Below are 72,089 nucleotides of genomic sequence, written 5' to 3'. Positions count from 1 at the left end.
CAAAGGGGGGGGGGGGGGTAATTAGGTCAGCTGTTGGGGAGCGGTTACCTGTCCTGGAAGAAGAGTGAGGTCGACACACCACCCGTGCTCTCGATTGCGGTGCCTACTCACACATGCGTGGACACACACACACACAAGAATAGGCACAGATACAGATCACAGTGGAATAAAAGGGAATATAATAACAATGGCAGACTGCTGGGGCAGCCAGTACCACACATGTCTCAGCGTTACGGTGGAAAGGAGGCAAAGAGTTTGATGAACAATTAACTTTTTCTACACAGACCACGCCAAATGACCAAAATCAAACAATAAATTAGAAAGGGAAGGGAATAAAGAAGACAAAGGCTGTAGTTACATGATGTTTACATCAGACAAAGCAACAGTGATAAATCTCTCATCTCCCTGCATATCTGACTCAACATGAAATGGCATCCGTCACCATAAAACGGTGACAACAATGGTGAAGTACGCTCACTCGCCGTTTCCCACTTATTTTTTTACAAACAGCGAGATTGCGTCACAGCCTATGAATGCGGCCAAAAATGTACATGATAGAGCAGAAAGCAAAATCTGCTGGAGCTCACAGCATCACAGGACAATGGCTGCTGAGACGTAACATGGCCAGTGGATGCGAGGCCAGCGCTGAGTCATCGCTGTCCTCCTCAAATTCTCAGAGTATGATCAATAACTTGGGGCATGAGACAGCACAGAGCAGCTGAAGGCCATTTTTTGTAAGAAAGCACCTGAGAATCGGCCTCAATTCTGGACCACGGCTCCTCAAGCAGCCATTACAGTGCACTTATGTGATCAACAACGGGGAAACAGGGAAAAAAAAAATCACCTGTGTTGAAGTGGCATTTTGGCAAGTATATGCTTTAATTTCCATTTTAAATACTGAAACCAGCCTGTGTACGTACAATGCACTTCATTTCCCATTAGCACTTTAGAAACATTGCAATTATCTCATCGGGCTCTTGTGAGAAAATCGCGCGTGAGTTCCGACAGCCATGGTGTCATTTGTTACACATGCAAAAAAAGATTTAACACTGCGACGTTCCAAATAGTAAATGAGGCTGTGCAGGGCATGAATTCCTCAAAAAACTGTAACTAAGGCAGTCATTCACCACCTCCGCTGACACTCTTTTCAGATCAATTCTGCTCATGTTGCCATTCTTCTCCTGAGAGGAAAAATGGAATGCAAAAAGACATGAGCTGTGACTCGCTGAGCACGCCGTGCTTTTTTTCGCTGTGGGTAAAATGTTCCTGATGCAGTGAGAGCAGCAGAGAGGAATACCTTAAATCAAGCCGATATATGACATACAAATAATAGCGCTGAGGTGTCATTTACTCGCACAATGAAACATTCACGTTTGTGCTTATTTGGTTCGACTCGTGCAGAAATGCTGCAGCACCAGGATTCATCTTTAACCTTCGGTCATTTCTGACCTACACTGTCAGCTGCATGCTCTTTTGCTATAGGGCAACAGAAAGCACTGGCCTGACTACATATATGCTGATAATAAGTCAGTGAGCTTGTCCAGACTTTGTCTATTATGGCCGTTAGCCAGCAGAGTGCTGCTTTCACTGCTGAACCCTCTGCAGAGTGCTACATCCTCCTCTGGCTTTGTTTTCCAATGCTCGTGACAGATAATGAAGACGATGAGATTTCCTTCACTTTCATTGAGCCACTTCTCTGTGGTGTTCTTTGAGGTGCACTATATCTTTATATGTATATATATATATATATCTTTTTTATAACTTTGAGCTGATGCAGGCACAAATCAAGGACACACCTGAGTCTGTACTTGGAGGCATTTTAGGAAGTGACCCTCTCTACAGAAATATACTCTGTGTGTGAATGACTGGGGCCATGCTGTGTTTGGTTAGGAAGCAAAAAAAAAAAAAAAAAAAAGCCTCTGGCCTCACTATTCACACAACAGAGTCTTTGAAATCCTGCAACACCTTAGACAGGGCGGGACGTGTTTTCAAACCTTGCAACCTGATTAGACGCGCCGCGAAATCCACAGCTGTTTATATTTAGCCGGCATCTGAGAGACGCAAACTCACACTTTCATCCTCAATATATAATTGGATGGCACAAACGTTCCATAAATTAAGTTTGGCAAAGACTCCCCACCACTCTGTCAGCAGTTTTAAGCACTGTTGTGGTCCAATTAATGTTAGGCTGCACATATGCCGCTCCAGGAAACGCTGAGCCCTGAGGTGGCAAATAGACTGATGTGTTCTCTTATTTCTCATTCACAGCCTGTCCGTCTGAGCCTCTTTTGGACCATACATACTGCAGCTGCCCTGCTCTTTTATACTTTTAGTCGATGACTTCTCATTATACTCGCACACTTGACTTATAAAGGCTACAGCACTCTGTCTAAAAGCATTGCTGATTATGTGAATCCTCCGAGTACGGTGGAGCGGGTTATTACGGAGCAGCATATTCAGCACAGAGAGGAAGTTGTCCTGTGACGGATCTGTCAACATCATTTTGGTGTCATTTGTTTTTTTCCCATTTCCCAAACTCTCCACAGAGTTTCTTTAAACCTACCTGAGGGAGTTTGTGGCCTGGACCAAACCATGAATGGCTATTTTAAGGTTTTCAAAAGTGTCGTTCTGCAAGGTAACATATAGCGAGCGCCAGTAGTGAAAAATCTGGCAGCTTGGACAAAAAGGTACGTCTTCAATAATTTAAGACTATATTCAACACTTAATCTCACAGTTAGACAGTTTACTGGTTGGAAACTGATGTTTGTAAAACTGCTCACTCTACTTCACCAAAGTCTACAGAGGGAACCAATGTGTACAGCTACAGGGGCTGCTGGTCTATACTCGTTTAGTAAGTTTATGGTAAATCTGAAGGAAGGATCTCAAACAGTGAAGTCACAGGAGAACATAGTTCAACTCACTTATCCAGCAGTAGATCAGTGACTCCTGTGTGTCATGAAAACAACCTGCTTTTCAGTATGGACTTTACAAACTTACATTTCTAGCCATGAAAGGTTGTCTAATGGCAAGGTTCCTTGGGTATCAAAAACATATACGATATCATAGACCTAAGACCTAAAGTTTAATCAGGTTAGCCTTTTTTTTTTATTATTACGTTAGCCGAAAATCTGATTTCCTTCTGTCCCTGCTGAGTGTCTGGCTCCGAGCTGTTGTGAATGTGTCTCTATCTTACACAGCTACACTGCAAATAAAAAACTAAACTATAACTTTTACCATGCTTATTAAAATATTATCAATGCTACCAAAAAAAAAAAAAATAGAAGGCTGAACAGGAGGAGTACAAAATGTCATAGGTGCCCCCTGAAAAATCAATGATTCTTCCCCAAGTCCACTGACATATTTTAGGTCGAGCATTTGTTCTCTCTGTGTGCAGCTACTTCTGGGAACATTTTGGTCTCCTCACGTTGACTCTTCACTCCAGGGTAAAGTCACTCCATTATGTCAAGTTGTCCTGCACACTTAGTATGGATGTTTGCAGTGGTTACAGGCAGCTCCTGGACCAAGGGGAGTGAGGCAAAGACAGCTGCAGTCTCAGGAGTGCAGGAGGCCCTGTCACGTCAACCTCAAAGATACTGTTATCTGCTGCTTTGGAAGCGATGAAGTGAATTTTGTACAGTATTGTACATGTATGATCCTCACTACATACATCTCACATGGGGATATCATGCTTGTTATAATACATTACATGAATATAGCTGTTGCTGTGAACATGTTGTAGTCTGTTCGAAAAAGCTGACCATTCAATGAAGGGTCACTTAAACTTTGAAAAACAAAATGTGGAATGTTTTTCATTTTAACCACCAAACCTGATCGGGCAGACAAAATCAGTTTACACTAATACAAAAATATAAATAATCTTAAAAAAGAGGACACATGTATGACAGTGTCACAAGACAATCAAACCAAGCATGACAATGGGGGGGGGGGGTTGATTTAATGCCATGTTTTCATCATGGTATAGTTCAGTCGAGTCAGCGAGACACGTAGCGTCGTACCGGCGTGACGACAACGAACAATGACATTGAACGCGACAAAACGGACAACAATGGAGGACATCCAGCAGCTCATTTTTTACTGCTCGGTTTGTGGCCGTGAGTCTCAACAATATGTCAAGCTTTGTATGAGAATAACCTACACAATACCGGTCCCAAAAGGGTGTCACCCAATTAGCTGACTGACCATACCTTTACCATTACTTTGGTACTCCAAGGGTAGGGTGCCAAAAACTTAACAGTTGGCGCCAGTTGTTTTGGTACTTTTCCTAATGGAAACGCAAAAAACAACGTACACAACTGTTCCACTTGGCAGAAACATGGCTTTCTGTAAGTGACTTTAAAACGTAGCATGGTTGTTGCTACCAAATAGGATGGCATCTTTCTGGAGTATTTCACAAAGTCCTGGTTTACTGGGATTTTCATGCACAACCATCTCTCCAGTTTATATAGAATGGGCTGAAAAAGTGAAGATATCCTGCATGCAAATGCCTTGTTGAGGCATTCTCTGTGCCTCGACTGTTCAAAATGATGCAAACGCAACCTTAACTCACAACAGCCACTCAAACAAGACAACACCAGGTGTCACTTTATGAGGTGTCGTTCGTGCGTTAAATAAATTGTCCAGTGAGTGTGAACTGTAAGTGTGTCCGTGCTATGTCAGTTTCCGCTCACAATGTACTACAAACCACATCTGGTCTGCAGAGACATGTTTGCAAGAATAAAACGTAGTTTGCTGAGGCCATTTAATAGCATTGATGGGACCAGATTGTAGAACTCGATGCAAGCACAGTCAGCCTTGAAAACATTTCTCCTTGTCTCTCCTTGCACCACAGGCATGATCATCATTCTCAAGTTAATGTTCCCGACCAAAGTACTGAGAGCTGTTTTATCTCCACTGCTGAGCAACACAATTCTTCTGCAGCTCTCTCGCATCCTTTGCGATTTTTTGTTTCCAATTGATACAACTGTTTTTTGGGGGGCACTGACATTTTAGCTGAGACAACAAAGAGCTAAGTGATAACTTTGTGGCAACATTGAAACAAATGTGAGTTCCCCCCTGATGCAAATCCAGATTTATGCAGACTAATGACCCTTCTCTTTAACAGAGAACTGCTGTTGATAAAGAGGGATTGCATTGCTTGGGATTGTAGCGTGAAAAGGTAGGAGGAGATGTATTCATTTTCTCAGTGAGTACACAGCAATCATAATTAGATGACAGGTAATGTTAGCGCTGCCACCCTCGGTCAGTGATTTACAGTTTCAGCATTAAAGGAGTCATATTATACCCTATTTCTCCAAGTTAACCTAGTTCCCTGGTGTCCTAATGAACATGTCTGTGAGATGCTTTGGTCAAAATACCATAAGGATGAAGCACTACAGAAGTTCAATCACCCTGCTAAAACAGCCCTGTTCAGAACGCTCGGTTTAGTAGTATCTCTTTAAAAAAAAAAAAAAAATAGAATAGAATAGAATAAAACAAAACTTAAGGGACAGGAAATGACATCAGCCACAGAGGCTACTGGGAGCTAACAGCAGTTAGCATTTGGAAAAGTGATCATTTGCAGGCTCTAGCAGGCACATTGCTGTCATATATAACATGTATCCACAGGAGGCTGGAAGTTTGTGAAGAACTCTGTGCTGCACTGTGGAGACAAGAATAGAACTTTTTGTATTTTGTATAATATGTCACCTTTATGAAAGGTGTCAACACTAAAAACAAATGTCTACATGTTAATATATATATACATATATATATATATGTATATATATACACAGTATATATATATATACAGTATATATATATATGTATATATATACACAGTATATATATATATACAGTATATATATGTATATATATATACATATATATATTAAAAGTAGTTTAATGTGGAATTAACTGTTGAGGGGTGGTGGAAAAGTTCTGAATGAAATTGGAACCCTAAAGCAATGATTAGATTATACAAATGAGTGCACTTGAAGAGCCCAGTGCCCAGCAGCAGTTGGGCACACACACACACGCACGCATGTGCACGCGCACACACACACACACGCGCACAACACTCACACTATTGGGATGTCGTCTTCTCTTGGCTCCAGCCGTAGTTCATTTGGCAGTAACAAAGGTTGAGGAGTGTTAATGTTTCACTCACTCTTCCAGTCGATCTGCCAAGTTCCCATAAAATGCGCTGTATGGCCTCCTGGAGAGAAAAACTGCTTGTGCAAACACAACCACTACTACTCCCTCTCTCCCCCTCTCTTTCACTCCTTCCTTTCATTTCTGTCATAACTGTCCGTTATTTACAGTAATATGTTCTTTTGCCGCCTCATTTTATGCTTTTATCCCATTTTGCTGAGTCCACACATCAAACACAAAACACACTGAAACCTTTCAAGTATGTTTGTTGCTTCTGTCAAACTATTTTCTGTAATGAGCCAAGGTTTTTTTTCTTCTTCTTCTTCATATTCATATTCAACAATGACTTATGAGGTGTCACAGGGCCACGTGGAGTTTCTCTCAGGCCCAAGGCTGTACTCTCAGCCCACCTGAGTCTGACTGAGCAATGGGAGACCCTCCAGGGCTGTTGCCGGGTAGAGGCACATCTCCACCCCTCGCTGCGATTGGTTGATGCCGTCTTGACGGCCCAACCTCTCTTATCACTGTTGTCCTCTCCAAGCGCAGCCGCCTGTCACGAACAGCCAGTGGAAAGCAACCCTAACAACTGGTCTGGAGCCAGGTATTTGTGATCTTTTGGCGTCTAAAGATAGAATACAGAGGGTTAGGTAACGCGAGCCAACATCTGTCAGTGTACACCACTTCATTTTGAACCTTTCCATTTAGAAACATTAAGAAAGGTAATTTTACTCTGTCATTATGAGAGATCCTTCAACTTTTTCTTTCTTTTCTGGAGACAAAATGCTTGTAGGCATCATCAGTGTAAACAGAAGGAGGCGCTCACAATAAAAGGCACTTGACAGTGAGGGGGATTTGATGCTGTTACACGCATTAATCATCCATAGCCTTTTTAACATTTGTGAGCATGTTAATGTTTCTTTTGCTCCCTCTGGGGTTAGACGCAGAGAACAGGCTCTTCTTCATGAGAAGCCTGATAAATATAATGTATATTCATGTGTGTATTTATGATAATATATGTACAGTACATGTGGAATAAGTATATCATGTTATTTATTAGAAGATGTACTCATCATATTACAAGCTAAGAGATGTTTTTGCATGATAAATATTGATTTAAATAGTATGTCTCATCAAAGTGCTGCAGGGACACTTTATCATAGCAAGTAAAGCACAACTGATAACATCACTGGTAACTTTCTTGCATTAAAGAGTTTTATGAAGTTCGCCCACTACCTAGAATGCACAATATCCAGCACATCTAATTGGAACGCAGCACTCATTATTAATGGCATTAGTTCCGCCGATGTTTAGCAGATCAAAGAGTGCATTACTCGACAGAATCTGAGATGTCGGAGTGATTCGGGCGTCTGAAACCAGGCCATCTCTGATGTTCTGCTTCAACAGATTTGAAACGATGTAACGTGAGCCTGCTTTCCCCAACCCTTTCAGAAATACTTATTTATGCGAAAAAGAGATCTTAAATCTTCTTCGTCCTGCTCTGTTCACGCTATATCTGCACCTCCATCTCACCGCAAATACTATTCATTTCATTCATATCCCTTGAACTCATCTTTAATTAGTTGGCATCGAAAAAAACCTTGCAATCTGTGCTGTGGGCCGATCACCGACGATGAACAGAGGCGGTGTATGTTGATATTGAGTTCTGATCTCTCAAAATCAGGCCAGTGTTGATTGAAATGATTGATAATCGTGTTGCATCATATTTGTTCTTCCACGGAAACTACAAAGTGAAAGCGTCAGTCAGGATTTTTGAAAATCAGGTTTTGGTCCCATGTTTCTCTGAGGATGAAAACTGTTTTGTTTTCAACTCAGTGATAATAAAGTGATAATGTTCATATACAAACTGAACTCACCAACAACAACAACAACAACAACAACAGTACAGCCAAAATATTTGCATAAAAAAAAATATTTTGCAGACTGCAAATCATGTTTTGGCATGTGGCGCCACCTACCGCCATCCACCAATCATTGCAGTCAGTAGAGTCTCCGCTGCCGAGTAACCACGGGTTGCCAGTTATGTCAGAAAACAAACCTAAAAGGCCTCGGTATATTTTGAATTTGAATGTAGTAACTGTTTTTGGCCACATTCTTACATATGGCACCTTTAAAGAGACACAATATATCCAAATAGGTATGGTCTTAATTAACACGACACTCGTTGCATGTATTTGTTTCATGCGTGAAGAAATTGTTCCAAAGGCATTTGAACATTATGTTAACTTCAACAGTCCATGACCGTAACAACCACTCTGCAAATAATACTGAATCTGAAAATCAAACATTGGAAATGCAGGGACATCTGCTCTGTCAAACACACAGGGAGCGGCTGTTTGGTGCAAATGTCACAAAGCATTTAATCAAGTAAATCGCTCATATTTTCAAACAGTGGCAAGTGTTTTCCCGTCCTTAAAATGAGAAGAGACTGGAAGAGACGACTTAATTGCATAAAACGTTTTCTTATTGATGAATATTCCATTCTCATCCTGCCTTTAGGTAAATCACAGAAAGTGGCCCCGGTTGGCAAAACAAGTCCATGTGACTTGAAGCCATTTCCCTGCTGATGCATCATCTGTCACCCCCTCTGATGGGCCTTCTTCCAAAGGGCAATGCATCGCTCAGCCTGTCACTGGCACGGCCTTCCCACCCTTAAACTAACATACACACCCACACAGGCACATGCCGCTGCCTACACTTGCATGTACTTGCACACACACATAAGGCTGCTGAAGCTTGAAGCAAGGTTAGAACTGCGAGGAGGGGGGGGGGGGGGGGGGGGTTCGGGGCGGGGTTGTATCAGCAGGTTGTGGCAGTGTCTGGAACCAAGTTCACCACCTGCCTTCCTAACCTCCCTGCATGAGAAGAGAGTAAATAAATACCAAAGGAGGAAGACCTTTAATGCCCACAAAGACTGCACTTTAACCGCAAAGTACAAGTGAAGCCCAGAAAGTAGGACATATGTAACAGCCACCAGGGGGGGACACTTCTTCTTCTTTCGTCTTCTCTCTTTAGGGGTCGCCACAGTGGCGCTCTATTCCTTGTGTTGTCTTCTGCTACACCAACAACATCCAGCTCTACCTCGAATATGCTCATTCCTAAATCCATAGCAGGTCACACTACCATCTTGTAGAGTTTCCCTTTCACCCCCAAAACGTGCATCCACTTTCTCTACCTCTACTCCTTTTCCGCAGTCTACTGACTGCAAAAAGATTGGAAGTCTAACGGTGCTTTCACACCTACAGTTTGGTGTGCACCAAACGTGGTTTGGTCCCTTGATTCGGTTCGTTTGCGTAGGTGTGATTATAATCTCGGTACTTTGGTGCCCACCAAATCAATCGGTTCTCGGACCGCTTTATCTGCTCTACTTTGGTACGGTTCCTCTGGTGTGAAAGCAACCAAACCAAATGGAACAAAACGGTATAGTTTAATGCACTATGGGTATGATATGTGATACGGGATTACACGGAATTTCAATGCTACATTTTTTTGACTGGTCCAGACCAAAGCAATCAAACTTTAGGTGTGAAAGTGCCCTTAAAGGAAAAATCTAGGTAGGAAAATTAACCTACTTCTGACTTCTGAATTCATAACATCATTAAACATTTTCCTGAGGACTCAATGGTCTCAAATGGAGTCTTGAGTGAACACCAGATTGATAGTTGCATGGTTACACATCTGTGAACTTCATGATGTCAGTGAAATCCCAACTCCCCAGACTTTGTTTTGCAACCAGACGACTGCATCCATTTATATATACGGTCTATGCCTTTAACCCATTACATAACTTTGAGCAGAGAAGCCACTGTAACCCGATCTTGAGCAAGAAAGGTGTGGTGATACAAACGGGGAGGGTTTGTGTTTGTGTGCTCAAGCTGTCCACATGGCTATCTGATGTCCTTCCAGATACACCAGTCCATCCCCAAAAAAAAAAAGAGCAGGGGAGGAGGACAGAAGGAGGAGCTGGCAGAGGAGGAAGAGGAGGAGGAGGAGGGGGGGCAGTGGAAAATTTTCTCTTTAACATTGTGAGTAAAGACAGAGGAAGGACTCTGGACAAAACACTGTCAGGTTTAATGTAAAACCAGTGAGCAGTGTAATGCCAACGCAAAGCATTTGATCTTTGGCTCACATGGAAATGAAGCCAGCAGTCTCAGAATTAGCTCAGACATCGCTCTCATGTTTTATTCATCGTGGCGCGCGTCCTGTTGTTTTTAAAAGACGAGACAAGGGAAAGTGTTGTGAAACAAACTATATCATTTTTAGCGCTTCCTGTGAGAAACAGCCGCCCCCTTCTTTTAATGAGATTAAGAGAGCATAAAATGTAAGAATATAATGAGATAAAACAAAGTAGGACCTCTGCAACGAAAAAAACATCAGGTGATTTCTCAGCCATTTCGCAGCAGGCAAGGTCAAAGAGCTAAAAATAAAAAAAAATAAAAAATCCACATAATTTTTAAGGGCACCTCAGGTAAGGTCACTGCTGTCTTATCGCAGGTCAGAGCAGGCTGGGCCGTGACCGCAGGAGTACGGTACACTTTGGCTTTTCTCCTCCTGCAATGAACTTCATCCCCCTCCAACGCTCCAATCATAATCTGTCCAATCGCTTGACCAGCTGGCATCAGGCAGCAGCTGCTCTTAATCTCAAGCTGAGGAAACACCGAGGGACAGATGGGTATAGATTAAGGGCCTGGAGAACTGCAAAGAAGGAAAAGTAAACAGTTGGGTCAGCACTGACAGCAGTTTAGTACTTGTTATCTATCACTGTTAGATTAACAGAGAGCCAGAGCACTCAGTGATACTACACTAGATTAAAACCAGCAATTATTAACTGTGTTGCACTCTGGGGAAGAAAACCAAAGGAGAGTCTGACATGTGTATTTCAACTCTACTGTATTTTGTGTACATTTTCTGCTTACTTTTTACTTTTTTTCTAAGGCGTCTTATCATACCGCATGGTACGCGCCGGAGCCACGTCATGAAATGAGGATGAATCAACGAACTAACCAATAGAGAGGCATCCGTCATCTGCTGCAAATGTCAGGAGCACACTGACATGTTGATGAACTGTGGCTTTTCCTTATTGATTCCGATTAAAGCGCCGTTCCTATTGGACATCCGTCCGTCATTTTTCATGACTCAATCTATGAAAGTGGTTTTTCATCTAGATACGGCGCCGGCGCTGGCTTAATGAAGTGGCCCTGATAGACTGCAGCAGTGTTATTGGAAATAGTGTAGAATTTGAACGGAAGGCATGCAATCGATGTGTGTTTGTGTTACACCGTCAGACATGCAGGGCTCAATTGATGTGCACTTGATTAATAATATGGGCAATAGAGTGATTGAAATACTCGGTGCTGAATAACGAGATGTTTGAACGGCACAACATGTCCCAACAATTGTTGACCATAATCATTTAGCTGGGTGTTAACTCAAGACCGTGTGTGTGTGTGTGTGTGTGTGTTTGTCGCCACAAGGCAGAAAAATAATTAGAAGTGTGTTGCAGTTTGATATTTCAATTAAAATGAGCAGTGATTTGTGGGAGAACGGTGTGCTCCGGGGGTTTGTTGCCCCTCACTTTCATGACGCAGCAACAGAAATGTAAATCAGCTTACGCGTAAAAATACAAACACAAGCTCGACACCGAGCGATTTGAGATTCATGTCGTTGAATGGACTGTCAGAGGTTCAATTTGCCACGTTTGTGCCGTGATCGAGAGATAACAGGATATGCGGAGAGAGGAGGGGAGAGGGGGCTTTTGCATCCTGAATTCGTTCAGCATAGAACTCAAATGAAGTGCAGATGGCAGCAGGCCAGGCCATTTAAAGTAAAACATAAGTTTGTTCACAGCTGGTGACAAAGATGCACATGGTTACATAAGTCTCATACATTCTCATCAAAGTGTCACTATCTGCATGCCAACATCTCTCCGTTAATCCCAAGGATTACGGCAGCAGAGCATCATCCCAGCAGCATCCTCGGCACATCACTGCAAGGCTACAAAGAGGACTACACACTTTTAGTCGTTCCGCGGGATATTGTATGTTGACATTTAAACATTTAAAGACTCCTAAGTGTCTTTAATACTTAGGAGGGTATATGATACGATACGATACAATGTGATACAATGTGATACAATGTGATACGATATGATACGATACAATGTGATACGATACAATGTGATACAATGTGATATGATACGATACAATGTGATACGATACAATGTGATACGGTATGATATGATACGATATGATATGATACAATATGATACGAAACAATGTGATACGATACAATGTGATACGATATGATATGATACGATATGATACGATACAATATGATACGAAACAATGTGATACGATATGATACGATACAATATGATATGATATGATACGATACAATATGATACGAAACAATGTGATACGATATGATACAATATGATACGAAACAATATGATACGATATGATACGATACAATGTGATACGATACGATATGATGTGATACGATATGATACAATACAATGTGATACGATATTATACGATACAATGTGATACGATACAATGTGATACATATGATACGATACAATGTGATACAATGTGATGATACGATACGATACAGTGTGATACGATACGATGTGATACGATAGTGTGATACGATACGATACGATGCAATCGGTGCGATGTGATACGATACAGTGTGATACGATACGATACAGTGTGATACGATACGATACGATGTGATACGATACAATACAATGTGATACGATTCGATGTAATGCGATACGATATCACCACAATCACAGACCAAACCATTTCCAAACACAAGAAGATGAAGACAGCAACAGCAAATGCAAGAGCAAGAGACAGAAACAGTGTTCCCAAAATGCTGGTTTTGGGGCAAATAAATACCCAAAAACTTTTGCGTTCTCATGCACACGGGATCTGACACTGGTGAGGCCACAATAAATAACGGAAAAATATATATTTGTTACATTTCTCGGGCGCATAAATCCATTATTCAGTATGTTCACAAAAAACAAATTAAGTCAGTCAGTCATGTCTATAATGATATTATGAAGTGTAAAGTCACTATACGCACACTTTTACCACCCATAGCACACGAAGCTCCAGCAGGAACCTGCAGCAGAGGCAGAATGATGGGCCTGCTAGAGGTGAACCAGGACACATATTACACTCCCTGTGCTCTCTGCACTCCAACAACTGATTTATACGACTGCCATAAAGCACAGGGTGAGGGCACTTTCTGACAGAGGTGGCATAAATCTCACTGTATAAAGCTGATGAAAAAAGAGACCGTTCACTTAAACACAGTCCATGACTAAACAATGAAAACAGGCTATTTTTTGTTGTTGTTGTTGTTGTTCCTCACTTGAGCTCGAACAGTAAAGCCAGGGTTTGATGCATTATTCACTCAGGAGTTTTTGATGCAGAGTACACTGGATATACCTGCCTGTTTCACGACGACACACAAATCCAATGTGGTGACCTTCAAGGTATTAAGGCTTGTCCATTCAATCTTTCAGTGTCTCCAGAGGAGTCGTAAAGCACTGCTCTGTGACACCTCAGGGTGCAACGTGTGCGGGGAGCTATAATGTGTGGTAAACATGGCGGTGTTATGAGCAAAGAGTGTGTTTTACGTCCGGACTCGTGCGCGGGCGTCATGCTCCGCCATTAACAGTCAATTCTTATTCCTCGCAGTGTATCGTAATGAGGCAATCAATTTAGTTTTTTTTTTTTGTTTTTTTTATTATAATGAATTCTGCCACTTCACATCCAGCTCTGCTCTTGCCGTTATTAGATCTTAACAAGCCTCAGTGTTCGTTATTGCATGAGAGAATTCACTCCTTTCAAGTGAGACATTGCATGTGTTTCACCAGCTTTGGTAAAAGTAATGTAAAAACCAGGCATTTCTCAAATCAAGCATGGTGTTTAAATAAGCGTAAGATAGGATATCTAGGTTACCAAGTATGGTTTTAATGAATTTTTATATTTTTAACATATTTTTATTTTTAAATTGTTTTTCTTTTTAATGAAAATTTTCAGGAAATGTCCACAATGGGACCGGGACCAAGTGATTCAATTTTGGGCGTGATCCGTAGACGCTATCACAATTTTTATCGCTATTTTGTGGGGGGGCTGAGCAGCCTTAGCAGAGGTCTGCACTCTCCGAGTGCTTTTCTAGTCTTGCACAAAGACACACGGGCATAATTTTGGCGAACATGAGAACAAGAAGGCAATTTTGTCATGACATTTACTCGTGCAGTAACCAGCCTCCCCCTCGTGTTTAATGTGTCAACAAAGAACAACTGCGACGACTGTCTGAGGGAATGAAAATACAGCCAGCGCTGCTGCAGAAGCAAATGTTCTTTGCGGTAATTAATCAGCAGTTTCTTTTCCTGAAAAGGTAATTTTTGGGGGGTATAGTTGTACATTTACATGTCATGCTGTTTATAAAGCGTTTCCTCAACTGTTCACACAACTTAAGCTTGTGAGGGATAAAGGATAGGATGATCAGGAAATGAAATGGATAATGAGTTTCTCAAAATGTCTCCTCTGCATTCCTGCTTTTATTTTAGCACTGAGGCAGCAGCAGCAGCAGCAGCAGCTCCCGCCTGAAAGGTTTACAGTGTCCAAAAAAGTCAAATGAGAACATAGATTATGGCTCAAAGATGAGTGAAAGAGAAATAAAGGAGGGATTTAAAAAGGTAGGAAGCTTATGAGAGGAGAGAGAGAGAGGTTGAGTGGGGAACGGAAAGATAGACAGCAAGAGAAAAATGGAAGAGATAAATAAATATGATGCAGCTGCCCTGGAGAGAAAGCCAGCACTTTTCACTGCTGTTGATGATTTGTCAAGCACCCTGGCACGCCGCTGGACCGAGAATGGATGGAGCTTAGTTCAACATTAATAGCTTTGCTGACGCTTACGAGTGTGAAGTGACCCAGCACATGCACGGGTTAAGCTATCGGACAGCGACCGGTCCAAAAACAGCATCGCTATGCTCACAAAACCAGTCATTTTGACAATATGAGAGATAATATTTCTGTTTTCTTCAGTACGCATCGGTTTAAAATGAATTATGCAGAGCAAATGAGTTAGAATGTAACTGTAACTGGAGCCCTAACTTCTTCTTTCTTTTCTCTTCCACTCACTCATCTCCTGCTGCTTTATCCTCCACACATGAGGGTCGCTGGCAGCTGACATAGGGCGACAGGCGGGGTGCACACACTGGACAGGTCTCCAGTCCATCACATGGCCCACATAGAAACAATCATCCACTCTCACACCTACTGTCAACTTAGAGTGTGCAATTTGCCAAATCTGCATGTTTTTGAACTGTTTGAAGAAACTGGAGAACCTAGAGAAAACCCTTTTTTCTCCTCCACATTCAATTCAGGTCAGTTCTCAGATCTACACACAGCCATAAAAGAAGAAAAACACATTTTGTCATGTCTCTCAGTAGTACAAAATCTATGCAGGTGAAGTGGGGAAAAACCTGGAGGTGCCTAACAACGTGGGTCGATACGCGTCCACTACAGAAAAATGTGATTCCAGAGAATCTCTGCAAGAGACGGGTGCTCATTTAGGGGGGCTCTTTGACCTACACAGCCATATCCTTCATGAATTTTAACAGCCCCCTTTACGTATCAGAAATATTGACAGGGAGAGTCAATACAGAATGAAATATTTATGGAAAGCCACTGGGTAGACGGGTTGAGATGCAGTGTCCTCGTATCGGGTGCAGAATGACAGGATTCAATTAGAGGCAGCATGTTTCTCAAGTTGGGAGGTGATCATTGAAGGTCAGATGCTGTTCGGATTTCTTCGATCCTGCAGGGAACCCAGGAGCACTGAGTAATGATTTTCTTACTCTGGGTATTGATATTCAGCACTGCTTCATCAAGGCAGAGACTACTCAGTTTGTGGGTCTCCACAGATCAGATTCAGTGCACCATTTTAGCCTGAAATGTATTTTGATAAAAGTCACGACAGGACATTTTTTCACCTTAAAATGATCATGATATGATCTTGACATATATATGTATATATACATATACATGCATATATTCACATATATGTATATATATTCACATATACATACATACATATACATGCATATATTCACATATATGCATACATACATATACATTTATTCACATATATATGTATATATATTCACATATACATGCATATATTCACATATATATGTATATATATTCACATATATATATATATATATATATATACACACATACATATACATATATAATATATATACACATACATTTATATATATATACACACATATACATAAATACACATATATACATATACATGCATATATGTATACATACATACATTTATATATACATGTATACATTTCACAAATTCAATCCAAAAAAAAATATTGAGTGCTTTTTGCTCAGGTGTGTTTATATAGTTGGTGAAATATACTTTTCTTCAGATTGCCTAAAAAAAGGACATAATACACTCTATATTGCACATTCTTATAGCCTCTGAATATATGTTTTAACAGTTTTTGGGGAAAAAAGCAGCCTAAATGCTCTGTGTTCTGAGGGTTAAGGTTGCGTGTATGACTGTATGTGACTGTGTACTTTTAAACCATGACATATAGTTTCACTTTCTGTCATTTCCTCACTCTTTCACCTCCTCTAAAATAACTTCCCATTCTCCCTATTGCTATTGTATGAGCTTGAGCTAGGCTGGTGTTCGAGAGTGTCGAGCTGACCTCAGTCAGCTGACCTTTTCTAGCCCTGCAGCTCGCTGGTTCCCATGGCCTGGGGTGATTTGCATTGTTATTCATATGAAAGCAAAGCTACTCACTCTCAGTCTCTGCTTAAATGCTCTGGACTCCTCGTCAGCCCAAAAATGCAATGGTCTGGATTTGTTGATGTTTTTCTCGTTGTTTTCCATCTGCTATTTTACCAGCTTCTTCTACTGTTTCTGGGTCAAAATGTGGATCATGCACACAGAGCAATTACTAATCTCCTAATGACATTATCTGTGTTAGTCTGACTTTAAGAAATTCAGTTTTCTCTTTTAGCCCCGAATAGCACAATAATTCAATGTCTTTCTAATGTCATATAAACACCCTGACTGTTTATTGTGGGCTTTGGGAACGAGTTGCCAGCCAGCTAAAATGAAAAGAAAGCCTTGCTCCGTGTCATAACAAGTTTACACAACCAGATATAGTGATAAGGCTCACATCTGTGGGAGGACAAGCGCATAATGACATAACACGCCTGTGGCGCGCGCCTAAAAACAGACCCAAAGCGCGCACAAACACAGGTTTCAACACAGCACTGGCCCATATAAAGGTCATGCCTCGCCGTTTCATTCATAATGTAATATGAATGCTGAAGTGAGCGGAGCAGAACAATGGAACACTGTGTGGACCAAAAGTGGAGCAAAAGTGGAAGTGAAAGGCGCCGCACAATCACTGTAAAATGTCCCTCAGGGTTGGAAGAGCTCGCCGTGCCTCGGTGCACAAGGACTTTCACAAACGTTGCTATTTTCACACCCAACCAACTTTTCCTCATGAAAAGGGTTTTGTGCAGCAGGAGGAGATCGAGGATGAAAGGACAAAACACTAGAGAGAGAGAGCGAGAGAGAGAGACGGGAAGGACAGAGCGCTGCAATGTCACCAATCTGTGAGATTCATAATATAGTTATGAGAAGTGGATTTCATCAGCGTTGTAATAATCTGACATTTCCTGCTTGTGAGTCAGAGGCATTTTGCGTTATTTTCCTCCACATGTTCCCATATTATCCCACGAGATACTAAACCTGGACCAGTCTATCACATTTCAAAGCTAATACAACAATATCTAATTTCAGTCCAGCTTTACCAGAGATTGAGTTTCAGTTGTTTTTTTTTTTGTTTTTTTTAAAAGCGGACATAGTATGCAAAATCAACTTTTTAATCATTTAAATCCTTATATTTGGGACTCTGTAGGTCCTATCAGTCATCAAAGTGTGAAAAAAAGATGCCTCACTCATGTTTTTGTGGTCCTGCTCAGTCTAAGTACAGGAGATAAAACACGCAATGTTGACTTCCGCACTCATTGGGTCGTCACAATGCGCTAAATTCCTGGAAATGTTGTCTCGCGGAGCTCCGCTTTGTCCGTAAAACACGCAAGAATGCCTAGCTAGGGCAACGGTATCCGAAAACCGGAAGTCCGCGAAAAAAGTTCTATTCTTGGCTCCACAGTGCAGCGCAGAGTTCTACACAAACTTCCAGCCTCAGAGGATTTATCTGTCCAGTGGATACATGTTATATATGACGGCAATGTACCTGTTAGAGCCTGCAAATGATCACTTTTCCAAATGCTAACTGCTGTTAGCTCCTAGTAGCCTCTGCGGCCGATGTCATTTCCTGTCCCTTCTGATTGAACTGCTGCGGTGCTTCATCCTTATGATATTTTGATGTCGGAGACATGTTCATTAGGACACCAAGGGAACTAGTTTAACTTGGAGAAATAGGGTATAATATATTCCCTTTAAATGACAGTCAGGTTATTCTCAGCCTCAAATACCAGCCACAATAACACCATGTTATTGATTTCCAATCTGCCATCGATCTGTTCCTGTATCGCATAAAAAGGGGATGCGCGTGCACACGGACACTCCATCGCTCCCCCTCCAGCTATGATGCATTATTTCTTCACCTCAGCTTGTCATGAAGGAGACTGATGCTCCTATGAGGCGCCCCAGAGGTCAGGCAGCCATGTTCCACTACTGCAGCCCAACCTTGGCAGATAAATTAATAAATTGAATCCCCCGCTGCCCTGCTGTTAGATGTGCAGTCGCTTGTGTGTGTGTGTGTGTGTGTGTGTGTGTGTGGCATTCAGTGAAAATCCGAAAAGCCATCATTCTTCCAGAGGTATTTAATGTGTCGCGGGGAGAAAGAGGTGGACACAGACGAAGAGAACAGATCATAAATTTGGTTATAGGACACATTTGAACCAGAGGTTCCTGCACGATGGAGGCCTATACACTACCGTTCAAAAGTTTGGGGTCACTTAGAAATGTCCTTATTTTTTGAAGGAAAAGCTCTTTTTTTTCCAATGAATATAACATCCACTCTATACATTGTTAATGTGGTAAACGACTATTCTATCTGCAAACGTCTGGTGTTTAATGGAATATAGGTGTATAGAGGCCCATTTACAGCAACCATCTCTCCAGTGTTCTAATGGATTGAGTACATTGTGGCTATTGGATGATTAGAAAACCCTTGTGCAATTATGTTAAGTTTGAAGGGAAGAATTATTATTTTGAATAAAAATCATTATTTCTCATCTTGTCAATGTCTTGACTATGTTTTCTATTCATTTTGCAACTCTTTTGATGAATAAAAGTGTGCGCTTCAATGGGAAAAAAAACCCCCAAAAAGGTTGTATAGGTGACCCCAAACTTTTGAACAGTAGTGTACATTGGAGTTTCAGGGAAATTCTATCTCGTAACATTGCAACTTTGGGGATGTGTTGGGTCTTGCAAGAAAAACAAACACCAACGACTCTTCTGTGCAGTTGAGATGTAAAGACAGGGAGTAACTGTAAGACGAGGCTGACTGACGCAGGTGAAAGAGAAGAATTACAAGTCGAGAGCGACGGTAGAATGTAGCCACAGTGCTGGAGGAAGTGTGCCCGAGTAACCGGGTGCGACTTAAAAAAAGACATGTCACAACATGATTTATTTCTCAAGAGGACCTATTTCGCAATGATTTAAACTCGATATAATTTTCCAAGCGTTATATCAGCAGTCGGTTACACTTTGTCATCGCGGCTTGTGTGAAATAATTGCCACAATTTACGACCTCTCGTAACGTTTCAACGGGGAAACGGTAGCACGGCAACCGCCTGAACGACGTCTTTTTGGGTCACGTGAAGCCGCACGTATGAATACATATAGTTATAGTATGCATGAATAGTAAAAGACTACTCGTCTTTGACTGGTAAGTGGTCACCTTTCGAATCACTTGAAACTTGAAATTCCCGCCCACGGACGCGGATGTACCTCGACGCTTCGCGCTGCTATAATGTCGGACGGAGGTTGTCATGGGAACACATCTTTGACAGTTTTCTCACTCGCGTCGAAAGACACAGAAACTCACCCGGGAGGCTGAGAAAGTGCAGGCATTATGGAAAGAGAGAAAAACAGATGAGGACGCACAAGGAACCATGGAGGACATTCAAAATGAGAGCTTGGGGTTTGTTCATCTACAGACAGCGACAGAGCCGATTTCAGAGAGCGTTAGGTTAAATAGATTTATTTTGTCCTCTTCTTCTCCTAATAATAATAATAATAATAATAATAATAACTCTAATTTCCGGGCAGACCCTTGAATGAGAGTTGCTTTCTTACTCATACTTCTTCTCATTTTTGTATGGACCTTGAATCTATCTATCTATCTATCTATCTATCTATCTATCTATCTATCTATCTATCTATCTATCTATCTATCTATCTATCTATCATCCTCTCATCTCCACTTCAAAGTTCTCCTTCATTATATTATCCTCCAATGTTGGCTGTACCTGGGTATTTCTATTCTTTTAATCAAATAAATAAAATACATTTGATTAATAGTGATAATAATCCTGGTCCTTCTCATTGTTTCACTAATCACATGTGAACAGTGAGAGTTTACCTCAATTTTGTGCCAGCTATTCCACATTATTTCCTTTCAAAATGAATGAATTTTTACTGACTCGCTCAGTGGGGAAAAAAAACAATAATAATTCTTTCAGTGGAGACATTTGGTGCTCCTGTTGTAAAAATGTCTCATAGTTCTGTCCCCATCTGTTTGGTTGACTGTCCTCTGTCCATCTTCCTGACTCACCGCCCGCCTGCTGCTGCACATAAAGACGCTCAGTCAATCACATTATGGCACGTGTGCAGTGTTTATGTACAGGCTGTGACAAAAAAAAGAACACCTTCATTTCCATGCTTTCAGTGAAACTCCACTTTAACTACACTTCAGCAACTTTTTTTTTACAAGCCACACAGTAAGTTACTTTGTTGTCGAAATGTAGTTATTAGTATTCAGTGTTTCGGGCAGTTTTAGGGCATTAAATAAATATAACTTAATATACAGCGATGAGCAGAGGCGTATGAGGCTCACTTTTATAAACTTTCCATGGCTGTGTTCCTGCTGACTGCCAACTGTAGCGCAGTGAATCTTGTGTCTATGACCCTCAGGTAAAGACAAACAATAATATACAGAAGGGAGTCATAAATAAGTAAAGAGGGAGACATTGGGAGACATTTTTTTGTATTGTGTTGCTGTAGAGAGCCGGGAGTGGCAGAGATATATGTGTGTGTGTAAGATATCCACTTGACCACACAATAAATTAAATATAAATAATAAATATCATCATCGTGTAGTAGCTTCTATTGCAACTCCACAGTAATGTGTATTATAATCATTCGGGTCTTTTCAGCACTCGAATTCACATTCAACAATATGAACCATGTCATCCAGCGACCGCGCTCACAATCGCTCTGTTCAAGGCCGGCTTCATTTAAAAAGAACAGTTGCCAAGCAACAGAGGGAGATTCCAAAAAGATCTGCGCTCACAAAAGAAATGGTGCCTATAAATGTTGAGTTTTTTTCGTCCGTCCATTGTCCACCACTTTATACTCCCCCGAGGATGGCGAGGCTGCTGGTGCCAATCCCAGCGGACGTCAACAAAGACGAGGTACACCGTGGACGTGGTGGTCCATCACATATAGAGACAAACAACCATTCATTGTCCATTTAACCTCTGTATATATGTATATATATATATATATAAACATATACACACATATATATATATATATATATATATATATATATATATATATATATATATATAAACATGTATATGTGTGTGTATATATGTATATATATATATATATATACACACACACACACACATATACATACATATATATATATATACATATACATATACATACATATAGATAAATACATACACATACATATACACACACACACACACACACACACACACATACATATATATATGTATGTATACATATACACATAATATCTTGCCCTAACTCAAGATTATTGACTATTGTCCACCCAGATATCATCAAAACATCTTTGTTGAACAGGAATTTCAATTGAAAAGAAAGATGCATGTATGTGTCTATTACTTTCAATATTATTATTACGACTAAAAGCGCAGTTTGCATGTGACACAGCAGCTCAGTGGTTTTCGATCACACATTCATTTAGCATTTTAAAGCCACCGACAAACAGGGATCCACGACAGAAGTCACATCCAAGGACAGACACTGCATTAGTCACTCGTACAAATGAGTACATTTGCATTTTAATGAGCCATTCCACCACTGTAACTCATTAAAATGGATCCATCACATTCCATTTCTCATGAAGTATGCAGAAAGACATGGGCCGTGTTATTGCATGCGTGATTGTGAAAGATTGTTTGTTGAGCGGCACGTAGAATCAGCAAACATCAGTGCCATTTTTTTGTTGTTTTTTCTAAATCTGCTCGTGTTCTCTGCTGACCTATAAATCTGAGCCTACGCACAATCATGCAACTGTAGAATTGTCTCCACTCCACTCCACTCAAACACGATCATCACAGGTGTTCACGCGGGGGTTCCCGAAAAGTGGCCCAATTCTTGTCAAGATGGAGAGGTAGAGTGAAGTTTAAAGGCAATTTTAAGATTTTTCCCACATTAACCAAATACAAAAACTGTTAATAACATAAAATTGCAAAACATTGCGTGCTGGTTGTGTGTTTGTAGTGTCTTGTCTCATGTACATCAGGTGAGTGACTAATATTTCCAGGCATCACTGACCCATGAGGATAACCTTTAGGCACCTTAACACTTTATATTAGGGAACACATATTCACCATTAGGTGACCACTAGGTGCTTACTAACATATATAAGTAGCATACTAGCCCTTCATTAGTTATCATTAAGCACGTATTAACACCTTATTCTACCTCCATTATGACACAAATTAAGATTTTTCCTACATAAGGTGTTAACATGGGTTTATTATTTACTATTAAAGGGCTAGTATGTCACTTATATGCATGTAAGTAAGCACCTAGTTAATGATGAATGTGTTCCTTGATCTAAAGTGTTACCTTAAAGGTGCATTATGTAATAAATCTAAAGCAACTGGCCATAAAATCCTCCTAATATGTCACAGAGACTCAGGAATAATGTTCATATAACAAACTGAACTCACCAACAACAACAGTACAGCCAAAATATTTGCATTAAAAAACAAATCTTTTGCAGACTGCAAATCATGTTTATGTTTTGAAATCATGATTTTGGCATGTGGCGCCACCTACCGCCGTCTACTAATCATTGCAGTCAGTAGAGTCTCAGCTGCCGAGCAACCACGGGTTGCCAGTTACGTCAGAAAAGGAAACCTAAAAGACCTCTGTATTTTGAATTTGAATGTCGTAACCCTTTTTGGCCACATTCTTACATATGGCACCTTTAATGTTCTTCTGTTGTTTTTTTAAAAAACAGGTTTCTGTAAAGTGTTGTTTTAAAAAATGAAGAAATCTTCCCAAAACAACTCCGAATGTTGCAGTACATATGCCAGGCCTGCAGGTGGCGCTTTAACACCGTTGCAGAAATACACCAAAAGTGGCGCAGGAAACGATGAGCATGCGCATAAAGCATGCACGCTGTTGTGTACAAACTTTTCTTTAAAAAAATCAAATAAATAATACTTTACTCTAATACATAGGCTGTACTATACTGCCAAACTTAACATGAACTTTTAGATTATACAGCCTCTTAGTAAAAATCTAGCATCATCTGTATTCATCAGTATGCATAAGTTGAAGGCCAAACTAAAGGGGAGAAAAAAAGAAGAAAATTAAACAAAGACACACTCACGCAGGAGGATGTCAGCTTGCAGCTGCTTTTGATGATGATGATGATGATGACGGAGGAGGAGTCTCCAGAGGTTTTCAGATGAACGTGACATGAGGAGGCTCTCTGGGGAAAGGTCAGCAGAGGTCAGAGACACATCAGACACATGGATGTAGACCATGCAGTGAGGAAGCGGGGGAGCGGGGGTGGAAGAAGATGAGGAGACAAGTTAATGAAAGGGTGTGGCATTGATTATATAATCGCACATCAATGGATCTGTGATTATAACTCACAGTCGCTAAATTCTCTGCTGTTTTTTTTTATTCAGTCAATATTATACAAGAGAGCAGACGAGATAATAACGTGTCCAACTAAACTTAATAGGACTGGTGCCGCTGCAGTGTCACACCATTACACCCAAACCCAACAAACACAGGAGACACGGTGACTGACGACCACACTCAGGAATAGAAAGTTTGGAATCCACTCAGCTGCTGCGTGCATGCATACGACATGCACAATCGTGCTTAAAGAAACAGACGGGGAGAAAGAGGGAGGTAGGGAGGGAGGAGAGCGATAAGAGCATTACATCTACGTCATCAGTGAGAGAGTAACCAGACCCTTGAGGCAGTGGAGATAAATAAAGCAGCGAGGAGTGTGGGTAATATTATCCACGTTTCCCTGCTGCTTGAGGCCTTGCTGCCTGTCATGCTCTGCTGGTCAGTGATGTCACTCAGACACTCGCCCCGTGCCCCTCACACACACACACAGTGCACAGATATTTATACACACAAAGTCTTTATTGATGTCTGTCTGCTCAATAATTCATTATACGCAGTCAATGCAGTGGTTGCCATCAACTGCCTTTCAATCGTAAATACACAGTGTGTTTGTATCTTCTTCTGCAAATCTTTCTCTATTCAGTTTGTCCACACTGTTTAAAAGTCCCATACTATGCTAAATCAACTTTTTTATCATTTGAATCCTTATATTTGGGACTCTGGAGGCCAAAGTGTGTAAAAAAGATGACTCACTCGTGTTTTTGTGGTCCTCCTCAGTCTAAGTACAGGAGATAAAACACGCAATGTTGACTTCCGCGCTCACTGTGACGTCACAATGCGCTAAATTCCTGGAATTGTTGTCTCGTGGAGCTCCGCTTTGTCCGTAAAACACATGCGAGAGTGCTGGCGAGGGCAACGGCATCCGAAAACTGGAAGTCCGCGAAAAGTTCTATTCTTGGCTCCACAGTGAAGCACAGAGTTCTACACAAACTTCCAGCCTCAGAGGATTTATCTGTCCAGTGGATACGGCAATGTGCCTGCTCGAGCCTGCAAATGATCACTTTTCCAAATGCTAACTGCTGTTAGCTCCCAGTAGCCTCTGTGACTGTTGTCATTTCCTGTCCCTTAAGTTTCATTTTACTTCACTAATATGGGACCTTTAAATACATAAATAAATGAAGGTGATCAAATCAGAGTTGTGTGTCCAGACATCACCAACCGTCCTGCATGGGTTTCAAATACGGATGGAGGTAAAAATGTATTATCATCTCACAGGACATGAGAAGGAAGTACATGACGTACTGCAATACTGGAAGGGCGCATCAGCACTTCTTCCATCACCGTTTTATGATTTTGTGTCATTGTGATTTGGAACAATGCAAAAAGAAAATGTGATATGAGCAGCTGGAGCATTCAGGATGAGATGCTTTTTTTTTTTTTTTTTTTTTAAATCGGATTTGAATTGCATTTTAAAACCAATGTGGATTGAATCAGATTTGACTGTGCATTTTTTGGATTGGCTACATTTGAATATTCAATATTTTTAAATAGGATATGGAATTAAACAATATCGCATTTTTCAATATAGTTCCTTGCTTCTCGATAAAGTACAGAGCTTTGATTTCAAAAAAGGTACTCCCGTTGTTATACAGTTCACATTTTATTTATTTATTTGAGGATTTATTCATGAACCAGGTGAAGAAACCTGTGTTTATTATTTATTAACTTGCTTTTTCCAACTGTTCACTGAAAATAGCCGGTTTCAATAAAACTACTTGTGACATAGTTGTCATATTTTGCTTTGACTGAACATTTCATTTCACAGCTCTCACTTTGCGGAAAAACCCACGGGATATAGTATATTATCGTATATCGATATTCAGCCTAAATATATCGGGATATGACTTTTGGTCCATATCATCCAGCCCTATGCCTCCGTTTGGTCTTAGTAGGTAAGTAGAATTCATTTCTGTTACTTTTATTGGCACTTCTTTGTGTTTTCTGTCATGCTCCAACATGTCTCGCTTTACTGGCTCTGCATGTTGCTCGTGTGCAGCGTGGGAATGAAGTCGGGGCGACGCGAGATTCAAAAAAGTGATGCACTGCGGTTTTAACTCAACAAAAATCATTGTTTTCTCACTTCTGATTGGAGACAAAAGCAAGGGTGGATGATAAGTAAAGATTCAGGTTTTCTCTTCAAGTTCCACAAACACTGACTTGTATGTACTTCAGAAGCCTCCCCTAAATATAGGAAGGGAGGAGGAGGAGGAGGAGGAGAAAGATGACCAGGAGCTGACTGGCTTGCACCCATTACAGTATACCCTCTGCCTCACTGCCAGCCCAGCACATGGTGTCACACTCAACTCTGCTCCCTTCACAGCATCACTTCACCTCAGCACTTTGGTGATTCATTATAAAAAGGCAGATGCTACATCCTGATGCAAACACCAAATTCTACATCGTCCATCCACTTTCATCTTTCCATTAAAAAGAGATTTGAGCTCACCTGCAGCAGGCTTGTGCGATGTGCTCGCGATGAACACTGTGGCGTTGGCTCTGAAAATGCTTAGCCCGTCATGGTAAAATACTGCACACCTCCAAGGGCACTCCAAGACCAGGGAGGCTTTGAAATCACACTGGAGAACAGATACACACAGAGAGAGAGAGAGTGACAGAGCTCAGAATACAGGTATATGTAGCATTAGCTGCACAAGATCACATGCATGTTTGTTTATCAGCTGCATCTCATCAAGATTTTTTTATGCTCTTTGTCTCCTATATTCTACCATTTGGTGGCTGGTCCAAATACGTTGATGCTAAAAGGACAACAACAATACAATAATAGAACATTATTACAACCATGATAAAGATGTTATTATCACTTCTGTGCAGAATGCCGCACTCACAAATTGAATTTTCCCCACGTGAGCTTTAAAAACAAAGTATTATGTGCTGTGGTCGCATCTTAAAATAGATCTTGATTATCAGCGCAAGGGTCAAGAGGTCAGTTGGCTGAAATGCGCAAATCAGCATATGTAGACATACAGTAAGTGTGTAAACGTAATCACTGCTACAGTTCAATATCTGGCGTATTTCAGTTTGTGCAAGACTTTGAAAAGACTTAACTGTAATGATTGGACGTGGGTGTGTCCTGTTGATGTTTGATAGTCAACGGTGGTTGGCAGGAGGGGCCTCTTATTGTCTCGAGTGCTCTGAAACGTCTGCAAAAACAGAGCAGTCACAAACAAGTGCTCACACACACAAAAACACACACACACACACGGTTGGAATTGCCATTCACCATATCTTATAAATCCATACCTGCGCGCTCTCAATTGTTGACTCGAGTGGTGCTCGGCTGCACAAAAGCGTGACGCGCCGTCTTCTCTGTAGTTTCAAGCCGACGCAGATGTCATTTTTCACTACTTCCTCCCACGCCTGTTTTCCCTCGGGAAGATTTTTTGCTAGAATTGTGCTGCAGCTGAAGATGGCCTGCTTCCATGTTTTTGTTTTCAATTATTCCCAGAACTGATCTCTTCCTGGTTTCTTCAGGTAGTCTGGCTGCTTTATTGCAAAACAGGCGTGATTGAATAACCAATAAAGCCATTAAACAAGCAAAAGTGGATTGAACCTAATCCTAAAACCCCAGCTTCTTTTAGCACTAAAGGTCCTCGACTCACTACCATTGATTTTTGCAAACCGCAGGTGTCGACTTTCGCCCTTCTCCAAAAAAAAAAAAATCCATCTCATCAAAATAAGGGGATAACATGAAAAAGACCGACCCAATGAAGGATATCGCCACAAAAAAAACAACAACAATAGTGAATAAAGCACATGGAATGGTTAGAATGTTGATGGGAGATTTGCTTTCATGAGACAGAGACGGCCAGAGACACAACAAGGACACAGCTGGGGTTGTTACATAACCGTGTGCATCCACATACTGAGGCTGAGGTTTATATTACCTTCAGGCTCCATAATAAACAGTAAGACTAATGTACACAACGAACGATATTATGTTACTAACATAAACATAGATCCCTAATTTTTGATTGCACCACCTCCATCCATAAGGGCTCAGACCTTCTCATACAAAGTCTATACATTATATATACACACAGGAAGTTGGGATTACTTCTCCTCAGCTGTAGCTCAGAATTCCCTTTTTGGGCAACAACACACACTGTGACGTTAGAAAGCTCTTTGTATGCGTGTGCAGGCCTTGCTGTCAGCCCACGCACATGAGGAGGAGGAGGAGGTGGAGGGAGGAGGAGGAGGTGGGCTGTAGAGACATGGAGGTGGGAGGTGGGAGGTGGGCTTTCCGTTATGATGTAATTTCATGGAAACGGTTGTGTGTGTCGATGATGATGCTTGCTACAGAAACGTTGCACAGCACAGCCTCCTGCTGGTGGAGGAATATAATAGCATGAAGTCAGAGCACTTCAGGGGAAACAAAACAATGTTGCCTCCCACGTTGAGCAACAAACGCAGTCACCAGCAGCCCCGAGAATTTATTCCTTTTTATATATTTGATTGGATTGGATTATGTGGCTTTAGTGATATAAAAAGGCTGAACGTAGTTCCTGTAAAGAATGAACGAAAGATTACACAGTCTTTGAATAAATCATGATTGAAGCCAGATACAATCACATGCAGTGATTGGAGATGCATTCAGGGCACATTAAACACACAGTAGGGAAGTAATGTTGAGATAATAACATTTATATGGTAACCACTAACAAATGGAGTAATACTGTAATATTATCCCTTTATACAACATTAACCATTGTTACTACCAAAGTGGAAGTTACATTAGAAACAAAATAACATTAGCATAACATTACCACCATATATATATATAAAAAAAAAAGGTAGCATACATTACCATGTTGTTACCTTACTGTCAGGTCTGTGAAGGTCCTCAGTCATCCAGGTCATCTTCAGAGGTCAGCTGCAGGCGTTTCACCGCTCATCCAAGCGGCTTCTTCAGGTCAGTTTAGTTAAACCATGCAGATTAATTCGTTCACCCCCTCTGACCCAGTTTCAGGTTAAACCTGAGTCAAGGGGTGAAATCACCTTTGGTTATTGTTGTTGTTGACGTTACCGTGCCACAGTTTAGTTTTCGTGAACAGCAATGATTAACTGAATGCCGTGTTCTTCATCTTAAAACAAGCTTCATCAAGCAACACTCAATCCGACCTCACTGTCATTTGTGTGTATACAGTGGCAACGCAGTGGGGAAGCCAAACCCCATGCAGAGTTTGGCTACCATATACCATAAATTTAACAATTATGTTTAACAATTTGCAGGCAGGGCACTGTTTTTCAAACCAATAGGTGATAGGAAAATCCGATGTGTAACATAGTTTTTTTGTCAACTTCATATTATGCAAAGAGTCAAAAAATGATGTGGGGAAAGACAAAAAAAAAAATCACATTTGAATAAAACTCAGTGGAATGAATAGGGTCCATACCATTACACGAACAAACCATCCTAATCACAAATTTGTGCTCACTATAACACTTCTATGACTATTTCATTCTGAATCAGTAAGCAAGCTTTTTCCTCGAAATATCTGTATGATGAAGCACAACTTATTTTATACACCTTTAGTTGCAGAATAGATAAAATGCAGTAATGCATGTCTAATATGTATATACAGTACATGCATGGGGCCTAATACACCAATAAATATTGTGATAATGAGACACACAATAACAGCAACTTCTCCATTGAGTTGATTTAATAGATTGTTAAAAATAAGGCTATGATGCCAGGTGTTATTATTATAATTTTTTTTTTAGCAAACACTGTGACCAGAGAAACCACCGTGATAGTATCCATGGAGGGGTGTGGGGGAGTTTACAGATGGATGTACAGTGAACACACACGTACAACGCACATTTGCAGAGTCAAACACACACACAAACACACACTGACAAATGTCTCTCCTAGCATTCAGACTCCTTCACGTACTGTACACACACACACAGACATATACATCCAGCTCACCCAAAACGGTGGCAATTAACTGGTAGACCTGAAAACAGAGCAGTGTTTAAAAAATAAACATGCATAGCTTCGTACATGAATGTGTTTGAAAGTTACCGTTTGCACAGGTCGATCTCACGGTGCGTGAAAAACGTCCCGACAGGATCACATCATTTCCGTTTATTCATCCATTATTAACAATCATGTAAACTCAGTGGACTATTTCGTTTACAATAGCCTCGTATTATATTTTGCTCATAATATAAGTTACATTCTGAACCAAGACAGGCTCGATAACGAAGGAAATAAATACTGCCATGGCAAAAAAAAAAAAAAAACACAATATAAAGTTAATATTCTGAAATGGACAGAAGACCAAGTGTTTTCTTGGCCCAAATGTTCAGATATAAAAACAAAATAAAACACCTGATTTAACGTTGGAGTCCTTCCATCAACAAAATACACTCAAAGCCCTAAGCAATAAAACAATAACATCTGCCTTTCAGGCATTAAAGTATATTTGTTACGACAAAACAAGGAATGGGGCCACAAAGAGATACTCTTTAGTGCCGTGCGAATGTTCATTAGAAGGTGCCACACAAAACATGTTATTTTTCCCTTGTTTCTCAAAACAAATGGACATGAATATCCTTGAACAGATTAAACTCGAGACCTAAAATGGGAAAAGATAGAAGGAAAATAGTTTCATGGTGCTTTTTTTTTTTTTTTTGTCCGTCCTTTGGTCACTGGTTTGTCTCGTTACCAAAATATTATGTGAGACTACGACACCATGGGTGTTTCCTCCAAATGTCGAGCGACTAACATCTAACATTTTTAAAGTGCCGATGAGCTGAAGCAAACTGGAAGCACCTAGCTGGTGACACGGGCAGATTTCTCTTTTAACAGATCAAAATAAACACACGCACACAATTGAATAAATAATGTGGGATTTCCATACGCAGGTTGACGCTAACCTGTGTTCAATATTCAGTGAACCCTAAGGTACCCTACGTGCTTTGACTGTTAGAAAACACAACCCTATGGAAAATAGGACTTTGTTTCAATTGATATTAAAGCTGCTGTTAGCTTAATTCCTGTTTGTGCTAACTTTAGCACTTCCCTCCTATCACAAACAGAGTGCTTTCTGGCAAACGAGGCCGTGTTCACACCAGTTTAAGAGAAACCAAAGTGGGAGGACGTTATTCCGTGTTACTCAGGCCGAAAGTAAACGCGACACTGGCACTTTTTCCTCTACACTTCCTCTACTTCCTGCTCGTCTTCACAACCCAGGATATGACACACCCACTAATGATGTTAGCTGAGAACCAACAGTCATCTATTATTCACTACTACTAACCAGCTCGTTAGTATTAGGTGGTTTTCCAGTTGACGTTTAGCGGGCGGCAAGTTGGTACCATGTCAAGCAACATTACCTTTCTTTCACCATATTAACTTACAAATATTTCATTCTTTAAGCCTTAGAGCACACATTTTTCCAGCCCTTGTCTCCATCTTCTGTGTATCAGCATTTCACTACTATTTCAGGTTCAAAGTTTTTCAATGTAGTACAATTTCAGTTACACTACCATTTTTACATGTCTTATTCACTTCTGGGTTTTAGTCAGAAAAATATATTTTTTTAAAGATAACGTAAATGACCCAATGAAATAGTTATTTAACACCTATTTCAACTAAAAGATTTCACTGACAGCAGCTTTAATATAGTTACGGTATTATTCTACGTTTGTGAAATAAAAACGTGTGATTTGAGTAATGTATTTATATATCTATCTAGATAGATATATAGATAGATATACACCTCTTGTATGTGCAGCTGCTTCTCTAAATAAGCAGACATCATAGTAATCAGCCTAATAAAATCCATCCAATCCATTTGAAATTCTGCGTGTACTATGATCGAGCATATTTTGACCTCCAGCTCAATAAAAAGATAATAAAAAGCTCAACACGGGACAGAAATCAGTGAATCCATTCAGACACCAGGCACTCACACATATGCCGATGCATCGTTTTACAAATGTAAGTCTTACGTGTGTCATAAAAATAGTTGTAGCTCAAATCCAAACTTCCTCCTCTTTTTTTTTTTTTTTTAAGTGCTTTTTTGCCTCTTTGTCTTTTAGGAGACAAACAATCACACTTTTCATTCACTGACTTGGCCATTTTTTCCCTCTCTTTGCACGCGCTTTTCCAACATGCAGACCGACAAATAGACACAATTCGACCGTGGACGTTTTCTATGACATAGACCTCACTTATTTCAATTTCATAAAGAATATATTGTACAAAACGTGGACTAAAAATAATAGTTTTCTTTTATAAAGTGGTCAACTACTCAGGCATTAAGAACAATCAGTAATTATCAAATTAAAAACTTAGAGGAGGACATGCGGGAGGTGGAGGGTGATCCTGGCACTGACACAATAGTTTGTCTCCCTTTTTCAATCATGAGAGGGTGTGACCTGCCAGACGATGAGGTGGCTCCGCTCGGCTTTGGTGGGCGTCGACTGCTGGCTGGCTGTCGGCTCTGATAAACCGTCCAACTCACCGCCTTCATCACCTGAGGAGGAAGACGAACAGCCAACACCGGTTTCAACATTCACCAAGTGCCACGTTATTGCAAACAAGACAAGAATTCAGATTCAAATGGAAGCTTGGAGCGCTTACCCAATCGAAAGTCGATGTAGCCTTCGCCTCCGCTCATGACCAGGTATGTTCTGGGGTCAGAGGTCGCCGTGTCAGATGACTCAGACACAGGGTCGTCAGAGCCGGAATCTGTGGTACCGGCAGGAGGAATTGCTTGTCCTGTGACAAGTCAGAAAACATCTTTGATATACTTTACAATACTATAAACACAAGGGAAGGACAACAATCTAGAAAGAGATTAAACAAGCAAGTGAGCAAAAGCTTAACTTGTACACGCTGGTCCTTTACGCTGAGGTTTTTTTTTTACTTCTTGTCGCTTACCTGGCACAGTGACAAAAAACTTGACAGCATCTCGATGTCCGTGGAAACATAGCTGGGCGTGGGCCATGGAGCAGTACGGCACAAAGCTGCCTGGCATGGCACAGTCACTAACGGCATCACCATAAACCCGAACAGCGCTGCCGGGCCGATTTGGCACTATCCCCATTGTCTTGTTGGCTGCAGGATAAGAATTCAATAAAATAATGAAAAACTGCTGCTGAAGTCAAAAGGTGCAGATATTGAGATAACTTGCAGAACCTTTAAAACAACATATTTGAATAGAACAATAAATATGAAAATGAAAGAACAACAAAAGGAAATAAAATCAAAAACTTTTCTAAAAAAGGCTGTGGCCAGATCTTCGCTTAGACAATTAAATCTAAGGTTGAGAGCATAAACATTGCTATATGAGAACTGATGAGAGAGACAACATGATTCTCCTCTGGAGAAGAGACCTGTGCATTGACTGTGAGACTTGTATCCATAGCAACCCTGTCATCTATTATTCAACAAGTAGCACCTTGGCGGTAACGACTGTTGCATTTACTGAATGTGCCTTGAGAGAAATGTAAGAGGCTGAAAAAGAATGCATGGCAGACAGAGAGAGAATAAGAAGAAGTGCAGCTGTGTACAATATGATGCTGAATCAGCGTATTCATCCCTGAGGCACATTAGAGTGTCCATGCTGAGAGTATGTCCTGAAGTCTGACGGGGGAGAGGAGGCACAGTATGAAAGAGAATGTGGAAGGCGGCATCGAGGGGACAGGAATCAGGGAGTTTGATAAGAATAAGCCACTTGTTCCGCTGTAATGTATAAAGCTGTCCCTGTAAAGCACAGGGGGACCCGACAAGACAACAATTCCCATGATCCATGCTCATCAACCAAAGATGTTGTTATTGTTTTGATTGAGAGACCCCAAGTGGCAGACATGACATACTGCGTATTTAAAAGGAAAAAGGAGAAACATACTCCTACATTTCAGTGTGTGCTCAAATGTTCCTCTCCCTGACAACATTTTCTGATCCTTCTAGAAGTGTTAACTAAGGAACTCCCAGGCCAGATGAGATGATAAAACATTGTGTGTTCTGGGATTGATCTTCAAGATCTCCTACAGGTTGAACTTCTGAATCAAAAGCCCAAACCACCTCAGTGGGTTCCTTGTGAAAAGGAAGTACAGCTCTTCTCTGAGCTCCTCATCCTGCTGTGTTGCAGAGGAAACTGACATCTCTGATCAAAATGTTTCACTATCCAGAGATTTACACAGGTGAGGGATTCCTCACTTCTAGCCCAGCTCCCTCTTCGCCCCCACAGTTTCGGTCAAAAGCCTGTCCTTTAGCTGACACTGCGCATGTCTTCACACAGGTGTGTGAATTTGATACCATGGAGGTGTTAATGACGCACACCTTCATCAAAATGAAGTAGTGATTCTAAAGAGAATCTGAGTAGCCTGTAAGACATCTGTGGGGGAGAGTGATACCTTCAGACAGCGGGATGGAGATGATGACACCGTTTCCCGTCCCCACCCAAAGACGGCTGCAGGACACCACGAGAGCTGTGATTCTCACGAATGAGAAGCCCAGTTTCCCCGTACCTGCAACACACAGAGCACACATTTGGTTGCCATGTCAATCCATGTTTAAAAGATATTTTCTATAAACAATATAGAGCTAATGCTCTCAGTTTTGTAAAACCTGCATGCGTGGCTCTTTGGAATTGTTTGATTCAACACATTTATATTTGTGAAAGACTGCTGAGAGAATCCTGGCCTAACTAGAACTAGACAGAACAAAAAAAAAAAGAGTAATTTCAACATTTGCATACCAAGCATTTTGCTAACGTAGGGCTCAATGTCCACGTCCTGGAGATGCTGGTAGGTGTGCGCGTGAAATAAACGCAAGGTTGAATCCAGTCGGATGGACACCCAGATACCATCGCCCACCCAGGCCAGCTGCCGCACCTGGCTCTCTTTGCGAGGATGAGCATCAAATGACTTCTGCTCAGGCACAACAGATTGAGATGATGGGATGTAAAATGTAAACATGTTTTTATGCAATATTTTGTTCATTTTGAGCAAGCTGAAAAACAGCTTTTATTATTTATGGAGTCTTGTGACAGCTGTACCTCTATCCTCATGGCCTTTGGCTGGATGACATAGATCTTGTTCCTGTAGCCACACCACACCTTGTCATGGACTACAGTCATACAGCGGATAGAGTGGTGGGGCCGACCCAGGTCCAACAGGTGGTAGTTAGTCAGGTCCCACTGACCATCTCCTGGTAGGAATGAAATTTGGCATGAAATCGGGAGGTTTTTTCAAAAATAGCTTTGATTATGTAAATATGAAAGTAATTATGATATATCTTTAAACATCAACATACTGTAGCAACATAAAGATTCATAGAAAAACTGAAGAAATGCAAAAAGTGATGCTGAAGACTTACCGATATTTCTGTGGAAAATAGCTAACGTTCCATCAGCCAGTGCCACAAGGACTCTCCCTTTAACGTAACTGTAACGTGTGGAAGATGCTGTTTTAGACATTTTTCTGCATACAGGTAAAGGATACAGTACAGCATGTCCTTGCACTTCGAAACCAACTCAGTACTCACACTATGCTGAGGATCGAGTCTTTCAGCTTAATAGCGTGGAGACACTTCCTCCATCGGGCCATGGATGAGTGGACATACAGACTTGAAAAAAAAAACAAAGAACAGTTGAATACTGAGTGGATTTCAAATTTCGATTTTATCACTGTATTCACTCCTTGTTTTTTTAATGTTCCACAAGCTCCATCTAGTGGGGGATTATTGTACTTACCATCCATTCTGAGCTCCCAGCCACATGGTGGGGAGGGCACTGCTCACCCTCTGGCCTTCTCCCTCCAACAGGTCTGAGTCTTTTGGCAAAGACGAGTCTCCATCCTGCCCGGAACCCCTGGATCACAGAGGAGAAAGCTTCATTAGGCAGCAGTCTTTTAGTCCTACAAAACTACAATTATGTTAAGGGAAATATTAAGCTAGCAGGGGAATATATTATTTTAGACTTGCACATGTAACACACATTTTGGTGATTTAAATCTAGAATTCCATTCCTCACCTTTGCGAGTCAGTAGGTGAGGAGTCAGTGGGTCCCACCCCAAGAGGGTCGGTGAACACGTGCTCCGTGTAGATTCCCGGCTGGTTTTGATCTGCTCCTTGGTCCTCCTCTCCTTCTTCACCCACACCAGCGTTAGCCTCTGTTGCTTCTGTTGCCTCTTCTGCAGGAAGAACACTATCTTCTGCTGGACTCGTCTCTCTGGACAGCTCAACTGTGGATGTTTGAATAATAAAATAGAGAAGCAATGGTTAAGTACAAGGAAAACTATTGAACCTACCTGTAAAAATTGAGTAACAATTCTCCAGCACATCACTACCTGAGCCAGAGATGGCAGTGTGCTCAGCAGGCTGGTCTGTGACATTAGAGCTGGCTGTCTGAGGGACAGCGGTGGTCCCATCTGCTGCCATGGTGCCATCGCTGCCTGTAGAGCCCATACTGGCGACGCTGCCCGCCAGTGACACCCCATCACCTTGACTGTGATCCACCTCCTGAGGTACTTCCTCAGCTGTAGGATAATCAGTCTCCAGTACACCTAAAAAAAAAATCCCACAAACAGCCTCACAGTCACATCCACTGCTGATTGAATCAGATCCACAGTAACCCACTGAAAAGCCCACAGACGATCAGCCTACCTGGCACACTGGCAATGCAGACCACATGGGTGTTGCAGGCATAGAAGCTGTCAAGTAGGTCAGAGGGCTGAGTGATGTCCATCACCAAAACTTTGGTGGAGGAGTGAGTGCTGGTGCACACCCATACCCTGCTGGACACCTCATCCTGAACAATCAGCTCCTTCTCTTGGTCCACTTTCTCCTGATCGTTACATGAAATATGAAGTCAGCCAACAGCTTTGCATCTTTAGTTAAAACAGTTATACACTACTGTTCAAAAGTTTGGGGTCACCTATACAATTTTTGTTGTGTTTTCCATTAAAAGTCACACTTTTATTCATCAAAAGAGTTGCAAAATTAATAGAAAACATAGTCAAGACAAGATTAGACGTAAGGATTTTTATTCAAAATATTAATTTTGCCCTTCAAACTTTGCTTTCATTAAAGAACCAGCAAAACTGTTTTCAGCTGTGCTAACATCATTGCACAAGGGTTTTCAAGGGTTTACTAATCATCCAATAGTCTTCTAATGTAATTAGCAAACACAATGTACTGTTAGAACACTGGAAAGACGGTTACTGGAAATGGGCCTCTATACACCTATGTACATATTCCATTAAAAACCAGACATTTGCAGCTAGAATAGTCGTTTACCACATTTACAACATATAGAGTGTGTTTCTGATTCATTTAATGTTAAATTCATTGAAAAAAAGAGTTCTTCCTTAAAAATATAAGGACATTTCTAAAAGACCCCAAACTTTTGAATAGTAGTGTATACATATACATGTGCTCACCTTATTGTCATGCTCCAGCTGGTCCAGGCTACTCTGAGAACCCTCCGTCTGCTTAATAAACTCCAACATCTTTCCTCCTGACATGTTGACCCCTGCAGCACACCACAACTGGAAAGAAGAAAGCAAATGTATTCAAATTACCTTGTTTTCTTCCTAAGGATTCGATGAAATGCACAAAAAGCCACATAGTTTAGAATTATCAATTTATTTTTTTAAATCATATACCTTCATAGAAGCATCCGTCTGATCCAGAGGTCTCAAGTACACTGGTACAGGTAAGTTCATTTTGTTCTCCACCTGTCCACCATTTGCCACCTATTGGAATACAAGATATGTTTACCCTGTTAACACCCATGATAAACATATTCATCATAATGGACAGTACAAATGGTAGAGGAGCATATTCCTCTGCAACAAATGTGACCCGTTAATGAATAACAGCACGCAACATATGCTCAATTCTTGGAGTGGAAAAATATGCCTAATCTTGCTTAAGTAAAAAAAAACACTCCAAAAGGTTGTGGGTTCTTTATCAGCCCATATCCATAATGAGGAAACCTGCACCTCAACATGCTGGACAACTTAAATTACAAAAAAAATGAACTGAACAACATTGAAATTACTGAAACAGAGCTATATTGCTTCTGTTTAATTTTTTTTACAAAACTTGACCTCCCACCTTGTATTTGCTGGGCAGGCTCCAACCATGTGCAGTGACCCGTCCATCCTCCTTCTGCATGTGGGCCTTCACCTGTCTGTACTGGGCTCTTTTCTGCTCTTTGCGTGACGGAGAACTGCACTGGTCCTTTCTACAATAGCAGTTGTAGAAAGTATACATTACACTTCATACATGTTCACTGTCAGTTTCTTTAAATATGTCCACCTTGATAAAAAAATGCAGCAAAATTAGGGTGATCAGACTCTATTACTCACTCTTCATTGAGGAAATCAAAGGTCTTGGACTTCTCTGTGGGGAACTGGGAGAAGGTGCTACTCCTCTTTACCAGGCTGCCCGGAGAGTTGTACTTCTGGGGCTCCACTTTCTTTCCGGCAGGGGCACTGGAGGAGGAGCTAAACAGTCTGCTGAAGCTGCAGATGAGGGAGTTACAAAAAGCCAAGAGGGAAACGGAGCCGACAGGTGTGCAGGAAAAAAAAGCAAGGATGAAGGAGGGGGAGGGGGGGGTCACCAATCAACCAGACACCCAAGGAATAAACACCAACATTAATTGTACAGTGACATACAGCATGCTGAGAATTGTGGCACAGCTAAGAACTTCCTATTAAATCACTTTGTTTATGTCCTAAACAGCTTTAAAGTCTCAAGTTGGATGGTTTCAACCTATATGTATTCAATATGTCCATGTCACTGGCACCAGCCTGAGGAAAAATAAATATATACCTGGAGCATTTATCCGCATATAAACAATATATAATATAATCATTGAGCATGTGTATACATGGGACAGATAACAGATAAAAAAGACCTGGGAATAAAGCATTGAATTGCCTACATTATTGTTATATATATATATATATAGACAAATTGTTTCAATGAATTAATATTTGATTAAAATAGACTGAAAATGTGTGTTAAAAACAAAATACTGAAATTGAATAACTTATGGGGTTCAGGACTATTTATAATAATCATAAAATGCCTACTTAGATACAAGGTGCCTTAATATAGGACACAAATGTGAATTTAGGCTGCTGGGAAGCTCTGTCCCTCATAAGGTCCCTGTGAGCAGCCAGAGCAGGAAAAACACCAGAGGGCACACAGCAGGCAGGAGACAAGAACATCCAGGAGCACAAGGAGAGTCATGTCTGAGCAGTTTGTGATAACAACTGATGGACTGAGCACTGAGACGGATTATGAATAATGTATCTCAAATTTGGATCTATTTGTTAAGGAGGAGCAGTTCTTTGAGGGTAAAGGAGGGGTTTGGCAGGAAAAGGGTTTATTAAACCATCTTTACCTAATGCTGTCAATTCAAGTGCACATTGTAGAAGAGATAAAACAAAAAAACTGAATTTGAATAATTTGCCATGAAACTGTAAGTGAGGCAGACATTCAAAGCTAAAGCCCTGTCAAAAAGGAAGTTAATATTGTGGTTTATTTAAAATGACTCACAACTGCCAGATGCTGGACTTCTTTTTTTCTGTTAGCGTTGGATTTTCCCTCGAGGCCCTTTAACAAAAGAGAACAGTGTAATAAAGGTTGTGTTGACGGTTCTTTTCAAAGTCACATGAGTACAGGTTTTGTATAGAAACTTCACTATAAACAAAGATGAGTTTATTTTGCACCTGATCATCTCAGTCCACCGCACAGCTTCCTGTAACTCCATCAGTCTCTCTTTGTACTGGTTTCTCTCCATCAACACTCGGGCCATTTCCACCCTAGTGAAACGCTTCCTCTGGGCCGTAGGTACATCACTCTGTGACGCACAAAGTCAGCACAAAGTCAAAATACACACACACACACAGATACACATTCAGTATTTCAAGAATGAGCTGCATCTTGATGGAAAGGTTAAGCTGCACACAACTCACATCTTCTTCCTCTTTAGTTTTCTGTTTCACTTCCTCCATGTCCAATCGCACTCTGGAAAAGATCACTTGTTATATTCCTCACACACTGTAAATGTTCTATTGTTATCTTACAATTCACAAGCATCATCACTTCAAATTGCTCAGTTATCACTGTTACTTACTTTTTAAGTTCGTCCTCCAGCTCTCTGCTCTTGTCTTCCAGCTTGGCCCTGACCTGCAGTATAGCCTCCAGTTCTCCCTGCAACATCTCCTTCTCACACATCAACTCATCCACCTTCAATATCAAGTCTTTATTGACCACATTCAAGGCATTCCTGGAGAAAGAGGGAACAAAGATCATAGGGACTAAGGACTTACAGAGAGTGGATATGACATTGACAAAAATAAAAGGTTGGATTTTGTTCTTACTTCGTTTCAAGTAGTTGTGAATTCTCCTGAATTAGATTTTCAACTTCCCGACCCATACCTGGACAAAAATGATGTTGATGTTTGACTTTTATTGCACGTAGAAACAATAAGACAACAAACTACAGCATGTGACTATACAAGGACTATAAATTAAAATTTACCACAGCAGATTATTCCTACTAAAAGTCCATATTAAACAAGGCACTACATAACATGTAAAATATCTCCTACTGAGATATTTGTGACTGTAGGTTTAACACGGAACAAGACACAAACACACAAACCAACAGCACATCACAAGACTGACAGGAGAAGGATGGAAAGAGTGGGTGAGGTCTTACCAATCAAACTAAGGTCTGAGATAACCATGCAATCCAAGTCAGGCAGACAGAATAAGGCAGAGAGAGAGGGAAAGAGAGAGAAATGTGGAAACACGTTGAGACAGTGGAATGACCAAAATGATGGAGGAGTCTCAGGAGCTGAGTGTGCAGCCCGTCGACTCCGCAAGCAAAAAAGGACGAGATGCTGCTGCCAGATCTCTAAGGCTCGTTATACATTTGACAAACGCAGCAGAAGAGAGAATAAGCAGAGGAAAATACAACAGCACAAATAATATTTAAGCTGTTCAAAGAAGAGTTATAGGGAAACAAAGAAAGTATTAAATCTCGTCACCCATGCATCAAACTTAATTAAATAGAGTCAAAAGTAAGTAAAAGTAATCAGTGGAAAAACTATTGCAGTTTGAACTACTGAAGGTCAACATAATGAAGAAGAATAGCAGTGAACTGTATTGATGGGAAAAATGGCAGAAAGTAACAAATGAGTTGGAATCAGAGGGATTTTTTTTAAGCCAAAAAAGGGTTAAGGTCATACACACCAGAGTACTCCACTGGGATTAGGGACAAAAGCCAGAGGATGAGACACAGGGAGAGAGAAAGGTGACGTTAACATGGGTAGATGGCTAAGGCCTGGTGAACACTGGACATGTTGTGTTTGCATCAATGCTGCATCCCGTTAGGGTTTTTAATTTTGACGCCAACATTAACAGATTAGATTATTCACACTGCCAGCGGGAGAATCGCATCTATTTTTGAATTTCTGCATCTGGCCTATTTTTCATGCATGATGCGCAGTTCCCAGCAAAAATAGACAGAGAAAAGATCTAATATTCTACAGCAGGATTATACAAAAAGAACATTCACAGCAGTTTCGGAATACATGAACTATTTTATCAGCTGTAATAATTCAATGAGGTGAAGAGCAGACTCCCTGTACACATAAATCACACTTGACATTTTTCTGTCAGAGTTAACGCTAAATCAGAAACTGAAGTCAAAAACACACGCAAGCAAGATGCAGCAGTCACACCACACAGCAGCTCAACTCAAACTCCATGCATCCAGGGTGATCCAGGCGTAATACTTTAACAGCGGGACCAAAGGAGGTCGTGTAGCAATGAGGAAAACAACAAGTGTTGGAGTAACAGGGAGGAGAACAGCATCTAGTAGTCAAAAATATTAGCAAAGCTTCAATAAAGCAGCCATTTTAAATCCAAGGTTATTACAGAGTACAGATGTGTTTGCTTTCAGCTTTTCTATTATCACCACACCTCAACGTGTATATCCAAGAATACTGTTATACTAGGGCCACTTCCTTTAATCGTATGTTTTACATGTTGTACATGTATGGTGTAAAGGGTACATGTGGTTTTATCGGCACTGGAGCAAATTGTGAATTGTAAAAAAGGTAGGGGAGTTCTTAAAATAGTGGTTTATTCAACAAAGAACATAGTAATTGAAGAGCCTGACCAGCCAATGTCAGAGTAGAATTTCCCATGGCCATTGTATATTTGTCATACAACATAGATAATATTTTAACTGAGCTTTTTTGCAGTCCCCAATGCGTTTTGCAAAGGGAATGTCAATTTAGCACCTTCATAAACTCCATTTTTCCAAAGGGTCCAATCACTGCAACATTATTCAATGTTTGTGCCACGGTGAAGACCGGTGTTACTCACCCAGCAAGTCGGCCCCTTCATCCACATCCCCTATAACCCCGGTGCCTGCAGATGACAGCTCCTCAAACAAAGAGTCTGTATTGCGGTCAAATGCCATATTCTCAATGCCTTTAGTAGGGGTACTGGAAGAGTAAGGACAGCAGGAGATTAGGCTTTGCTGCCCTTTCATACTTATCTTTAAAAAACAGTCACACAGAGTCACTTCTTTGCAGTACCTGCAGTGTTTGTATCCACCGAGATCCATGTCCAGCTCAGGAGTGGACTCGATAATGTCCTGCACATCTGAACTGTTCTTGTTTTCGGGCAAACCTTCCGAGGACACATGAACATGTCAGAACACCAAAAGGAGGAGACAGATTTGTGGTATTTTTAGATAGAGGTAACAAAAAAAAGACTGCTCCACAACAGTTCTACAGCATTAATGCTGCACACAAAACCACAAGCAAAAAAAGAGAACGGCACAATGAAAGAAAACCAAGCTTGATGGCTGTGAATCTGCAAATAAAAGTTTCATGATGTTCAACCTTACCCACTGATACGGTCCTGGTCCCTGGCGCAGCCTGCACCTCAGCACTCTTGTTGTTTCCGTCTTTCTTCTCCATGTCCGAAGCAGTTGTGGACATTGGCGTGGCTGATTTGGAGTTAGTGAAGTCCGACAACTCATCCTGTGAGCACAGGTGACCAGTTAATGGCAATGCTTACAGACAGCCGCATAAAGTCTAGGTTTAAGACGACAAAAAAGCATACTGAACATATTCAGACCACAAACAACACAAACATGACCGAACAACACAGTTTAGAATCTAAAAAGTGAAAATAATGGTGTTAAAACGGAGAAATGATAAACAAAAAAAGGTAGGATTTCACTGTGATAATAATGACTTAAACCTAAGTCTACATTTTCATGAACAGAACAATCTGAGATACAATGGTAGAAGCTTATTTTGTGAAACTGGAGGTCAGGAAAACAATCAGCACAAAATGAACAGAATAACAGATGGAACACTGAAACACCAAAGAAAGAAATTAATTGATTGAAGATGGTTAAACATCTATGTGGTGCAGTGAGACCAACACACGAACTACACAAACGAACACACGCAATGTCCACAAAATAGCTGCACAAATTGCAGGGGGGCATCTACTGAAGCCACAATGAGAGTTGCTATTCTAAATCTGATACACAACACAACTGACACAGACGCAAAAAACTCAAAATTGCAGAGGAGATAATTTGAAGTGGAATGTTACACTATTACAGCATGCAGTTAAAATGAAAAATGTTGGTGTTAATGTACAAAGAGTGATGATCAAAGCAGAGATCGACACGAAAGCGGCTCAAGAAATAAATACAGAGCAGCCTCAGAAATATTAAAAAGTCATGCATTCAAACTGAAAAGAACGAGCCAGATGCAACCACACTGTTATTGAATCTTACAGATTAATAATTAACCAGATTAACCATCTGTGGCACAGCTAATTATTGTATGCACTTATTTTGAAAAATGCCAATGAAGCCTACAGACATGGTTGCATGTAGCGCAATGTAGCACGATGTGATGTGTAAATGCACTTTTGAAAGGATGACACAGCAGAGTGAAGGAGCCTAACGATGCGATTGCTGCCGCTGCCGTCACTCATCATCCAACTACCTTGCAGTCGTCTGCCAGTGAATTCCCCCAAGTAGAGTCCTGCGCACTCTTACCCTCCCTTTCCCTCTGGGGGTCGACAAAGTCCAACTGCTTGGAGGGGGAGGAGGGGGGAGAGTAAGAATGAAGCTCACATGTGCAGAAGCAGATCAGGAGAAATGCAAACACCTGAAAGCATGCATGTCTGTGGAAGTGACTGTAGAAGCACAATTGTGAGTGGCAAAACAGAAGGACAAGTGTGAGCCTGCGTGACAGTGAGCGTCAGTCGCTGCAGCTCATTGTGTCGGATAACTGCAGTAGACCACAAACCCAGATCGTAAATAATTTTCTTTGGATAATGCACCTCAAAGAAATGTGAGGAAAATATTATTTGTTAATTCATTAGATTAGCCTTTTTTTTGTTGGAAAGTTGGAAAATCACATCAAACATAACATTAATGATGCCCGTGTTCAATTTAGCTTCCTCAGTTTGATTGTGCATGCTGTCCTGAATTACTTAATTATTAATCTATCAGATAACTGATAGTTAATGTTGTCACTAACGCCTGTGCTTATCAAAACGTCTGCTCTGAAAATAATCTATTAAGTGCCCAGAATTCCCCAGATCAAATAATCTAATCTGGAGTGGGAATGTGAGGCCTATGGTCAGGTCGCATCTGGATCCCCTCCAGTTCGCCTATCAGCCCCGGATAGGAGTTGAGGATGCCCTCATCTACCTGCTGAATCGTGCCTACGCCCACCTGGACAGGCCGGGGAGCACTGTGAGGGTCACATTCTTTGACTTCTCCAGTGCTTTCAATACCATCAGGCCTGCCCTACTGGGTGACAAGCTGACGACGATGCTGGTGGACCCTCCCCTTGTGTCCTGGATTGTTGACTACCTCACTGGCAGACCACAGTACGTGCGCTTGCGGCACTGTGTGTCAGATGTATTGGTCAGCAACACTGGGGCCCCACAAGGGACTGTCCTCTCTCCTTTCCTCTTCACCCTTTACACCACGGACTTCAGCTACATGACAGAGTCTTGTCATCTTCAGAAGTTTTCTGATGACTCTGCTGTGGTTGGATGTATCACTAAGGGTGAGGAGGCTGAGTACAGGGCTGTGGTGGACAACTTTGTCTCATGGTGTGAGCTGAACCACCTGCAGCTCAACACAACTAAAACCAAAGAGCTGGTGGTGGATCTGAGGAGGAAGAGGACACCAGTGACCCCACTTTCCATCCAGGGGCATAATGTGGACACTGTTGAACACTATAAATACCTGGGAGTGTTCATTGACAATAAACTGGACTGGACTAAGAACACTGAAGTCCTTTACAAGAAGGGACAGAGCCGCCTCTATTTTCTGAGGAGGCTCCGCTCCTTTAACATCTGCCGGACAATGCTGAGGATGTTCTATGAGTCTGTGGTGGCCAGTGCTGTTCTGTTTGCTGTTGTGTGCTGGGGCAGCAGACTGAAAGTAGCAGATGCCAACAGACTCAATAAGCTGCTCAGGAAGGCCAGTGACGTTGTTGGGATGGAGCTGGACACTTTGACAGCAGTGTCAGACAGAAGGATGCTGTCAAAGGTGAGGGCAATACTACAGCATGACTCTCACCCTCTCCACAACGCTCTGGTCAAACAGAGGAGCACCTTCAGCCAGAGACTGATTGCTCCTAAATGCACCACAGAGCGCCACAGGAAGTCATTTCTGCCAGTGGCCATAAATCTTTACAACTCCTCCCTCTGATGATCAGACTCTGTATAAATAAATATACAAACAAACAAACAACAGACAAACTATAATTACCCATCCTCATCTAACTTCTTTCATTTGTTTATACATACATTCTCTGTATATTGTATATATTTCCAGATTGTCTACATTGTTTATTGTATTGTTTATTTTATTTCATTTAGCTTCATTTAAGCTTTTATTTTATTTACATATTTTATTTATTTTATTTACATCTGTATATCTAGCTCTTGTTTCCGCATGCTGTATTTCTTCTTCTTACTTTGCACAGAGCATCTGGAACAAAAACAATTTCCCCACGGGGATTAATAAAGTATTCTGATTCTGATTGATTCTGATTCTGAATCGGTAAAACCGTTACTCAATAATGATCACAACATAACGACTTTGAAGATTTCAGTCTGTGTTAAAGCAAGATTGACCTCACCTCCTATGTAATGAAAGGTTATTGGTGGCTTGTTCATACTGGGCACAAAGTCAACACTCTTCTCTCTGTGTAAAAAGGAATTCTATTTTTAACTTTTAGAAAGTGTTTTCCTGTGAAGCCATTTCAGAGCATCAGAAACACCAGGTGGGAATCTGGAACTGCCAGAGCTTTGGTAGGTAAATCTTTGGCTTCTGAAGCCTTGCATGAGGCCACAATTCTACACAGAAGAATGTGTAAAATGTTTGCCTCATCACTATGGTTTCAACTGTTTTTAGAGGGAACTTCTCTGTTGAAGAGAAATTAAAAAAACATGGTTAAAAATAGACTTCAAAAAACCTGAATTCAACCACCATTGCCTTGTTCTACTCCAACTACATGTAATGATATTCACAGCATATTATAATTTAATTATAATAATTAAAGCAAAGCAATGAGATGTTTTTACTTCATGAAAATTAGATCACAGCTAACATGCAGGCATACGCACAATGTCATTAAACTGTTCTTTTTTTTCCCACTCACACATATCAAAGTCACTCACATTCAAAAGGCCGTGACTCAAAAATAAACATCCTGTAGCACTGATTATACAACAACCAATCGGATCCCAGCTTGCTTTTTTCTCCCTCTGCGACTGGCTGCGAGCCACACAACGGTGGGTTTATAAAGGTTTATCACTGTTCTGCTCTATTGTAGACAACATTACACTGAAAATATACATTAATATGGACAAACTGTACCTAGATCAAAAAGAAAACTGTTATAATTATTATTCATGAGATGCATTTGATGATCTCTTGACAGCTGCACTATGAGTAGTTTTGCATATTCATCAGTGGCTAAGGAGGAGGATGAGGAGGGCGTCTGAAAACACAGATAGTCTTGTGAAACACCTGCTTAAATACGCTAAAGCACGCCTGAGCCCCATCAAAGGCTCTTTATTTTTAAATGGAACCCGAGCCAAGACGACAGAAATCTTCAACAGCAAAAGCAGGGAATCCAATTTTGTCAACTACAGACACAGAAATCTGGGATCTGACAAAAAATTTGTTTAAAACTTTGTCTGTGCATCACAATTAACATTATACACTTTCTATAATTCAAGACATCCAAATCAAAGCATCATTCATTTTATTTCCAATTGAGTTTTCACACAGACATCCTATCGTCTGACCGTGACATGAGTTTTGTATGTATTTATTTTCCACCAGCTGTAATTTACAGGATGCTTTTGTGGTGCCATTCACACTCACCTTCAGACTGGTGTTGGACCTTGGCTGTAATGGGTCGGTGAACCTCCAGGCCTCTGTGCCCGGTGTTTCTGCTCTGGCTTGGGCATCTGGGATTAGTAGAGACGTCCCACCAGATGAGGGGAAAATCCCCAAAGAAACAGGCCGTTCTCTCCTGGAGTGGTAAGAGGGACAAGAAAAGAAAATCTTGAATCATTGTCTTTTAAAACATCCACTTCAGCATGTTGTCTCATTTGGGGCATGTGTTTTTTTTCCAGGGCAAAATATCAGTTGTACAATAAAATCATATAAACTTTTTAAGAGGTTTGGTCAGTCATGTCATTTGCCAATAAAGGCATCGTTCTTCCTTGGGGGCTTCACCTTTGTTCGCTGACACAAACTCGTTACACGAGATCTCACCTGACTCGGCCGACTGCGCTCAACTCCGACGTCTCACTGATCTGCTGCATTTTGATTCTCTCGACGTGCTCCATGTAGTTGTGGATCATCTGCAGAAGTCAAAGCAGAAGATTCAGAGGAAACGTTTCATACTGGATAGCATGTGCAGCACATTTTGGCTTATTCACAATGGTCGCATGACTCCCGTCCACCTCCACAACATCTCCTTCCTCCCTCACCCACTTACCTCGCTGTGTCTTTGATGGAGGGAGTTGTATTCCTTCTTGAGATCCAGCTCGCGTTCTTCTAACCTGCTGACTGAAACAGATTTGACTCAGCAGAAGGAAGCATGAAAATATACTGTGCTTTTTAATGAGAATAAATAAAATAGTCAAGATGATTATGGATCATAACATTCAACACATTAACACAAGATTCATAGATCTGACAATATGAAACATTTAAGATATAGCACTGGATTTCCTTATTTAATATCTTGTTTAACCATTTTGGGGTTGATTATTAATCGATTACTAAATTAACTGGTAACTATTGTGAGAATCGATTGTTACGGTTGAGTGTCATTAAAACAAGCTCCCTAATTTTTCAGCTACTTAAATGTGAATATTTTCTGGTTTGTTTACTCCATTAAAACAGAGAAATCATTAAAGCACTTTGGTTTGTGGACAAAACAGACATTTCTTTAACATGTTCTGATATTTTATGGATCAAACGCCTAATCGACTAATTGGAACAATACTGCACAGATTAATTAATCATGAAAATAAGCGGCACTATTAGCAGAATAGTTATCTCTAAACCACTCAATCTCTGTGTCTTTGTTTCAAGTGTCTCTCCTGGGACAAATACAAAAGATAAGCAGTAAATTATTTTGTCTTTTCAGTGTCAGGCAAGTGAGAAATAACACCAACATAAAAGCAGAGAGAATGACTCAAACTTATACTGTCGTTATCCATTATCTGCTACAAGCTGAGGCCTCATTAACTTTACAGTAGCTGTAAACTCTGTCCAAGTCGTAAAACAACGCTGGTGCTGGAACACACACAATTCATTAGTTTATTAGTATATTTATTTGGATCCCCATTTAGTTTTGCCCTACGGCATTGCTAGTCTTTCTTGGATCAACTCCAATGATTTACTGCTGAGTGGGAGTGGCAGAGGGATTATCTGACCCACTAGTTTCTACAGAGAAGGGAAAAAACAATGACTGATTTTGATTTAATTTTTGAGGAATATAACAAACACAAATCTGCCATTTGATTCTGAACTAGACCAATAGTCACTGTATGTTATTATGTGTGCGCTTACTCTGGTCTACATGGTTCTTGATCTTGAGCTCCAGTTGTCGGGAGTGGGACTCCCTTCTGTCCACATGGTTCTGCAGGTCCTTTTTCTCCTGTTCATGAGTGTCCTCAAACTCAATGAACTTCTACTCCAACATACAAACAAACAAACAGACACACAATCAAACACAAGAGGAGGACAGAATCCAGAAAAATGCATCTTAAAAATCACATCATTTGTCACTGATAATCTGGAAGTCTGAGGCCTTCCTTCTCATTTTCTAATCAGCTGGAGCCAATCCATGCTGACATATGGCAAAAGGCGGAGTACTCCCTTGACAGGTTGCCAGTCCATCACAAGGCAAACGGGATTCAAAGTATATATTTTTCCAAATCATTCAGCGCTCTTCTCTAACATACAAAAATAAGAGCTGACACTTTATCACGTATTACATATTAGCACAGGCCACAAAGCATTTCACACGATGCACCACGTCAACGGAAATACAGACTAAAATAAAGACAAAAGGGGCAGGGTCTTAAAAATGTATTGATTCATTCGGAAATCCCTGGTCGTCTCTTTCCTTCTAGCCAGACGACCTCTGAATGGGAGATTGTGTTTTGTCAGCGTCCACATCCTGTCCAGCTGAGAAGGCGAAGGTCCTAATGTGGCTGCCCTCCTTCCTCTGGGCACATGACTTTTACTGTGCTTTAAAAAGGCGCAGGCTTAACTTCGGCTAACTTTTGGTGGTTCTTGTTGTTGATGACATTATTCTTTTACGGTTTGATCGTCATAAACAGAATTGACATTACATCATTGCTGTGTACTTCATCTGAAAACGGCCTCTGTCAGTCCCGACTGTGGGAGCATTTATGTGTTTACACCAGCAGTGCAAGGACAGGCTGGATGAAGGAGTATTCTGAGCAGTAGAATTCACTTGTGACACTTTTGGTGGGTTGCTGCTAGTTGCAGCCGGCTCAATGCTGTTGTTGCCTCCGATGTGTGCAACGTGGAAATGTTGCCGGTTGACACAAAATCTTAATATACTGCTTAAACACAGAGAGACGTATCGAGCAGATTGACTTAATGATTTAATATTTGACCTCATGTGATGGTTTGAATGTGAAGGAGATTTAGTAGGTCGTTCAAACTTAAAAGCTATGCACTACAAGTTTAACATGCAACTTGGCACCAAATGACTGCATCTACAGGTTTGTCTTTTAAATGTACCTAATGTGTGTTTAACAAAACCAAATAAACTTGAAAACATGTAGAGCTGAAACAATCACAGCAAGAGGAAATTAATGTGCATCCAAAGATTCATCTTTTATTATAACTTTCCTGGCAAAATACCCATTTCACAATTTCCAGCTTCTCAACTGCCTTGAAATGCCCTCTCAAATAGAATTGTAACTCCTGTTGCTGCTCATGTAAAGTGGAGGGTCAGTATGAAACGCCAGAATTTAACCCAAAAGAGGAAAAATTATAAATGCAAGCTGGGCATGCTCCTTCTTTCTGCTGATTTCTAATAAAAGAACACATGACCTGGAAAGCAGCACCATGTCAGGCTCTCCAACAAGCTCAGCCTGACTCAGAAAAGCCTGAAATCAGGTCTATGTTCAAACAATCTTTCTGTGTTCAATCTCAAAACAACCATGTACATTTGACTGAAAACAAAAGCAGAGCATACTGTAATTCTCAGTGTGTTTTTACTGTTTACAGATTAATTGTGTGTTGTCTGGATGTCACACTGCTTCAGTGTCACAGTGTGGCTGCTGTCAAATAAAAAAAAGCAATCTGGGAAAGAGGGTCTGATTCACGTTAAATCACCATTCATTCATACAGAGGCTGAGAAACAGGAAGCAGATGAGCCATAACATAATCACAACAACATCTGGGTTCTGTTAGCAATATGACTACAACCTGCTCCACATGCTTAACTTACTCTAACAGCAGATGCTGACTTGATGTTATATAGTATTTAAAAAAATAAATAAATCATAAATAAAATAATAAATACATAAAATAATAAATCACGTTTGGTTTACTTGGCATGTCACGAGCTATTAAACACGGTGTAGATGAGAGCATTTACTGAGTCTTAAACAACTATCAAGAGAAGTATGCAGTATTTTTTTTTATTTAAATTTAAAACCTCAGGAAATGTCTGTTTCTGATTCACTAGTGAATAGAAGCGCGATAGTAAACAACTGGAGCAAGATACAGACTTAAAAACTTTGGAAGTTGATAGTTGTAAAATGTTTAAAAATGCTTTTGGTTTTGACACTGGGCCGAGGAAGTTCCTGCACGTACAGTACATACACTCAACAAAAATATAAAACGCAAAAAGAAAAACTTGTTCTAACTGTAGTTATTGTTATGCGACAAAACAGAGTAACTTTCCAAAAATAACTACAACTTTATCAATAAAGTGGCTTTAATTTGCAAGCATTAGGATGTGTGTCCACCATTAGCCTCACGCAGAGCGGTACACCGGCAACGCATGGACATCACCAGGTTGACGATCGTGGCCTGGAATGATCATGGAATGATGCACTTTCAGTTGTGTTGCCACAGCTGTAACACTCAACCTAGCACCCAGATTTGTGACATCTGTGGCATATTGACAAGTGATAAAAGTCCACATTTTGGTGTGCCCTTTTATTGACCAGACCATAAGGAGTGTCTGTGTACTGGTCACGCATATTAACCACCACTCTGCCATGCTCCATGACTCTCGTGAGTTGAAATACTCATAGATAGATTGTAGTCAATAGGAGTGGCCAAGTGACACTGGACTACTGTGTTTGAGCAAAACAAATCATTCCATAAACAAATGCATCAAGAATTTGAGCAAATGTCATGACATTCTATGTTTGTTCACCATTTCAAGTTTGTGCGTTTATATTTTTGTTGAGTATACATTACTATTTCCTTATTTTTACTTTTGTAAAGCATGTGAGCACTTACTCCACCACTCTTCCAAGAGATGATGTAATATTTCGGACAAAAATGGGTGAATGATTGACTGCTGGTCGTGCAGTGTGGTGGAAGTACAAGTACATGTGTAAAATGATCATGATGGATAGTTTGGGTAAAGCTGTGGTGGGGTGACTTGTGGCATTCATGACGAAAGCAGCTCTTTCTTTACATCATTCCGTCTGCTCTTTTTTTCATTGTCCATTTTGTTCAACCTCTGCAAATCCACCACGGAGGACATTTACGTCAGGATTATTTGTTACAATCCGTTTGTCAGTCAAGATATAAGGGTTGTCAGTTAGTTATAAGATGATACTCATACAAATACCACAACCACGGACATATTCAGCTGACAGTTACCACACACCACGGCTTATTGAAAAGTAAACGATAGCAAACGATCGTTCGTTCTCACCGGCCGGCTATTGACAAAAGATCGTAAAATAAAAACAATTGTTACGCAACAATGACGTAAGTAATCCATAATATGGGCCTAAACTAAGATAATACAATGGTTTTCATAATTTGTTTATCTCAACATGCTCAGACATGCTGTTTGACTACATTCATGGACGTAGAGATGGTCAACACGACATACTGATGTATATAACTAAGCATCGGAATGAAGCAGAAAGGTGATTTAAATAACTTAGAGAACATAGATGATCTACAGAGAGAGAGCTCTTTGCCTTCGCTTGTGCAAGACTTTAGATGTTTCTTTCTACAGAACCTCAGCAAGTTATGTGTTGCATATTCATCTATGACATAACCTTACTCATCCAGAGTATGTCTAAACTTGGAGCTGTCTGGTGCAGGAACAGCAGCATTCATTAGCACATTAGCAGTTATTTTGGGAATTTCTATCATTTGCTTTGCATTCTATTGGTGGTGGACCACACATGTTCAATATTGTTAAATTGTGATCTGTTCGTCCAAGTTTATTTTTTTGAAGCAGAAGCCACTTCTGAAACTTGCTATGGAGGCTTTTTCAGCCATATTCCAACTGCATGAAGCCACAAGTTTTACTGTGTGATAAGATGTGGACACAACTACACAGAGAAACTCAAGAGAGTCGTGTAGAGCTGATGGTTTTTTTGTATGACCCAATTTGACTTGATTGTTTGAATATGGCAAAAGTTGATTAAATATAAAAGTTTCACACTGCAGCTTTAAGTGACTTTGTAATGTGATATGGTTGCTGGACCCAGATCCAAGCATTCAGAAACTGCTGATATGCTGGGTTTTGCACACACTAATGTTTAGTGTACCTAATATAATGGCTTGTGACATTCTGTTGTTGTTGTTACAGTGATGGCTCACAACGCTGAGTCACCTGCTGTTTCCTCAGTCAGGGTCGCACCTATGCTTCGGCTTAGACTGACGCAATAAACGACAGTGGAGTGGCTGTATTTTGAGGTTAAGTTTGTAAAGTGTGTCTGTTGAGGCACGGAGTAAAACTTCACGCCAGTGACCAGTGGGCAAGAAAACGCAGCAGACACAAAGAGAGGGCCCTTTTCGGACTGACGTTAACCATGACACTGCCTTGTTTACATCCACACGAAACACCACGGAAGCTGCCCAGCCACGTGTAAAACTCTATCCAGCACACAGGGATGCAGACAGGGTGGAAAAAGCACCTGCCACGGTCTTCGGGCTAAGAAAAACAGATGTCGAGCAGAGAAACAAACGCCGTCATTTGAACTCACCTCCTCGGCGTGTTTCCTCAGCGCCTTCTCCCGCTCGTACTGGGTGATGAGCTGCTCGTTGTCCTCCTTCAGCAGCTCCAGCTCCACTTCGTGCTCCTGGTTCTCCGCGAACACCGAGTCCAGGTTCTCCAGCACGGCCACGACCAGCGGCATCAGCTCCTTCACCACGTCCTCGTCGTATTTGCCGATAAGCCTCTCGAACTCGCGGTAGATGGAGTTGGCCAGGCCCGACACCCGCTCAGACATCATCGCTGATGTCCCCGGGTCGTCCTGGTACACAACTCCGTCTTCCAGCTCCATTTTTCAGCGAACGGGACCGCGACGGGACGTGGCTTCACCCGCGTAAACCCTCCACTATGAACACCGGCACCCGCTTTATCCAAAGCAGCGTTTTCTTATACAAACGTTCACATTTAGGACGCTACACCGCCGTATCATTACAATGCGAGACGGGCTACGTGGATGTCTTCCTCTTTTTTTCCTCGCTTGTCCCATGTTGCGTTCAAGTGCTCTTATAAAACTCCGACTTTCCAGTTTCACACACACGCTGTTTATATCAAAACCAGAAAGCTAGCTTACTTGTAGTCATTAACTTGTGCAAATGTAAACTAATTATTTATAACGCAATATAATACATAATTATAATACACTTAGCTTATACGTCTATATCAGTGCTTCTCAATTATTTTCTGTTATGCCCCCCCTTAGGATGAAGAAAACATTTCGAGCCCCCCCACACATCTGTGGCTATAAATAGTATAATTTGTCTATAAAATTGCTATGTACACCTCTGCATAACATTGTGTGCTTATTAAGATTAAAGAAAACTAAATATAGATCAACTTACAACAAATAATAACTTTATTAACATGTGTATTTTAGTATGTAACAGAAAAGAAAAGTGCATCAATTTGTGGATGTGGATGTGCAATTACATTTTATTCTAGTACAGCAAAAACGGCATGTTCCCCGGGGTCACATGTGCACCACGATGCTGGGGGGGGGGGGGGGGGTGGCCCAGGGGTTCCCGCCCTACTATTTGAGAAGGACTGGTTTATATCAAGGTATGTTTGTGTTACAGCAGCACACAAAAATAAAGTATTAAAGAGGATATAAAAACACCCTAGCCACACAAGGATAACATGCTCCACAACACAGATCACATATAATCACTGTGTAGAAATGTGTCTGTGGTTTCAGCTCATAATTTAAAAAAAACACTATGAACTTTAGTTTATTATTTGATTTGTATATTATATATATTTTTTTCTCTATCATGAAAACCTTTTTGGCCAAATTATTCAGCACTGAATTATATTCACATTCCATCGACATGTGTCAAATATTTTTAAAGGTGCCATATGTGTGGCCAAAAACAGTTACTATATTCAAATTCAAAATACAGAGGTCTTTTAGGTTTCATTTTCTGACGTAACTGGCAACCCGTTTTTGTTCGGCAGCTGAGACTCTACTGACTACAATGATTGGTAGACGGCAGTAGGTGGCACCACATGCCAAAACATAAACATGATTTGCAGTCTGCAAAATATTTTTTTAATGCAAATATTTTGGCTGTACTGTTGTTGTTGTTGGTGAGTTCAGTTTGTTATATGAACATTATTCCTGAGTCTCTGTGACATTAGGAGGATTTTATGGCCAGTTGCTTTAGATTTATGACATAATGCACCTTTAATGTTTCTCATAACATACAAACTCAGGGTATTTTTAAAAGTCAAATAATCAAAGAGAAGCTGAGAGTCTGTGGAGTGCGGAATTCATCCATGAAACCTATTAAAAATGTATTAACAATTTAACAAAGTACAACAACATAATTCATAAGTAGACTGAAGGAGTCAAACTCATAGGCTGAGGCCTCATTAACTTTACAGTAGCTGTAAACTCTGTCCTAGATGTAAACAACGCTGGTGCTGAAACAAACAATGAATTTCTTTAATAGCATATGTATTAATTATTTAAATTATTATTATAATTTCCCTAAGGCATTGCTAGTTTAACAGTTATAATGCAAAACTGACACAAGCCTATAGTGTGTGTTCATATCTTATATTCTCTGACGTGTGTCATTTTACAAAGGAATATAACGTAGATAAAATAAAAAACATTTTTCAAACAACTGTTTAATTTTAATTTACGATTTATTTTACACAGCATTACATTTAAATTTAAAACCAGTATGACAAAAAACTATAAATATATAAAGTACACACAGAGAGAGATAGAGAATTACATGGATTTACATTGCTGTGCAAATTATTCTCTTAAAAGTAGGAGCAGCAGCAGAAGGAGACGTTTCACCATCTCTGTTTTCCTGCAGATTAAAATAAACAAAATAAACCTTCAACACTGCAAAAGGTTTTTGAAGCTAATGCAGCTGCCAATACACTTCTGCTTTTAAGCGGCTGTTTAACGGACATTTAGGAATGTTAACACGTTATTATTAGTAGTAGTCGTAAATGGTGGAGATATAGCTGAAGACGTGCAAAGGAAAGTGAGGAAGGACGCAGCAATGCAACACTATGGATGACAGCTGATGTGGAACACTAAAGGAAAAGAAGAAGAGGTTAGTATTGGCCCACAATATTATAGACGGCCTACACTGTCATCTACTATACGTTGTAAATAGGCTGGAGTCTACTTTAGTGTTTGTTAAGAAGCTCTGCAAGCTTACCAAAAGACTACTGATTTTTTTTAAACATTTTCTCTGTTACATGTATTCTGTTAATGCTCAGCAGGTCAAAGGTTAGAGAACGACCATGTATGTAAAACAGGCACCTGAAAAGTGTATAATAACTTTGTTTTCCTTCCTTATATATGAATTATATCATCTTCGAGTACATGCACGTTTGATTAATGGAGGACTACTTTTAAGCTACTGTGTGAGTTTTTGTGTGTGTGTGTGTGTGTTTTTTTATCAACCATAAACAGTCAGTTTCATATCCGCTTGTGGACGTGGATGACTTTTTGACAAGATGGACAGCGATGCTCCACGTCTTTACAGGAATCAACGCAGAACGGGATGCAGCAGCACACAACACACCTACAAGAGTCAGACAAAAGACAGTCGTGATGTTTACATCCATTTAAAATGATAATCTACAAGAGCGTATAATGGGCAGCAAGTTCCTAATTAAAACATTGCTTTACCCCAAAACGGTGAGGCCGCCACAAATGGCCCAGGTCAACAGGCCTGGCGTGTGCTCCGTCGTAGTCATCACAGTCTGACTGCAGTGGGGACACACAGTTTGTCCCGGGACATCATGTAGTGAAGGGGAAACTATCACATGAGTCACTGTGAATGAGATATATTTACATGTCAAGGATGCAATATGTTGTTAGGACCAGCAGAGGCCGCACAACAAATGTAATAACTTGGAGTCTGGTGATTTCCCTGCCAGTGGTAACAGTAAGTCAAGATTATTTTAAGTAAGAATTTCATCTAACATTGATTTCTGTTCCTCAATTTGAATTGTAGGTCTTCTATTTCCTGTTTTATGTTTCTATAATATAAAAACAAATTATGTTGTCTATGTCATTAAAAATGTACATTCTATTGAGTAAAGCAATCGGAGGAAGCAATGCACTGGGACGTTATGTTGTTGCAGTTATTCAGGTAAGATATGTAATATAAAGATTTTTTTTCCCCCTAATATATTTACATTTCAAGGAAGCAATGTCTTTTAAAGACCAGCAGAGGCTGCACAACAAATGTTATGACTTGGAGTCTGGTGATTTCCCTGCTAATGGTACATTATGTTGGAATCAGTGCAGTTTGCATCACACTCTTGATGTTTTGCATTAAAAAGTTGTGTGCACATATTTTAGGACATGGCCCAACAACATCATGAATTTTTACTGGGCTATTTAAAGTGCAGTGTGTGTTTTCTTGGATAACAAGCATCTCCTCACCTGGTGTGATCGGTGCAGCTTGGCCTGGAGCAAAAAGAAGAACAAGGTGAGAGTTGGAACGCAACGGGAAGAAAAGCATTCAACAGATCACGCTTCAGTGAGAATCAACATATAAGGGCTCAAAACACACACATGTACACTAATAAATCAAGATAAAAACAATTTTTTTTAATAATTTCAATTTTAACTTCAGCAGTAACCACAGACGCATACCTCCTTGGTACGCAACAGGTGGAGGTTCAGCCATCCCATAGTTCATTGGCAGTCCAGGATATGGGGGAACTGAATCATGTGGTGCGTTGCCTTTTTCCATATTCAGATTTCCTGACTGGACATAAGTGAAATGGGTATTGTTCATTTATTTTAGTTGCTGAACTGGTTTTCAGGTGGATACAACAGCAGTGCATTTAACTCAGTCACTGTCATGAGTCAAAGAAAAAAAAACAGCCTCTTTATACAGTAGTGGAGCAGCCTAATTCACTTTTGCAGGGCATGGTCAACTACACGTCATCTAAATGACGTCATGGAAGCATTAGACATGAGACAAATCAATGTGCTAATATAATATAATATAATATGATATAATGTGATATAATATAATATAATATAATATAATTTATATTCATTTGCTAAGTGGTAGAGGTGGGGCAGGGGATCTCACAAAAGCACTTGCCCAGATTGTCTTTCAGTAACGCAAGCGGGATTCAATTAGTCCAACATGTCATTCTTGTGTTTACATTAAAATTGGTTGATTAGGATTTGTCAGCTGTTTTTTGCCGAGCCGCCTGTATTTTATTTTTATGTCGTTTTCCGTCTGTTGCTCACAGTGAACAGACACGGTCGGTCCTGCAAGCCTCCCTCTGTCTCCTCATAAATCCATCCTAACCTGATTAGAGCAACATGAGCCACATGCACTCATGAAGGAATTTCATTCCTGACCATCGTTAGTGAGCCTGTGCCACACCCTGTTTTTGTTTTGGACAGTGTGGCTGAATACATGCGTGCCAGACAAATATAATCAAATTGAATCAAACCATATCAAATCAAATAAAAATGTACCACTAAATTAGTGATTTTATAGTCTAATTTGTTCCACAGTGATGGGTTGTACTACTAAATTTGTTTTTTTTTTTCTTACACAAACTCTTAATTCATATGTTTATAAACAAAATGACAATATGAAGTCATGAAAACACAACTAATAAGTTGTAAACAAAAAAAAAATACAAATAAAATTACCTACCTGTGATTCAGCACAAATCTCGTCTGGAGGTGCCGGGTTAAGAGTGATGTAAGTAGAAGGATAGTAAAACCAAGTGGTAACAAAAGAAGAATGTAATGAGGATAGAACAGGAGACAGATTTCAATGATTGTAAACCTAACCAGAGGATGGAGTGTATTTTCTCTCCTCCAACCCAGAGATACTGATGTACTATGCCTCCTCCCTTTGCTCCTCCCATTTTTGCACGTGATGGGAGAGCCAGAGTGCAATTATATCATAGTCTTGGTTTAAATTGAGGGGATGGAGATGCAGGTTCAGTAACAACAAAGTGTTGCTTTTGCATGGGAGAGAGCAGATATGATGTAGAACATGTGTAGTAAAATGATAGGAAATAGCTGTCAATCACCAGCTCTGTCACAAAACATAGTCAATGATAAAATAATTTAGCTGCACTGCAGAATACTCTGAATGAAACTGGCAGGCTATGTGGCTATAGACAGAGCAAAAGTATTCATATATTCATTCTCGGGTATCGCTTTTGTTTCTTTAGCTGTTTGTCATTAAAACACAATAAATACACAAACCATGAAGCGAGTTCAGTGAGCAAAAGTTGCAGCGTCCGGATCACCGTGACCCGGTTATTTTTTTACTTCGTGTAATTTGTAAAAGTACACATTTGCAACACATCTGTATTCAGGATTTCACATCTCAGTCTAGTCCTTTACTACACTGTGTGTAAATGTTTTGGATATTGTGCATTCTTATCTTATTTTTATTCTTAGCTATACTTTATTACTTACTCTACTTTAGAGTGTAATTTAATTACATTTTTTTACCATATAGTATTTTATTTTATTCTAGTCTTACTTATACTTAGAGTGTGATTTTTTACCATATTGTATTTTATTTTATCCTATTTTTACTCTTATCTTTACGTTGTCTTTCTCATTACTTATTATGCCCTTGCACATTTCTGCACCTCTTGTCACCTTAACTGAGCTGTTGTGAATGTGTGTGTCCACCCCCCCCCCCCCCCGGAATAAAGTCATTCAATTCAAGTGCAATTCAAAAAAGTACAAACAAAGTTCCCTCAGCGTGTTGTTGTCGTTCCCGCATGGCATGAATCATGTACAGATAAAGGAAATAAGCAGAGGAAGTGGAATGAAAGCAGAACTTTCAGGTGCAGTATTGAAATGGAAGTAGATGAGTAGATTAATGATTTTGTTGTCCAACTAATCTGAAACTTCTTGTTTTTCACTTTGGTGTTCCCTGCTCACTGGTTTTTAGTAACGAACCACAAGAAGCTCTCTCTCTCACACCACAAATGAATCAACTTGATTAAGCCTTACAGCAATTGTAAGACACATTTTGTCTGGACATTCTCTTTCACACACTGAGTGAGTGTGAGTCAAACACATGACTTTGACACATGAAGGCTTGGTGACAATTAGCTAGGGTTTGAGGACACTCACAGGTCATAGGACTATCACAAGAATATTACCCAACTTATCTGGAATGCATCGCAAAGCAGCCTCGATAATACAGCCAGACTTTGGATAGTGCTGTTCATCTGTCGTTCATCTTCTACCATAGAATAAGATGAATGAATGAATGAAGAGTCACGACAGGAGCTGGAGCCAATATCAGCTGACATAGTGGGAAAGTGTGGTTACACACAGAAGTAATTCTGTTTTAGGGCAATCCAATGAAACTTGCTGGGATTATTATAGTCACTAACCACCATAGATGGGAGTAAGTCACACATATGCAAGTCTCAAGTCTTAACCTTCAAGTCTCAAGCAAGTCCAATGTCATTCTTGCAAGAATAAAGCAAGTCAAGTCGAGTTGAATTAAGCAATTTGCAAGTCAAGTCGTATGAATATCAGAAAATATGAAGATGATTTCCCAGATATTCCACATTTAAATGTGGTATATTGTACACAATATCGCAAATGCGGACACCCAATGTTTTCTGTGCTTTTCTCTAAAAATAAATAATAATAAAATGAAAAATAATAATACCAAAACAATTATTGTAACTTTCTCAATATTTGAGAAAATGTAAGTATTCCACAAGTCAAATCACTTAAGAGTCATGAGTGTCAAGAGAGTCTTTTACCAGCCTTAGTCAAGCAAGTCTCAAGTACTTAAATTTGCTCGACTCAAGTCCCCCACCACCCCTGGCAACCATGGTAGTGGCTAAAAGTATGTTTGCAGGAAGGAATAATGCGGCAGGCTTCCACACTGTCTTTAATCCTATTCATCTTGTTTGTAGTGTGCTATCGTTGCATAATCGATCAAAGCCAGTCATTGCACCACCTACTGGCAACAGGAAATATGCCCACATATACTGTTTCATTTATCTTTCAGGGTGTGGCCTCCATTGGCTATACTCTGACATAACAAATTAGCGGTGGCCTCTCTCTCTCTGGCCACACAACGGTGATTGTGGTCCCTACACACTCTGACATGCATGTGAGGGCCCGTTTAGTACTGATCTTTTTTCTTTTTTTTTACTTCCAAGATGGTAAACTGTGGTAAGAGCTGGAGATTCAGTGTTGCAATACATCAAAGGGGGAACAGGTTTTTGGACACTTGTCAGAGTGAAGAGACCGTGGTACTCCCTACACTGTTAGAAATAAGGGTTCCAAAAGGGTCCTTCTACAAGGGCTGAGGTTCTACCTGGAACCATTTGCATCTGAAAAACCCTTTCCCGAAGAAAGGGTTTTTCAAGGGTTCCTGGTAACACTAACGAGAACTAAACAAGAAAGTCAAACACTTGAATGAAACTTCACCATGTTTCACTGCTCCAAACAATGACATAATCCAAATGCAATTGTATTGACTATTAATGTGCCCACTAATTGTTGGTCAAATACAAGACGTGGTAGCTGTCCCACTTATAGTTTTACCACCTTTTTTCTGTTTCATTTTTGTCTCACTGATCCTTCTGACTTGATCATTTGTCATCATCAGCTCCTCGTCCTGCTTTACCCCAAACCAGGCTCCAGAGAGAAGGTATTGTCTCTGCTGGTGGAAAATGACAAAATGGGTTTGGGATTAAACAGAAAATAGAAATGCTAGGTATGTCTATTTACAGTACATATTACTGGATATTGTTTATACAGATCTGAAAGCAACAGCTCAATTTATTTCGCTCAAACAGCTGTAGAGTCCCAAAAGGCGTTCAGCATAACAACCAATGTTTAAGTTATGATAACATGGACCAGGACACTGGTTTAAAATAGTTGTCCCTTGGGGTTCCTTGGTAGCCAATAGAATCTTCACACACGTATGGGTCAGGATTTTGGCCCATGTTCTAATTTGGACATGTGCAAATGTGACTCGTCAGGGTTTAAATAGACTTGCAAGTAGAACAACCTTCAGAACCGAATGGCGTTGATTTGTAGAGCTTGTTCTTTGCATCTTTGCTCTGTTTTTCTTTGCGAGTTAACACACAGAGTCCTGTCCAATATGAAGGGGTGTATCCTCCATATGGAACCTTATAAAAACGTTCTAATTATAATATAGACAAAACAACACAACAAAACTAGACCCTCCTCCTTAGCTGCACTCATTGTTGCTCGCAAATCAAACTTCCTTCCTCGCTTCTTAGTCTACACCAGAGAATGATTTTAAATACAATGTAACCTTGAGGTTGTTCATAACTTTGCTCTGACAGTAGTGAATGAAAGGTTGGTGGTTGCACAGACTTGTACTTGTACAGAGCATGCTGAATGATGACCGCACTCAGTGAGTGTTGATGCTTCCAAAAACCCATTTCCATTTGAAGCTAATTGATTTCAGATTGCACTTAATGTGGCAGATGCTCCCTGCGATCAAACAAATGGAGTGGAAGTGGGGTGAGAGGTGGTTCGAGGCGGGGCCAATATGTACCATCTTACCACAGATGTTGTTCTCATGCATGACAGGAAACACGGTGAGGAAGTGCAGTCCATAGACTGAAAATCAATCTATGAAAAATGGTTGTAATCGCTGGGTCCATAAAGTGAAGCCAAAGCAACAGTTTCTGAAACCTGTATGATCTCGATTGGCCATCAGGGGGTGATTCCACGGAGGTGCAAAAAGACTGAGGTGACTTGATTTATAATGTCAGTGAAACACTTTCCTGAGCAGTTCATGGTCGGTCATGAAAACACATTAGTCCAACCAAAATGCAGCTCGTCTTAATCGGACTAACATACCTGGATAATGTGATGTGATAACGTTCCCTCAACTTGCTTCCTATTCCTGCTTCCTAAACCAAGTTTTCATCTTCATTATTTTTTTTTTAGAAATGTTTTGTTCGCAAATTCCTAATTTTCCAGTAATTTTGGAGCATTTTTATATGGTCTCCTCATGATCCTTTTCTTTCATTTTGTTAGACATGACACAGTTTAAAATAAAAGAACACTACCCTAATGTGTCATGTATTGTCATATTTTGATATATTTTGATGACAAGTACTTTTTATTGGGTGTATTTATTATCTCGGGTAAAAATCACCTGGCCTTAGTGATTTGAGCGACAGTTTTCTAGGGTTAAGCTGCTGCGGCACCATCTCAACTCACTCTGAGGTCTAAGAACAGGTTGCTTTTAGACGTTTTCAGGTTTGTACGCAAGCTCACACACACGCTTTTTAGAAAAACAAATTGTAACTTTTTCAATATTTGAGAAAATGTAAATATTCCATAAGTCAAGTCTAAATCGAATCTGAAGTCTTGAGTGTCCAATCAAGTCGAGTCTGTAGCTGCCCCTAAACTTTGGAATGTTTAACCCTTGGATATTAAATCTCCCCCACAATCGAGCATTTTAACTCACTTTTAAAAACCCACCTCTTTTCCTTGGCCTCCACTTCAGGATAAAAACAGTCAACCCGGACACTTCTATCTAGATTTTGCCATTTTATGATTTTACTATGTTACTATTTTACTGTTTTACTTTAAGGTTTTTAATGACGTTTTGTTTTATACCTTTTATGTTGCCGTGCCTTTACCTCTGTAAAGCACTATGGTCAGCATTGGTTGTTTTTAAATGCTGACTTGACTTGAGCGTCCATCTCGCCGCTGTTCGCTGTTTGTTTTTCTGTGACACAAAGGTCAACAGGAAACTGATTCAATACGCACTGGCTTATAGAGGGATACAGCGCCACCTACGGAGGAGGAGTCAGACGTACATGGCCAATAAATCCAAACTGTGCATGTAAACGTAGAGATTGACTAATCCCATTTCCTTTTCAATACAGCATGATATCTATTTGATAAAATGTGATAAAGCATAGCATGTGTATTTGCTCATTTGCAGTTTGTGTTCATTCAGTTGATGGTTTAAACACTTTATTATTTAATATATTTGTTTTCATACATCATGTTCGTGTTGGCACGTTTATCGCCTACATATTCACAAGGTAAAATGTATTGCGTAACCTCTAGAATCAGCCAGCATAGTTCTTCTCACATTTACCTAAGCTTAGGTCCTGCCTGCCTGTTATTGGTTAGTTGAGTGACATGTGACAGGTAGTCAGGAAGTTGTGGTATACGTATTGAAGCAAGGACACCATGTGATTGAGAGCTACTACTGTAAAATAGATGCTTATGTAAATGGAAATGCGGTGAACAAGCTCTGCTGAGTCCAGGCCCCTGCACCCCTGCACAATTGCAAATACGGTTACAATAGAAGATTTAATAAAAATGCCATTGATTATGCTTTGACAGAAATATACGATATTTGGTTCTTGAATATGCATGGAAATATAAGACACTTGGCAAATAACTACTGTACATTCACAACTGGAGAAAAAAGAGCAATTCATTCGTCAACTGGCACCAATTAATTTCACATTGTTTAAAAAAACATGTTTGAATTCCATCCATCCATCCATCCATAGTCTACCACTTTATCCTCCACAGGAGGCTTGCGGGGGGTGCTGTGCTAATCATAGTACGAAAGGCGGGTTACACCCTTGACAGTTCGCCAGGCCATCTCACGGACACATATAGAGACAAACAACTATTCAACCAATCACTCTCACACTCACACCTACGGTCAATTTATAGTGTCCAATTTATCTAATCCCCAGATTGCAAGTTTTTGGACTGTGGGAGGAAGCCGGAGAACCCGGAGATGGTTTGATTTAACATCTACAAATGATAATACTTCATAATATCTGAAAATATAACTCCTATTAAGATACCTATAATCACATGTTATTACAGTTCATATAAATTCATAGAGTTCAATAATGAACAATCGGTACAAGATTGTAAGTGCCTTTTCAAATAATAATGATCCATACATCAGGGATCGTTTCACATCCGCTTGTATATGTAGACGGTTCTGTTGCAAGATGAACAACGATGCTCTACATCTTGGCAGGAGTCAACGCAGAATGGGATGAAGCAGCAAAGAAAACACCTGTAGGAGTCAAAACAAAGAGTCTTATTAGAGGACCATTAGGTTGGGAGCGATTGATCTGTAATGTCACGTTCACAGTTAAAACGCCCACGTTTTTCAACAACAAATGGAAACCGCACATGCATCGGGTTTCTTCTCAAAAGATTGTCTTTACCCGAAGAGGGCGAGGCCGCCACAAATGGCCCAGGTCAACAGGCCCGGTGTGTGCGCCGTCCTGGTGACCACAGTCTGATTGCAGTGGGGACACACAGTTTGTCCTGGGCTGTCATGGAGTGTAGGTGTTATCACCACATGGGTCACTGGAGATGAGGAACGAACAGTACATCAAATATTAAATGAGTGCGGTGGCAGCAGTCCTCTTCCCTTTTCGAGATCCATTTCTCACAAAAGATGCACAGGAAGCTGCTCTAAACACACTCTGTTGCCAGTAGTTACCAGTTTAATGAACGCCATCTCTGACTGCACATAATGTGCGGTAATTTCACCCACTGTACAACGACAATGTCTGTCTGTCTGTTAGTTAGCAACATAACTCGAAGTCACGGACCAATTTGGATGACATTTTCAGGAAATGTCCGCAATGGGACTAGGAACAAGTGATTAAATTTTGGGCGTGATCCGTAGTCGCCATCACTGGTTACAACACTCGTTTTATCTGTTGCCAAAATATCAATGCTAAGAGTAGATTTTCAAAAGTCCAAAAGTAAGGGGGGGCTGAGCTGCCTTGGCGGAGGTCTGCGCTCTCTGAGTGCTTTTCTAGTTTCAAAATAAAAAGGCCAAATGAATGATAATGTTTGCAATTTGAGAGCAACTTACTAACTCTAGCTGATCACACCATGGTAGGGATAAATAGTGACCTCTGCCGAAGACATAAGACATTAACGGCGGGGATTTTGAGATGCGTCGGTAGAAAAAGTGCTGTTATCAATGATAACATCGACCCCTCTGTAGTCATGTTGTTTGAGCTTTGCCTGTTGAGACATGGCCGAGTATCCGACGCGAAAAGGCCTATACTGTGCATGTAAAGACAATTTTTGGACGAAAGAAAAAGGAAAAAGACACCAGATATCACAGCTAAATGCCGAACTGTAACCCTAAATTTATCTAAAACCTACCAACAAGTGTTGAGGACTTGTTTGTGGCAGAATGTGTCCACACAACCTACCACAAACATGTACACACACACACACACACACACACACACACACACATACACAGACAATAGCTTTTTGTTAAGTACACAGGGAACAAATGTCTATTCTTCGGATCAGTTTGGATGAAAGCCGATGACTTCGCCCCCATGATTTTGCTCCACGACTCACAGATGTGTTTCAATTGTTGATCATTAATGCATGTGGCCTGAATGCCATGATATACGGTGCAACATGTGAATGTCTACTGGGTTTTATGATATGTGTAGTATTGGACAAGAAGCATCTCCTCACCTGTTTGGGCAGGTGCAGCTGCGACTGGACCATAATAAGAAGGTGACACTTCAGAAAAGCAAGAAAAGAAGGTTCAGAACAGATATTCCAGCAGTGTTCCCTTCACAAAATACATTAACTTGTTTTATGTAATAGTGAGTAATGTTAACTGTTTCTTTTCTTTGTGTATGTAAAAAGTGTTGTACAAACAAAAGTGTTTTCCCACAGACAAGAGTATCAAATAAAGAGGTCAGGCCTCACAAAGACAAACACTACCTCAGTTAATCTCACACATTAAGAGCATTCCTGTTTCATTTCAGCAGTGACTTTATGAACAGACCTCCTTGGTATGCACCAGCTGGAGGTGGTGCATGTGGGTAACCAGCAGGAGGTGGTGCAGGTGAGTAACCAGCAGGAGGTGCAGGTGAGTAACCAGCTGGAGGTGCAGGTGAGTAACCAGCTGGAGGTCCAGGTGTGTAGCCTTGTGGAGGATAAGGTGCCCCGTAGTTCATTGGTGGTCCAGGGTAGGGTGGAGCCGATTCATTTGGTGGGTATCCTTTTTCCATTCTTGGATTTTTTTCTGACTGGATAAAGGAAAATGTGAAATATGATTCCAGTTAAATAACAGTGTAGGTTTGACACAATATAACACTGCGTTTTTAGAATGTTAAATAGTTGCATCTGTAAGAACACATGATCATTAATTTTCATAAGTGAAAGTTACATTGTGCTTTACGAAAAAAAAAAAAGAAGTGAAACAATCAAAGACAGTGCATTTGCGTTTTTTTCAGTTGAACCACAACCAACATTTTCCACTGAAGAGGAACCTGATGGACATGTACTTTCCCACATCACGCATTTCATGTGCTCACATGACCCCCAAATCTAATTTCTCTCCACCTGCTTCCTGTTTGTTCTAGAATTGATTTAAAATGTTACCGGATCACTTTAAAAGTTTTCCTGAAAAGCTGTGAAGCAGAAAGTGTCCATCCTAACGTCGAGGCTTCGATTCGAGACCATATACCTTGGGAGATGAGGCTCAGTGGAATATTTTAAATCCCTTCAAACAGACTTTTACTTGCCTTTTAACCGTTTGTTCTTTTATCTCTGGATTTAAGTGTTACTATTTTGGCATTCGTTTGCTCTTACTCCTAATAATAATAATCATGAATAGTATTATTATTGTTATTTCCAGAGGGCCACACAGTGGAACCGTGGTTAGAACTATTGCCTCAGAGCAAGAAATTTGCTGGTCTACGTCCTGGTTAATTGACCACTCTAAATTGCCCATAGGCATACTGTCCAGGCTGTATCCCAACCTTTTGCCCTATGTCAGGTGGGACCAGTAGCCCCATGACCTACATGTGGAGGATAACGCGGCAGCTATGAATGAATGAATGAATACTTTCCATCTCTGCTTGCTTTTGTTTGATGTCTTCCTGCTTTTATTGGTAATTTGCTTTCATTTATTTAGATTATTGGTGATCTGCGTTGTTTTGTTATAATTATGATGATGATGATTATTATTATTATTATGTGAGAATTAATTACACACTAATTGCTGCTGTTGCTATATACCTCTAAAACGCAGTGATGTAAAATTAGCATAAAAATGGAAATGTCTTTACCTTAAGTTGGAATATAGTCATTTTAACTAAAAAAAAAATGTTTATATTGCAAAATAAAGTCAGGAAGCAGGATGTTATTTGCTTAGTGGGATCAGTCAGCATGAACACACACATCCTCTCTCAGTGAAAGTAGTGCATCTTAAAATATTTTGAGTGCACTTTGTATTCATCATAGTGAGCAGACACAGACAAAAAGACCATAAATCCATTCTAACTCAATAACAGCTAGTCAGTGAGTCTCATGCACAGATGACCACAGTCTTCATAGAGTATATGCCACACCCTGGTTTGTTTGGACATTGCATGAATGAAAGGATAAGGCATAAAAGAAAATGTGAACGTTAAAAAAAACATTCATACAATTGAATATATTCCACAGAGGTGCGACGTTTCAGCTAAATAAGGGACAGGCCATGTTTCTTCCTCACACAAAGCCATACAGTAATAGGTCAAGATTACATAACGTGTAAATTTAGACTGACCTACCCAAGACTTTTCACCAATATAATGTTCTCTCCTGGAGCTGCCTGGTCCTGTGTGACAAAGGGAGAAGGACAACAGTAAACCAACGGAAGCGCCAACAGAGGAAAAACTGAGAATATGGTACAATTAGTCACGATTGCAACAGCGAGTGTAAAACTAGAGGAGGGATAGCTCCGGGAACTGTGTCACGTCTCCTCCCCCACATTCTCCTCCCATTTCCCATGTGATTCTGTGAGCCAAAAGAAAGGTAATAGCTCACTTCCCCAGTGTTTGCTTAGAAAATGCTTAAGTAATGATAGGCACTGTAATAAGAGCTGGATAAGTCAGAAATCAAAGTAAAAGGGGAAGAGATGTAGGATCCCTTAGAACAAAATGTTCCTTTGTTTGAAGACCCTGGCATTGAACAGAGTTTCAGAGTTAATCGCTTTAAAACACACAAATGTGACACAAATGTTCATGACAAAAGACATTCTTACGTACAATAAGTTTGTCTCCATTTTATTATTGTCTAACCAGTCTAAAAGTGACTGGAAATGAACCCACAAGGTTGTTTTCTTTATTTCAAGTGCGTGGTTGAAAAGAAAAAAAAACCTTCAGTTTCCACCGAAAGCTTGACACCACATAGCTGTTTCGATTCTGTTAAAGACCATGTCAGTGTGGGTAATCACATTACCATGACAAATGAACATCGGCAGGAAATGGCCTGACTAAATAAGTGGCATTTTGTGTTGCAGTCTTCTAAGTTTCAGCCCTGTAGCCCATCTTCTGCAGCATCACTTTTACAAACTTTATTTGTTGTTAAAATTCTAATGATTTATTTTGTTTTGACATCACGAATACTGTTCCAATTTAGGATTCACAAAGTTTTTAGTCACATACCCACAAAGCTCATTCATGGATTATTCCCCACAATATATATATATATATTTTTTTTAAAGTAAGAGAATACATCTATGTTTTATTTCTCTGTCATTAGTCTCAGACCCCACATGCATATTCACATAGAAATGTAATACTGAGTGAATTTATGATGAAGTGAAAACAGGCTTACAGTCAGAAGACAAGATGGCCAGATGGACGTTTTCAGAAAGGAATCCAGAAACAGGCAACCCACAAGGCAAATGCACACAACGCTAAAGAAAACAAAAGATAAACTAAAAAGATGGTAGAAAATCCACTGAGAGACACAGAGCAACAAACAGACCAAATGGCAAAGAATGAAGGGTATGCTGGGACAAATTCTCAAGAGAGGGTAAATCACAGATGGAAAAAATTAGGGTGGGGAAAACAAGCCCAAATATGGCAAAAAGGGGCAGGATGTTAAACCTGAGTCACAGCAAGAAATGACATTTCAAAATAAAAATGTAAAATGTTTGTAAAGACATTTTACATGACCAACCTCAGTCTGTCTATGTGAATGTGACTGATCTAAACACATGAAAGCCTCATGACAGTGAGTTTGGGCCTGTGGATAATGACCAGTGGAACATTGCCTATCACATATGGAATGCATTGCACAAGAGCAGCCATTGACAGCACAGGAGGACACAGGGGGGAGGTGGTCTGAGCTCAGCCTGAGGGGAAAGTTTGTCCTACAAGTGGCCACAAGATGTCAGAAGAATTCTACACAGAATTCCTCTAACTTCTAAAATGTAAAACTATTGCATCTCCCCACCCTTCACCACCCAGAGAGCAAAAACACGGGACACTTCAGCCTGTTGAGTGATTTAACACAGAGATTGCACCAGCCCACGAATCACTGTCGAGCTATGACAGCAGCAATATCACAAACAGAGATCATAACCAGCTCATGAATTCAGTATTGTGTCCTTTGTTTAATTTAATTTTATTTTTTTTAAACAACAACAACAAGGCAATCAGAGATGGCAGACTTCACCTCATTCACGCAATAAGCCTCTGGCGGCCTCTGCTGGTCATATTGGCAAGTGCAAGTGTGGAAGCACAAACAAACAAACAGACACACAGAGCCACTGTGACTCTATGTTGGCTAAATGTTTGCTTTCATTCATCCATCTATACTGACGGTCACAGTGGAGCAGGAGCTAATAGACTCCACGTATGGGATTCAAACCGAGTGCCTTTCTAGTTGCGTCACAGTTAGGGATGGGAATCGGTATCGGTGCGATACTGGTCAAAGTCACTGGATCGGATAACTGACAGATAAATATGTAAAATCTGATACAATCCAAAATTCCTGTATGTCAAACGCTTCACGTTATGCACCGACTGTAAAAAATGCAAATAAAAACTAGCAAAAGCGTTTTAGCAGAGTCATGTTTGCGCTGTTCATTCCCTCTTTTTTGGGGAGAACAATATGTGTTACACAGTTGGAGAATTATGTCTTAAATTGGAATGTCTATGTTAACAGCTTCAAAGTTATTAATAAATGGTCTAAAATGTAGTATCTGTAGATACTTCAAGTGTCATCGTCCCATCCCTAGTCACAGTTGGCTTCTTTTGTTGTTTATATTGTTTTTATTGCATATCTGCAACATCTACTGCAGGTTGTGAATGACAATTTATAGATTTAACAGTAACACACCATAGCATAGCTTCTAACGGACACTTCCATCGAGGCAAATTGCGAGATATTTTCTAGTACATCTTCCTGTCTATAGCTATCAAAGTTATCAAGGGTCCACAGTAGCCTTTATCTCATAACATACATTTTAATAACATCCAACCAAGCCACATTCCTTTCCTTACAAGGA

General features: G+C 40.4%; 2 protein-coding genes across 2 annotated transcripts; both read right to left on the bottom strand.

Annotated features, from left to right (window-relative positions):
- Positions 1–30,454: 30,454 nt before the first annotated feature.
- On the bottom strand, positions 30,455–54,584 carry spag9a (sperm associated antigen 9a). The gene is made up of 30 exons (XM_083896983.1): positions 54,260–54,584; positions 49,599–49,719; positions 48,517–48,587; positions 48,291–48,379; positions 47,895–48,045; positions 44,482–44,571; positions 43,359–43,494; positions 43,045–43,138; positions 42,830–42,951; positions 40,813–40,870; positions 40,566–40,718; positions 40,405–40,456; positions 40,159–40,289; positions 39,986–40,042; positions 38,788–38,943; positions 38,534–38,663; positions 38,080–38,169; positions 37,855–37,962; positions 37,079–37,259; positions 36,724–36,978; positions 36,447–36,657; positions 36,168–36,284; positions 35,960–36,040; positions 35,792–35,859; positions 35,472–35,623; positions 35,172–35,343; positions 34,828–34,941; positions 33,350–33,526; positions 33,050–33,187; positions 30,455–32,942 (listed from the first exon to the last, which is right to left on the bottom strand). Exons 1-30 carry the CDS (start codon positions 54,557–54,559, stop codon positions 32,824–32,826), a joined length of 3,894 nt encoding a protein of 1,297 aa, XP_083753109.1. The 5' UTR covers positions 54,560–54,584; the 3' UTR covers positions 30,455–32,823.
- Positions 54,585–64,778: 10,194 nt separating this feature from the next.
- LOC310932655 (lipopolysaccharide-induced tumor necrosis factor-alpha factor homolog) lies at positions 64,779–70,543 on the bottom strand. The gene is made up of 6 exons (XM_083895985.1): positions 70,409–70,543; positions 69,361–69,407; positions 67,587–67,830; positions 67,268–67,315; positions 65,977–66,121; positions 64,779–65,822 (listed from the first exon to the last, which is right to left on the bottom strand). Exons 3-6 carry the CDS (start codon positions 67,810–67,812, stop codon positions 65,717–65,719), a joined length of 525 nt encoding a protein of 174 aa, XP_083752111.1. The 5' UTR covers positions 67,813–67,830; positions 69,361–69,407; positions 70,409–70,543; the 3' UTR covers positions 64,779–65,716.
- Positions 70,544–72,089: the final 1,546 nt, after the last annotated feature.

This window comes from Microchirus variegatus, assembly GCF_963457635.1.
Source record: "Microchirus variegatus genome assembly, chromosome: 10".
In the NCBI taxonomy this organism is placed as follows: domain Eukaryota; kingdom Metazoa; phylum Chordata; class Actinopteri; order Pleuronectiformes; family Soleidae; genus Microchirus; species Microchirus variegatus.
Note: the sequence above shows the minus strand (reverse complement) of the source record. Positions and strands in the feature narration are given on the sequence as shown.

Bases quoted from the DNA above. Each gene is read 5' to 3' on its own strand.
- spag9a (XM_083896983.1), bottom strand. From the start codon at position 54,559: ATGGAGCTGGAAGACGGAGTTGTGTACCAGGACGACCCGGGGACATCA. The intron at 44,572-47,894 runs GTGAGTGTGAAT...TCCCCCTCCAAG, and splicing joins GGTCCAACACCAGTCTGAAG to CAGTTGGACTTTGTCGACCC. The intron at 34,942-35,171 runs GTATGCAAATGT...TGTGTGTTGCAG, and splicing joins CTACGTTAGCAAAATGCTTG to GTACGGGGAAACTGGGCTTC.
- LOC310932655 (XM_083895985.1), bottom strand. From the start codon at position 67,812: ATGGAAAAAGGATACCCACCAAATGAATCGGCTCCACCCTACCCTGGA. The intron at 66,122-67,267 runs GTGAGGAGATGC...CCTCATCTCCAG, and splicing joins AGCTGCACCTGCCCAAACAG to TGACCCATGTGGTGATAACA. The intron at 65,823-65,976 runs GTAAAGACAATC...TGACTCCTACAG, and splicing joins GGCGGCCTCGCCCTCTTCGG to GTGTTTTCTTTGCTGCTTCA.